Source organism: Camelus dromedarius, chromosome 12 (genome assembly GCF_036321535.1).
Source record: "Camelus dromedarius isolate mCamDro1 chromosome 12, mCamDro1.pat, whole genome shotgun sequence".
NCBI lineage: Eukaryota > Metazoa > Chordata > Mammalia > Artiodactyla > Camelidae > Camelus > Camelus dromedarius.
Window position 1 is genome coordinate 61,457,632 of NC_087447.1, and position 72,089 is coordinate 61,529,720.

A 72,089-nucleotide genomic window follows, 5' to 3' on the forward strand; every position below is an offset into this window, starting at 1 on the left:
TAAGAAAGATAACTGAGTTAATGTTATATAAAATCCAAGGAGCATCTTGGTAAAAGCCAACTGCCTCACAATATTAAAGAGAATGAGGCCCTTTGGAGTTTCTTTCTTATGGTAGACAGTTGTCTGAAGACAGTAACTCGTTGTACAACTGACCAAAATATTCCAGCAACATTAAGCACATTTTTTCTGTGAATGAATAAAATAACCACATAATCCTGTATCTGATTATGTAGGTGGAGACCTGTAGAAAGTCAAGGACACAAATCAAGTGATTTTTTTAAAAAAAACCATCAGAATGGCCATCATCAAAAAGCCTACAAATAATAATTGCTGGAAAGGGTATGGAGAACGGGAACTCTCTTGCATTTTTGGTGGGAGTGTAAATTGGTGCAGACAGTATGGAAAACAGTATGGAGATTCCTCAAAAGACTAAAAATAGACTTACCATATGATCCAGCAATCCCACTCCTGGTCACATATCTGGAAGAAGCTCTAATTCAAAAAGACACATGCACCCCAGTGTTCATAGCAGCACTATACACAATAGCCAAGACATGAAAGCAACCTAAATGCCCATCGACAGATGACTGGATAAAGAAGTTGTGATATATATACACAATGGAATACTACTCAGCCATAGGAAAGAATGAAATAATGCCATTTGCAGCAACATGGATGGACCTCATCGTACTAAGTAAAGTAAGTCAGAGAGAGAAAGACAAATATCATATAATATCACTTATATGTGGAATGTAAAAAAAAAATGATACAAATGAACTTATTTACAAAACAGAAATAGACTCACAGACATAGGAAACAAGCTTAAGGTTAACAAAGGGGAAAGTGGTGGTAGAGGGGTAAATTAGGAGTTCGGGATTAACAGATACACATTACTATATATAAAATAGATAAACAATAGAGACCTACTGTATAGCACAGGGAACTATATTCAGTGGCTGGTAGTAACCTGTAATGAAAAAGGATCTGAAAAAGTATATATATGTATATATATATGTATATCTGATTCACTTTGCTGTACACCTGAAACTAGCACACCATTTTATCAACTATACTTCAATTTAAAAATTTTTTAAATTATCTTACTAACAAATAAGTAAGATTTTTTTTTGCTTTTAATGCAAAAAGGCAAACATTAAGTAAAACCAATAAAAGGTAAAGAATGCATATTGATTAAGAAGAAAGGAAAACTAACATTTTTCTATACCAGTATTCTATTGCCGCATTGCAAATTTCCAGTAACAAAGAGGCTTAAAATCATTTCCATTTATCATCTCATAGTTTCTATAGTTCACAGGTCCTTTATGGCTCAACTAAATTCTCTGCCCAGGGTCTCACACTGAAGGAGTCTGACATCTGGGCGTTTTTATGGAAGATCTGAGGGAAAAAAATCTAATTCTGAGCTCATTCATATTGTGGCACAGTTCGGTTCCTTGTGTTTAAAGGACTGAGATCCTCATTTCCTGGCCATTGGCCAGAAGCCTCTTTCCTCTTCTTCAGACCACTAGCTGTTCCTCGCCAAGGATCTTTCCAGAAAATTGTAGCTGATAACGTTGAATTGTCGGTTGAATCTCCTTCATGCCTTAACTCCCTTTGACTGCCTCTTCTGCTACCAGCTAGAGAAAACTCTGTAAGGTCAACTGACTTACATCTGCAAAGTCCTTCACAGCAGTACTTAGATCAACATTTGATTGATTAAGCAGGAGAGGAACTCTTGGGGATTATGGGATTCCTTAGAATTTGCTTATCGCATTTTCTATCCAGTTTTAATTATCTAGACTTTTTAATGCAAAAAGGTACCCTGCAACTGACCGTGAAAGCTGTCAAGCACTGTGTTAGGCGCCTGAAAAATATTATTTTGTGTAATTCTTACAATTTCTCTAAGAGATGATTATTGCTATTTTCAGATAAAGAAACTCTGGCTCAGAATGATTACATAATTTGCCCACATCTTATAGTTTTCTAGGTGACTCTGTCCACCCAGATCTTCGACAGTTCTGTAATACTACACATTCACAAAAATTCCAGCAGTTTTCAATTCACTGTCAAATTTCTAATTCTGAAACCATGAGTAATAATGATATGGGGGGCAAACTGTAGTCAAAATAAGTTGCAAGGTCCTTTTCTCCTCTACACAATGGTAACACTAGATAATAATATTAGATCTATTATGGTAATTTAACTTTAACGTCTCTATCTACAAGTTGAATATTAATTCCATGAAGACAGGGGCTTTGTCTAATTAAACAACCAGGTTAGACTCAGCTGAAAGCATCAAGGTGGGTTTTAGTAATATTTGTTGGAAAAGGAGAGAGAACTTACCCTCTCTTTAGAACAGTAATGGTATTATCATAAGAGATTAAAAAAAAAGAAACTGTATATTATTGCACCATATATATTAAGTAAGTTAATCCCAATATTATTGTGTCCTGAGAATTTCATCTTAAATGCAGTAGTGGCTGGCATGGCTCACTGAGTAATATCTGGTTACAACAAACCTAGGACATTCTCCAACTACAAAGAATGGAACAAGATTGTGAAAGTGTCCACTTACACTTAGTCTGTAATTTAAATTATAGAAGTCAGGCAATGGTTGAATAAGTAATCGTTATTGTTTGGGTTATAAATTTCATAGGATTAGTTGTCACATAAATTCAGCTTTTCATAAATATGTTTTATTTTCAGGAGCTGGCTTTACCATTTAAATAAAACCCAGAAAAAAACTATAATCTGTAATAGAGGTGAGCTAGTTATTAGTTAAACACTGCAAAGTCATCATTTGCCTCGAGAACAAAGTAAGAAAGACACGTTTAGAATATCAATCTCCAGTCTATGTTGACAAAAGTAAAATAGTAACAACTGTCATCATTAATGTAATAGTTAATGATCACTGATTGTGTATGAGGTACCAGAGACACAAGACCAGAAATGTGTACGTGTGTCTGTGTGTGCGTGTATCCTGCGAGCCTCATGTCCGCCGTGTGAGATCAGTGCTGTTAGCATTCCCATTTTACAGCCGAGAAAACTGAAGCTAAGGACATTTAAGTAACCTGCTCACATTGCATAGCTAGTAAACAGTGGAATTCATTTTCAACCCACATTTGGTTTCCGTTAAGAAAGGGTTAGTATCTGTCTTTTGCATAGCAGATGGTGCCCTATCACAATGACTGTTTTTAGCAGTATTTATAGCTCCAAGAAGAGACCTCGAAATAAACATACATATATACGTGCTCAGATTATTCAGAGATGGGTATATTTCTGCATTTCCCTATTTTGTTTACTGTTCCTATAAGACACTCCATACTTATTTTAAGGTAGTGAAAGTAGGTCTGCGGCTCAGTAATTAGTCTACTACCAGCATAAATAAGGAGTGTTGTTCCGTGAATTAGCATAAAGAAATCCGAGATGTATAAGCGGTAGGTGATATTCTTCATACACTGCTATTTGTAACATTAATAATAGAATGCTTGTCGTTTACAAGGATGGATATATTGATTCACTCTTTGACTTGCCTCAGAAACATTTATTGAGCCCTTTCAGTGTGTTGGGCTCTGTAAAGGTACTCTAACCTCAGTGGAACTAGATATCTCGTAGGAGGTCAGAAATATTCATAAATTACTTTGCGTAGTGGGCAAGAGCAAAATAAATCACTGAAGAAGGAGCACTGAATTCTACTTGAGTTTACTGGGGAAGGCATAACAAAAATGCTGGTGTATCAGCTAGATCTTGAAGGATTTCAGCAGTTGATGAGGAACATTCCAAGGGGAGGGAAGAATCCATGTGAAGGAAGGGAAGTGAGTTAAATACAAGATGTTCATAGAATAATAAATAGTTTAGTTTCCTTTTTTTTTAATATGAAAGTCGGAGACAGATGATAGAGCTGAAAGAATCAGATGAGACAAACCAGTTAGAACCAATATTTCCTGACTTCTAATTCTGTTTCCTGATTACATTGATATCACTTTCTCCTCAAACACTCATTTTGAATAATTTCAAACAGTCGTTTAGTGTCTGGACAACTTAAGAGCTGTATCAGAATAGAGATGAGGTTGAGGTTTTATGGTACTAGTTTAAGGATCCAGGAATGTTCAGCTTCTGTCCTGCCACTTAAAACTTCTCCACATAAGTTTTTCAAATAAGGAGTTATTGGCAAGAAAGTGTGGTCAAATGAGATGAAAATTATTGCCTTATTTTTATTTGTCATTGTTTATTATTATTATTTTATTATTTCCTGTTTTTCTTCATCTCAAAATATAGTGGTTTCCAGATTTGTTCAGGTAGCAGAGTACCTAGAGGAATAATGTACCATTAACAGAGTATTATATTTTAAACTGAAACCTATTTTAACTCTCAAATAAGAGACTACATATGTGAGCTTAATCTAATATCTCTCTAAGCCAGATTCTTGTGTAGATAAACAGTAGCGTGTGCTAAATATTCAACAACAATGAAAAAAAAGTGTATTATTGGAAACATTGTTATCACTGAACTTTTAAAATGTTATTATTTGGTAAATATGGAACATGGCCCTTATTGGACTGGTATAATAAAACTACTTAGTTCTCTCATGAAAACCAGTGTCCCACCAGAACATACGGTGACTTTTGTTGAAATACCCTCCATGTATGTAGTGAATATAGGGGAGAGAAATGTGTTACCTAAAATTAACTTCTAAGTTTTTTCATAGGTCATGATTTTATCATTTTAATTTCTGAGTTTATGACATAAACAGTAATTTCCTGAAGATTATTCATGTGTCACTGTGGTAGTTGAGAAAAATGGAAGTATATAACACTTCACTAGATTGTGGCAAAGAGAAACTGACCTGTGAAATCCTATCCTGGATCTATTGCACTCAATCAAAAAATGGCTCAGGCTGAGTGATCCTTAAATGCACCCAAGCCTGTTGAGCATTTCCCTTTATACTGCAGAATCCCTCAGCCCACTTGAGTTGTTTTCAAGCAGAGTCAAAGGAAAACTTGAGGTTTTCAACTCAGAAGTCATTGAAATTAGGTAAGAAATGTGTCTGCTGGCCCATCTTACCTTACTGGTGCATTGTCACCAGCCAGTTTCCTGTACCTCCCAGTCATAGGGATGATTTTGTGACAGCAGGATGTTTTCCAAAATTTCAGGCTCCATGCCAACATTTCTAATGATGAAATTTACAGATATACCCAAACCAGGAAACATTGCTTCACCAGGACTGAGCCAAAGACTTTCCGGATCCAGAAATTATCTGAGAAGGACACTTTAGAATGGGAAATTTAAATACAATAGTTCCTCTATTTCTGTTATAGAAACATTTATACCCAAACTAGGTGTTATATTTTCCTTAAGAAATAATGACTTATCTATTTCACTTACAAGATACCTGCCCACTTCAGAAGGATGATAGGAATACAGCCAAAAATAGAGGCCTTGGAGATGCAGCTGCTTCATTTACAGGTGAGAAAACTGCAGTTTACAAAGTCAAAAAATATATTCATGGCTACACAGTTCCTTAGTGTTACAAGAGGATAAAATCAATTCATTTTCCTTTAAGTTGATTTGAATTTTCAAGCAGAGCTCAAGTAGGTCAATGGTTCTCAAAGTGGGGTCCCTGGGCCAGCAGGAACTTGTTGGAAATGCTGGTGCGTAGGTTCACATCAGAAACTCTGGTGATGGTGCTTTAAAAGCTCTCCAAGTGATCCGAGTGCACGTTAAGGTTGCAGAACTACTGAAATAAAGTACAGGCAGATTCTGTGAAAATATTGAACAAAATATGTAATGCTAGCCACAAGCCAAAACATTGATTTTAATAGTTCACGTTGAGTTTATAATAATAATATTTTTATTATTATAAAAAATATTATTTCTGGGGGTAAAAAGCATAGTAAGGTATAGATAGCTTACTCAAGATTATCTAAAATAATTTAATCACAGTGGGACCAGATCATATGGTACCTGGTTATCTATGCCCAGTAAACATATTTCCATTCTTTTCTCCACAGACGATGATAGGAATGAAATAGTGAGTAGATTTTAAAACTTATTTAGAAAGTAAAATCAACAGAAGTAAGTGACTGATGGGATGAGATGACTGAGGGAGATGATACAAATAACCGGGAGAAAGAGTAGTCTGGGGATGAAGATGAAAGAGGTTTTAGTTTCATGGGCTTTGTTTTTGTTTGTTTGTTTTTAATTTTATTTTATTGACTTATAGTCAGTTTACAATGTTGTGTCAAATTCCAGTGTAGAGCACAATTTTTCAGTTATACATGAACATACATATATTCATTGTCATATTCTTTTTCTCCGTGAGCTACCACAAGATCTTGTATACATTTCCCTGTGCTGTACAGTATAAACTTGTTTATCTATTCTCTATATACCTGTCAGTATCTGCAAATTTCAAACTCCCTGTCTGTCCCTTCCTACCTCATGGGCTTTGTTAATTGGGGACGGATTTAAGTTTGAGATTTGCTTTACAGATATTATGGGGAAAGTTCCAGCAAGCCATCAGAAACATTAACCTACCTTCCATTCTCCTGATTTAAGCTCTCATTGCTTCTCATCTGGACCAGTTTAATAGTCTCCACGCAGGTGTTCCTGCCTCTAATTTTTATGTCATCTGATACTGCCTGTGCATCCTTTCAGGTTAATTTTTCTAAAGCACGGACCTGATGACATTATCATTCCCTGCTTAACCTCCTTCCATCCTATCCTAACACTCGCTCACCCCCAGCAGGCAAACTGTTCAGGCCCACATCCAAAACCCTCTGTAGTTCTGGCCTTTTCCATCTCTAAACCATTCTATGGCAACATTATCTTGTGAGTTATCAGCTCTAAGAAAATTGTTATAACTCAGATGCATTTTTCTGTTATACAAAGTCTGCAGAAAAGGCAATCAATGGAAGCAGTAATGGCTCTTGAAAAGCAAAAACCCTAAGGCAGTAATGGCTAGGAGAGAACGTGACAATGAATCTTTGGCTGGGATAGCCATTCATACCAAGTCTGTCTGCTTGTTAGGTGTCAGTGGGCTGAGCTTCAGTGGTGCTGCATAAACCCAGCTGGCTGGTGCCCTTTCTCATCCCACTCCTGCACAGAAGCAGTCTGCCTCAGCTGGCTGGGTTTTGGTGGGCTCACCACACTTGTTTCAGTCAAAAAACTGACAGGAAAAGCTCACCTATGTCCTCAACTATTTTTTTTTAGAGGATGCAGACCAAGCAGTGCCTATATTATTAGGAATCAAGCCCTGGAAATGATTTTTAGAAAATAATATTTTGATCAAATGCATACAGACGAGTGACACGCAGAAAGAATTAGCACACGTCTGCATCACAGAAGGCAGGAGCAGTTGCAGAGGAAGTTAAATGAAAGAAAAATAGTCAATTGTTCATGTTAGTGTTGAATAAAAGTAACGGGATTGGAACTAAAGCTTTTTTATTCGTATTATGTGCAGGCTGACTGAGCAGTAACTGGCTAGGAGTTTTGACCAATGAATGAATTAATTGAGGATATTCATTCATTCATTTTTTAACTACAACTTGTAGAGCAGCTCTTAAAGGTCAGAGGCAGAGCTAGGCACTAAGGTACAGAGGTGGCTAAGACCTACCTCTCTCTCTCAAGACGTTGAAATTTTTGGAAGAAAAAAATAAGAAGATGACACTTCAATGTGATATGTAAGTAGAGAACTGTATAAAATACTCTGAGAACCCAGAGCAGAAGAGATATTGTCTTAAAAGTCAGAACAAGGGTTCACAGAGAAGGCAGCCTTTTATTCCAGCCTCATATAACGTGCCACCGTGACAGGTAGTGGAGGAGGAGTTGAAGAGGAGAAGGGAAGGAATAGAATAAAGATGTTCCAGTCCTAGAGAATGCCGTGAACAAAACACTCGGCTGAGAGCATACATAGCTTTCGTAAGGACCAAAAACAGGTTTCCGATTCAAATGGAGCTTGCTGCCTCTCAGTTGAAATAGAAATTCAGGGTGACTTACTTCTCTCGTCTTTTTCTTCTTTAATATTGATGTGAAACATCTGCCTGATATGAAAAGCCTTCCAAATCAGGCTCCAATCAGTCAGTCCTATGTCTGTCCTTATATATTTTGCAAATGCTCAGACACAGACACACGCCATGTTTCCCAAGCACAGAGGACTGTCTCTCCCCTTTCTGAGCTCAAGGGAGCACTTTCACACCTGGGTGTAACTTTTTTGGTGACTACTCCATAAAGCAAAGGGAAAATACAAATATATATATTTATATATATATATGTGTATATATATACACATCTGTATGGGGGTGGTATGATTTCACATATTTTTTTCTCTTCTCAGGATTTCTCTTTTGAGGCTATGGTCACCAATTATTTAAAATGTGGTTCCTTTGGGTAGCTAGGGCTCTTCTTCCTCGCAGAAAATTATCTAGCATAGGAGGACCTAACCTAGCCCAGAATTCTTCTATTGACACCCCCCCCACCAGAGTGTGTATCTCTTATTTCCCAAGGTGCCTACAACTTTCTGAAGGGGTGTTTCTGTCTCTGCCTTGGGCACATTTCAACTTTTCTTTTCTTATATTTTCCCTAATTTCTCTCCCCTGCACTTTCACAGCTGCACCCAGTTTATCCCTGGTCCTATTTGTAGCAGCTTCTTCTGTCTTGTGGCTCCCTCGGTCCTTCCCTTTCTCCTTCCCCATTTGGCAACAGATTCACTGGTTCCTCCGTGCTTCAGAGCAATTACTCTGTGTTCCAAATTAGCTTCCCTGTTCACCTAGGTGTTCCCCAAACCCTCAGATTTCTGTCACTAACAGAACCCTCTCAAATTACAAGGTGCTTTGGTGACCACCTGGCATTATTTCCATGTGCTTTGTTGAAATCGCAATACCCCTAGTTCCAAGCGGACAACAAGGTGTTGAACTGGGCATACGTTACTGTCTGCAAGAGAGCTCTGTGAGGACGTTAAGTGTTCTTGTTTTCTCCGTATCGTTGCATTTCTTATCATTATGCAGTTAAAAACAAAGGCATAATTAGAAAAGAAACATTGATAGATTGGATAACAAAGTTTTTTTTAACTTTACAGTTTGTCAACACACTTAAGAAAACAAATCTAAACAGATAATTTAAGCATAGAACTTTTTTTAAGCATAGAAATTTTTTTTAAGCATAGGACTTTTAACACAACATTACTTATAGTAATAAAAAACTGAAAACAACATGAAAATTATGCAAGACTATTTTACGACATAGGAAAGAGCTTATGATATATTGTAATGGAAAACTAATGGAAAACAAAACTATGTGTACAATCCTTTTACAATTTTATTAAATGCACACATACCTCCAGTAATACATAAAAATGATAACAGTGAAAATGGTTTAAGATTACACTTGAGTTTTATTTTTTCTCTATACTTTACTTTGTAAAAGTTTTATAACACACGGTATTATGCTTAAAAGTGTGAAAAAATATTAAGTAAGAAAACTCTGAAATTACTTAGAGACTAATTTTTAAAGTACTGTCATATGCTCCGCTGAACATGATTGATGTCTGGGGTAGAATCAGAAAACAAAAACTGTTTAGAGTCACTTTTTTATGTATTATTGCAGTCAGAAGCATACAGGCCTGGAGGGAAAGCATTGTTTTTCCTCTTCTATGTATGTCTCGTGCATAGTGAACATATGCATTTCTAGAACATAGAAATAATTATAGGGATGTGGAAACGGTTATATAAACCATTCCTCTCTTTTATAACTGAGGTGGATATATATTTCCTTTCCTGTTCCTGATACATTTACATTTCCTCTAATTTATGGAGTATCTTAGGATGGAAGTTCATTGGAAGTTATTACTCAAAGTCATATGCACCCTTAGGTGTTGTAAAGAGAGCCAAAGCAGGCAGCAGACTGCAGATGCAAAGCGAAGCTACATAAAAGAGCAGAGCGTGTGGTTGTGGTATGCTATGGGAAGGGCTGAAGAGAAAAATCCTATCTGGAGAAGCACGACCTGAAGATGGTGTAGAAAGGGCAAGCGCGTGCCTTTGGCTGACTGTGAAATGCAAGGCTTTGAAAGGGAAGGTGGCTCAAGAGCTTAACCAATTTAACTCAAGAAGCAAATAAAATGAAGGTAGTATGTTACATTTTCTAAAGGGCTTGATGAGTGCCATTTTCCTCTTTATTTACATGAGAGAATATTTCAAACTCCAAACAGCAGTTCCAGCATCTCTACAGGAGACCACTGTACATCGGAGCGCTGCTGAGGATGCCTGTTGGAAAAACACATTATGATCAATGCGAAAAGCTCAGTAGACCAGTAAATAGTAGACTAAAAAGTATTTTCCTTAAAAACATCTTTAGATGATTTTTGAAGGAATCAAGATTTCGGTAGAAATTTCTCATCACAGACACTTAGCAAGCTTTTAATAACAGTCGTGATATTCAGCAATAATCCTAACCATACTGTGAAGACAAACTCCTTATTCCATAAAAAAAAAAAAATCGAAAGCCTCCTTGTGCTAGAACTTATGATGATATTATAGAACGGGCCAACCTCTATGTACAGAGTTCAGTAGCTTGAATGTGAATGTTACTGTGCTTGTGAAAAAATGTAATGACCAGAGTAAAGGAATATGTTTTAAACAATGCTCTGAAGGTTGCCTGTAGTGTATTCAGGTCAATTTCCTCCTGGTTTCCAGTTTCAGGACAATTTCCTGAAGGCTTCAAATTTTTAGCACTTTCCAGATACCATTTCTTTGGGTGAGGAGCGAAATGGGGGAGAAAAAATGGTACTTATTATAAGAGCAATCATGAATGTTCAGCTACAATTGAAAAGCCTAGCATGAAACAAGACTATGATTGCATCAAAGTATGGTAAGATTTATGTGTTGTTGAGGCTCTTGGCTAAGTACTGGATACAGTATCATGACATATTTTACTGTCTTGTAAATTACATGATTTACAACATAAGCTTTCTGTCAGCACAATTTTTATTTATGGACTACAGTGTCAGAAATGTCACAGAAGGCAAAAAACTCATCCACAACGAACTGCGATTACATTTTTCTAAAATGAGACAAACATTAGCTCTTGGTTGAACAGTGATGCTATGTTGCCTCTTATCGTGGTTCCCGTCTTCACTTTTTAAATAGATAAATAAGGCCAATTTCATTCTTTCTTCCCTCTGCTGCAGCAACTAGGGTAATTGCTTTTTTCACTCAAGTCTACTTCCCAGGTGTTCACAAGAGGTTTCTATCTACTTTCAATGCACAATGGATTAGATTACTCTATATCCCAATATCTTGTAAGTGTTACTTACCAGCCATAGAAGCTGGTGTGCTGGCCTCTTAGCCTTCATAAGTCTGCGAAAGGGCTGCATTTCATAAAGAAAGGGACACTAGTGAACAGGCAAACAGGGTTTTCAAGCCACTAATGCCTGTAATAGTCTGCCTGACCTTGACAGCCTCTTACTATTCTCAAGCCTCATTTTTCTACACTGTGAAGTGAGAGTGTTTAACCAGACCACCTCTAAGGTTCCTGGCTGTCCTGAAATCTTTGATTCTAATTTCAATTTATTTCAATTCTTATCAATAGAGCAGATGAGTGAATTTTAGGGTATTGATTTCAGTTTGCCCTAAAAGACTATTTTTCTTGCCATAAGTAAACTTTCCTTTCTGAGCAAAATAAAATAAAAGTGCTATATCTCTATTAGTTAATTATTGTTTATGAGGGATAATAAACTATAAAAAGAAAAGAAAAAATGAATAACTTTAGATATTTCAATTTTAATTTGGAATATAATATAAACAACTTAAATATTTTCAATTGTATTTAATCAAGTATCAAAAATATCACTTAAAAAAATCCTAACACTTGAAACATCTATGGAGGTAATGTTTTCAATATATGAAATATTTATTATCTTTCTATAAGGTGGCAATAACTTTTACTTTGGCACAGGGAGGAGAATGAGGAACTAATAAATACACATATGAAGGAAATCTGTTAACGTTTATATAAGACAGTGATGAACTGCACAAATACAGGAAAAGAAATACCTGTATAAATTTTTTGAAGAGTCCGAGGGCTGTATAGTAATCACTCTATGAAGGATTAATATACTTGCCTCTTGCTGATCTGGATGAGAAAAAAAAAGATAAAGACGATAACTTTCTCTTCTCTTGATATGTTCAGTGTTCAGTGTTATCCACACTTTAAGACAAAGGGAAGTGGATTAGAGAACCATCTGTCTTTGGAAGCAAATTAATGCTCTTACAGAGGCAATAAAGTCTTTGCTCCTTTGAGTCACCTCCTTGTCACATTAAAAAAAAATCAAATGAAAGCAATGCCCAGTCAGCCCAGTAGTGACCCTTGGGGAAGACTATGTTTTGAATCCTAATTATAAAAAAAAATCATCAATAAACTGATCTAGGGATTTTCTCTAATGAGGCAAACAGGTCATTTTCTAGTATCAAAGGGCACTTGTTTCCTAGGAGAAGTATTTCAGATCTTCCTGAGAGTCTTTTCCTTACCAAACAGAGTCTGAGTCTGTAAAAAAGATACAAGATTACATGAGTTAAAGAAGGAAACTTCTGTTATACATACATACATACATACATATATATACACATATGGCTATATCCATATATACTGATAATGGGCTTACATCCCAATAACTCATTATAAGTTGGGAAAAAATCATAAGTCAAAAATGCATCTAATACTTCTAAACTGCTGTACATCATAGCTTAGCCTCGCCTACTTAAACATGTTCGGAATACTTACATTAGCCTACAGCTACAGCTGGGCAAAATCATCAAACCCAAAGCCTATTTACAGTATAAATATATGGTGTATGGGCATATACACTGTATGTGTATAAATATATAAATTTATATATATGGGTATATTGATATGTATATCTCCGTATATATTGGATAGACCTATCCTTGAACTCTTGTAATCTTGTATTTTCTATGGCTAATATATCTTAAGGGAAAGGCCTTTTGAAAAATCCTAATGCGTTTTCATTTATTTTGATTTTTATGGAGTGAAGCTTTGCAAGGAGAGTAGCTAGCATTAGTGCAAAGAATAGGGAGAAGGCACATGTGATGAACATGGCCACCTTCTGGTTCCGTGGAACAAAACACACTTCTGGAAATATCTCTGCCTTTCTCATCTTTGGGATCAGGCATAATGGAAAGAGCGCTAGACAGAGAATCAGGTAACCTAGGTTAGACCCCCCATTTTTGCTTTGAGCTATGCAACTTTAGTCTTTTAATTATCTTTTTAAATTAATTAACTAATTAATTAATCTATCAAATATGTGGCAAATATTTGCTAGTATCTGAGATATATATATTCACACACATATGCACACAAAATCTGGGGAATTCATGGTTTAGATGTAAAGAATTTTTAGTCTAGTTTAGAAAAATACCCAAATGAAAAGTTACAATAGCATAATTTTGCTCTCCCGAAAGAATATATGTTTAAGTATTCCTTCAGCAGGGAGAGACAGAACTCCAACTCCAAGAGGCTTAAACAATAAAGATTTCTTATTTCTTTTAATTTTCAAATGCAATGATACATCCATGGCTGGATTTAGATGAGTAAGTGCCATTAAGACTCAGTTTTATTCTGTTCACATCTCATTTTCTCTCCCTTTCCGACAGATTCATGCTTAGGTAAGATCACTGCTCTAACCTTCTAGTCTGTAAACTGTCCCAGAAAAATATGTAGATTTATTCTCTCTTCTTGAAAGCTCCAAAAATTTTTCCCATAATTAGGTTTCAAATACAGTCACATCTGAGGTACCAAGGACTAGGACTTCAGCATTAGAATTTTTAGGAAATACAATTCAGCACCTAACATATGCTATCTTTTTTTTAAGTTTACAACATAATTCTAAACTGCAGAGTCAACAAGTTAGAGCCAATTTACACTCCTTGACAGTGCAAAGTTGCCACTTCCTCAGGTTTTTACCAGTTCTGTGTATTGTCAGTCATCAATCTTCTGACCCTTTCTCATGTGGCTTGTTGAACTCTTTAGTTAGGAACAACCAGGGAGTGCCTGGGTCACCATTCTTCCATTTTTCTCTTCTGTTCTACATTTTTGCTATCATGTTTCTTGACTCCAGTTGTCATCTGTGATAGGATATTATGTCTTTGTTTCAGGGCTTTCCCACTCTTTCTTGAAAAGTATATGTATTAGCAATTGTTCAAAATCCATTTTAGGTTTAACGCATATTACTTACATTACTGAGGAATTTTCGTTTGCTTTATAATGTCCTGCAAGACGCTGCCTTCTATTTATTTACTGCCAGGACAGGGCTGCCCACGCCAGTTACACTACATTTCTGCTCTATGCTTTATACTTATGTCACTCAGCTACCTGTGTGTTCTGCCTGTGTTTCAAGTTTAAAACCCTTCATTTCTGGTGGGGCACATAATATTCAGATTGCTTTCCAACTAGATACCCATTGTGAAGCACATGGATCCTCTTAAGACTTTTTGTGTAAGTCTATGAAGTATCTTTTCTGATTGCAGTTTTAAGTTATTTTATTACTTATATTATGAAGGTCACAAAAACTGTATACCTCCATGTGATCTGAAAAGACTATTTTTGGTGTTCTCTTCTCAAAGCTAAACTCTTTCTAGGCTTTGCATCAAATTACTTTTAGAACTCTTATTATCTTTACTTTTCTTCCTAAGATCTCATATTTGTATAATTATCAATGTATTTTTGAAGACCAGTTCCTTGCTTTTATGTCCACTGACCATATTTATGTTAACATCTTCTCTTTCTTCTTTTTTTTTTTTTTTTTTTTGGAGGGGTGGTAGTTAGGTTTGTTTGTTTGTTTGTTTATGTATTTATTTTTAGCTAAGCATGCGTTCTACAGCCCATGTTAATATCTTATCATCTTTTATGTGGACACTTGTAAAAATATCCTATCAGAATTCCCAACAATTTGGTCATCTTTACTTTTCTCCATCATCTTCAGTGTTGACAAAATTATCTTAAAAGGAAGGAGTGGCCATTTTATGGTCCTGCATAAAAATTTCTCTGGCTCCACACTTGAATGAATTCCAGTATAAGATATTCTCATCTGGCACCAAATTTTCTCTCACTATCTGGCTTCAAACGTCCTTCTTTCCTTATCTCAACTCACATGGAAAACATTTCTGGCTTCCATAACACAACATGACCTGTGAAATTAGATACTTGCTGGAAAAACCCACTTACAGAAATTATTATTCTGAGAAATCTGTATCCATTCTTCAAGGCCCAAATCAAATATCACCGTACTGTGTAAACATAAGGAAAATCAAGTCCTGCCTTCTCTGTGCTTTCACAGTGTTTTATTCCTCTATAATATTTATTACAGCATTTCTCAACTGTATGTTTATTTATCTTGTCTGTAATTTAACATACGTTTTTCCAAGGCAAAGACCATGGTATATTACCAGTGGCTGTTCATATAGTAAGTACCCAGTGAGCGTTGAATGAATGAATAATGTGGTCAAACTACTATAAAATATAACCAGGTTTTTCCCTATTTTGCAGTGGAGTCTTAGAAGGAGTTGTCTTTTTACTTACACCACATTGTAGCTTTCCTTTTATTCTGCATTAATAAGTCTGCCTCTTAATTAACTATAGATCTCTGTGAGAATATTCTCTTGGCTAGCATTTATGTAAAAACATAAAAAAGTATTAGAAAAACACTTTCCACTTCTTTATGGTTGCTTTAGTGGAAAAGGCATTAATGTTGGAATATTTTTAGAAAGCAGCTTCTTCAGGCTGACGAATTATTTTTCTTAATGAACCAACTATTTCTACAGACAGCCACATTAAGGTATTTAAGAGAAACACATAGCGTATAAAGTTCAAAACATCTGTCTGTCAGCGTCAAAATATTAAAATACATATTTTAAAATCTACTTATATCTTAGGAAAAAGAAATACAGTCTGCAATTCAATTGTGAAGAATTGGATCGAACATGAAATAAATTGTTAGTAACAAAATTTGGGAAAGCATGTCAGTTTACAAAGGCATGGCAACTCATTGAGTCTATGAATGATGAAAAATGGGTATTAGTCACTGGCTATAAAGCAAACACCTTAGTGATACCACGAATGCATAACATTAGTTTTCATCCTGCTAAGAAATGACCATGTGGATTCAGGAATTTATCACTCTTCATGAAAGTATAACTGTCTTACTTCTGAGCACTTTTTCTTTCTGCTGACACAGTGCTATTTATTAGCCACACTGTTACAGTTCTACAAAGCTGGAATTTGATTTGTTCTATTTGACGGATAATTCAACGGACGGGAACCTACAGTAGATAAGGCTAACCATTTGTGAAAGCACAAAGCTATGGAGATTGGATATACCTTACTGATCAGTAGAAAGCTAAGTGGACTCCTAAGAAGAGCCATAAACATTTATGGCTCATTTTAAGGCAACAGTTTCCAGACTTTTGTGATCCATAAACTACTTAAAGACTGATTGAACGATAGGTACAGGAAGATGACAAATTAAGATACAAATAATCACCTTTAATATTGATTAAACTGATGAGACAGGAGAATATGACTTAATGTCTGTTGCCTGAGTTGACATGAAAACACTTTTATCTGTGAGTGAGATAAACTTATGTCTTCAAGTAAGGGCAGTAACATCAGAGGCTTCCCACTTTGAGAAACTATACCTTTAAAGTCACAGCAAAAAAGAATGTGTGTACAATACACATTTTTAAATTATTTTAATGTTCCTGGGTTATGTGTTTCTGGAGGGTAAGGGGTTCCCTACACAGATATGAAGAGGCTTGCCCCAAAGTTCCTCCCCTCCAGACCAAAAAGAAATTGCTCCTCCTCTACTGCGTAGAGAATCAGAGAGCTCAGCAGTGGTTCTCTAGGGACGCCCCTCCCACATGGTAGCCAAAAATTGGAAGACAGGGGTTCTATACTGATCTTTATCTTTTGTGTCCCTATGTCAAGATACTAAAAACAGTCTGCTCATGATTGCTGGGAAAGGGGGCCTGGTATCTGGTTCTTGGATTGCTTTCTCAGACTTTCCCAGATTCTGCAGGCTTATCCTTTATTAAACCTGGTCATGTACACTGTGCTGGCCTCTCTGCTCACACCTGAGCTCCCCCATCCATCCCCATTCACCTGGATTTCCCCAGGGCCACAGATCCTAAGTCTAATTCAGTACTTCCTGAACTCTGTGTGATGAAGGGTAGGGGCTTTTTTTTTTTCTTTCTTTTTTTTTCCAGTTTGTAGCTGATGGTTGTGAAATGCAATGGGAATGAATTACCAAGCTTAAGAACACGATCAATCCACTAGACGTGATGAACACGTAAAGGTGACTTCATCCAGCAACAGCAGAACACACATCCTTACCGATCTAACAGGAAACATTCCCCAAGATGATCACATTCTGGGCCATAAAACTCACCTAAATAGAGTGAAAATAATAGAAATCATGTAATATCTGCTCTCAAATTATAATGGAATTAAACTAAAACCCAAAATCATGATGGAATGGTTTAAAAAAATAAAAAGTAAAGAATGAATCTCTCTCTCCTCCACCTGCCTACTGGTCTCTACTGCTCCCCTCCCCTTGATATGACCTAACACAAAGCATCTGGTAAAGGGTTAATCTTATTTACAAAAACGAGGCCCAGAATTTTAGAGCAGAGGGTACAAGCATGGATCCGGAGCTTAGAGAAAATTGAAATACAGGATCCAGCTTTGTTTTGTCCAGAGATCTACCCAATGGTCCAATGCAATGTATTTAAAAGTTTAACCCCCTCTACACTTTTCTGAGATTTACATTTATCATATACTAAAGTTTCACTGAGCATTTGATTCTGTTTCTGGCCTTTTATACTGTTCCACTGTTTTTTGTTTGTTTTCCTTTTTTTTTATTTGTTTGTTTTTTAATGTATCTGTACTGTACTGCTTTAATTATTGAGGATGTATAGAGACCTTTTTTAATGCAAGTGTTCTCAAAGCTTCTGTCCTTATTAGTATGTTCTTATTTTATACCCTCCCTTGATGATCAAATACATACTCAGGATTTCAACTACTACTTGTGAACTAACTGGCAAAAATAGTTCACTGAAATAGGCATCCCCCCCAAAGTGTCACATACAAACTTCCTAGTGAATGTTCCACCCTGAATGGCTCACAAAGTCCCTCAATCTGTAGACATTCCAAGTTAAACCTAAATAATCATTATCCTTGTTATCTCAGCCACTCTGAGTTTTACACATTTTCTTCCTCGTGATTCATTATCTTAGTGAAAGATAAAACTGTATCTAGTGGGTTGAACTAGAAATCAGCTACTGTCTTTCTCCTCTGTCATCCCAAGATCTGATCTAATTACGTTCCATATCCTGTAGATCCGTCTCTTAAATATCAAGTCCCTTCACTTCCCTCCATGCTTATCATGTTCCGCCAAGATTACTGTAAAAACTGATCCAGGACCTTCCTACCTCTAGTGTTGCCTGTTGAAAATCTTTATTCCACAAAGCTCCCAGACTGATCTTTCTACCCTCAAAATCTGATCATGTTTGCTTCCCTTCAAATCTACCAGTAACTACTACTACCTTTAGGTTAAGATCTTATCTCTTTAGTGTAATTTATAGTCATTTTCTGGCCCCTGCACATATTCCAGTCTAATTACTTACTATTTACCCAACGTGTCTGTGATTTTCTTAGGCTGATTTACTTCTTCCATGTGTTGTGGTTTTTTTTTCTTTGCTTACGGCATTATTTTTGCAATCAGAATCCCACACACGTTAATGCAAACTTGTCTTCAAGACCAGGTAGAGTTCATACTATTAGTGAATTTTTAAATAATTTTTCGGTGATAAAATATATACAACATTTACTATTTTAACCATCTCTAAGTGTGCAGGTCAGTGGCATTAAATATGTCTACACCACCCATATCCCATACTTTTTTCATCTTTCTAAACTGACACTCTGTACCCAGTAAACATTAACACCCCATTCTTTGGACCCAGCCCCTCACAAATACCACTCTACTTTCTGCCTCTGTGCATTTGACCATGTTAGGTACCTACAAGTGGGAACGTGTACTATTTGTCCTTTTGTGACTGACTTATTTCACTTAGCATAATGTCCTTAAGGTTCATCTATGTTGTAGCACGCGTTAGAATTCTCTTTACGAGGCTGAATCATATTCCAGTGCAAGTGCACATCACACTTTGTTTACCCATTCATCTGCTGATGGGCACGTAGATTATTTCCAACTGCTGGTTATTGCAAATAATGCTGCTGTGAACAAAGGTGTACAAGTATCTGTTCGAGTCCCTGCTTTAACTTTTTTGATACGCAACCAGAGGCGGCATTTCTAGATCATATGATAAATATTATATAGTACTTTTTTATTTTTTTGAGGAACCTCCATACTGTTTTCCATAGCTGCACCATCAGACGTTCCAAACAGCAATGCACAAAAGTCCCAATTTCCTTACATCTTTGTCAACACTTGTTAGTTTCTGTTTTTTTGACTCTAGTCTTCCTAACGGGTGTGGAGAGTATTTCACTGTGGTTTTGACTTGCATTTCCCTAAGGATACTGTGCATCTTTCCTTGTGCTTATTGGCTATTTTTGTATCTTCCTTAGAGAAGTGTTTATTCAAGTACTTTGCTCATTTTAAATGCTTGTTTTGTTTGTTTGTTTGTTTTGGTTTGGTTTGGTTTCTTGTAGTTGACTTGTAGGCATTATTTATATGTCCTGCATATTAACCTCTTCATCGAATATGTGATTTGCACGTATTTCTCTCATTCTGCAGGGTGCTTTTTGTCTGTTGATAATATCCTCTGATGCATTAAAGTTTGAAATGTTGATGTAGTCCAGTTCTATGTGTATTTTTGTGTGCCTTGCTTTTGGTGTCATATACAAGAAATCCATGCAGGGGACAGCCTTCACTAATTAGCAAGGCATGCTCTGTGACTTGACATCAGCCTATGGTAAAGGCTAACATTTTCTCAGGCCTTTTCTGAGCATATGTTCTTCCTAGGTCGTTTTGTGTGCTTTTTACCGGTTCCCTGATAAACATGGCTGCTTTTAAATGTCTTCATTTCCGTAGAATTCCCACCTCTGCTTCTTCTTGAAGCTTGAGCTGTTCAGTTGTATTTCCCGATCAGCAGCCCCTTGCCCCAGGCATCTGCAGGCCTTTAACCCTCCTGAGAGATTGTCATAAGCCGTGCCCTCAGTTTCTGGAGTCTTCTCCCAGCTTGACACCTGATCTGGGCCACACATTTGGCTCCGAGCTACATGGCACGGAGACCAATTAGGCAGCCCCCAAACAGGCTGAAACACTGCAAACTCGGCTCCTTCCACTCTGTCAGGGTTGCACAAGGTAACCAGCATGGGCTGCTGCTTCCCTCAGTCCACCCCGTGCCCTGAAGGAGAGGGAGTGGGGCAAGGGGGAGCAAAAATGCCACAGAATTTTCCACTACCCTGTGGAATGTGGCTCTTGCTTGACTGAGTGCCACTTGGCCACTGCAGTGACTGATTTCCAGAGCTCTACAAGGTCACATCAACCAGCCACTAGTAGTTTATTTGACATTTCCATGGGGAGAAGGAGCCTGGGGCTTCCTAGTCTGCTATTTCGCTCCAGCTTCTCCCATCAGTGTTTTTAATAGCTGCATCCACAACGCCCAGGACCATAGAGAACAAATAATAAACCATTGTCAGATAAAGGGCAAGAAAGTTGGGAGCGTTTAGCATCAGGACCAGAGTAACCGATCCACTGGGTATCTGCTTCTCAGTACATTGTCCTGTTCCCTAGGTTTCATAATGCAGTCTTGGATAATATCAGTGATTATGACTTCACCAAGACTATAACTCAAATGGTGACAACTGATTGTTATTGACATCATCATCTACAAATCTTCCAAGGCCTGGAGTGCTAGGGAAGAGATTTTTGTTTGTTTGTTTGTTTGTTTAGAGTGTTTTAACAGATACAGTCACGGCCATCTAATAGGATATTCAGGTTTCATGGCCAAATGGAAAGGTGTGCAGGTATTTTCAGCCCACTGATCCCCTCCCACCAGTGACACTAACACAGGCAGCTGCCCATGTCACTCATGGATCAATGTGTTTATAGAAACAGGAGATCGATGCAGAGATTCATTCAGATTATAAGTGCAAATAAAATGACAGGTAAGAGTGCCTCCTTCTGCCCTGCCCTCCCAGACTCAGAGAACCTGATGCCACGTGTATAAACAGTGATGTCCTCTACTGCCCGTAACAGAAAGCTGTGGTCAGACCGGCTGCGGCCCCTTAACAAGCTATGACTGACTTGGGAAAACCAATCTGAAAATAGGAGGACACAACTCTGCCCTGAAAGGGTGTTGTGAAGGAACTGCTACTATTTGCAACAGTCACAATCTTCATTTTCCTCCGCAAAGCTCACGGTTCGATGGTGATTTTCATCTTGACTGAGTGGAGCCAAGAAGAGCAATTAGAAAACTAATTGGATCAATGTAAATAGTCAACACTAGACAGTTCACCCGAAGAAAAAAAGACAAACGGAATTCCTAAGCCAGTTGCTCCTCAGATCATTGTTATTTTCATTCTCCATCATCTACAGTGTGAGTTGATGATGAGTATTAATTTATCATAAATGTGTATAAATTTATGATACATACATATATGTATGTATCATGTAGTATATAGTTTTATACAAGTATGTATATATATCATAACATCTATTTTATGTGCGTATATATGAAATACAAAATTAATGTGGATAATAGTAAAAATATTTAATAATCAGTCCAATAGGTGTACACCAATTAGAATGGACGCTGGTTATTGAATTCAAGAAGGGTTATAGAGGATCCCTGCAGACTAGCTGTTACTCCTTTAAATGATGAATTTTTCTTAGGAAGACACATAAATGACTTGAGGCAGTATGGAAACATTTCAGTATTTCAGTATTTCAGAAACAAGCACTACCAAACTGAATACAGGCTGAGTGTTTAGACCTATATCACAAACCATTCCTGTCGACATTACCACATACAAGGCTAAAAACATTCCATGTATTGCTATAGAGTGTTACGCTGTGTATTTCGTAACTTGTCAAAGATAGAAAAACTTAGACTCAGAGAGATAAAACTATTTGCTCGAAGTAACAGTGTTTTAATGCTTTGTATTGTTAATACTATTGCTGCTGATTCAGCGATGAAACATGGAGGTTAAGAAATTAAAGTGGGGGTTTATTAAGGGATGGATAGTGCACTCTCAAGGGGAGAGCAGGCAGGCTTGGGTGAGCAGCTGCCCTGAGTATCTTTGGCAGGTTGGTCACATAGGGTGTAAAAATGAATGGGCGGAATTTTCATTGTTGAGGGAGGGGCTTGGGTTCGTATTCCCTGAATTTCATCCCGACTCCACCTTCCCGAGAGAAGAGGGATTTGTGTCCCTATTTATGATCCTTATTCTGGATCGGGAAGTGTCACAGCATCGGTGCATGATGGGTATGGAGGCTCTTGCTTTTCTTTCTCTGCCCAAGGACCGCTGGTACCTACATGATGTGTGGTTTCCTGCATTGGGCCTGTGACCCTCTCCATTTCTGCCCAATTCCTGCCATTTGGCCTGTGTCCCCCGTTCTCTGCTCACATCTAGCTGTCTGCCTGCTCTGACAGTACACGACTGCACTTACAGGGAGAAGACTGCTTGTGCATATGCATGTTGTGGGGAAGTCTGTCAACTATTCTGTGGTTAAGTCAGCTAAGCCGCAGAAATGACCTAACTTTGTAAAATTATCACTGGATTCGAATTAGGAAATCTGGACTCTACCCTTCACCTGTGTCACATATTATCTGCTTTACTGTGATCAGTTTCAGCATTTACCAGGATGACTGTATTAGGTTTTGCCACATTGGGTTGGTTCCCTACTATTTGTGGAGGAATCCTAAGACAGTCAGAATGCAAAGCTTTAACTCCTACAGAGAAGTCAACCGAGGAAGAGAACATCTTTCCCCAACCCCTGGAAGTTAAACACAGGACCAAGGGGATGTTCCCACCATGATTTTAAACTTGAGAACTTGACACAAAGGTATAGGATTCCGTAAGAGATTATTTTTAATGACATCGATGGCGCAACTGAAAATTCAGTAACATGGTGGTCTGTGGTCAGATTCAACAGGATCTAGCACCATTGCCTCAAAAGCCCAGGGCTGAAAGCTGCAGACAGTACGACAGTAGCATCCTCGGGTGACTGTTCACATGACAAAGCTGGGTCCACACACTTCCTGCCTGAACCAGTTTTCCAGCCTTCTAATTAATTCCTCGTGCTACTTGATACCATTTCGCACAACTATTTTCTGTCACATTGAAGAGAGCTCTCTGTATTATGAGCCACCAAGAATAATGACTAGAATAATTTTTGTCAGTAGCAGGAGTCTTTAGAGGTACCAAATTTCTGGAAAAATGGTTTAATCTGGAAATGGTTATCTCGTCCACTTAGGATGAAGGCAGTGAAAATTCAACTAGATCTTATCGAGTAAGCTCTTGGTAAGCAATGGCAAAACAGTTAGTAAAATTATCAGTTGTGGACACCAGAATGAAGCATCCAATGAAATTAAAGCTTTAGAGAATAGTCCTTAATGGGCATAAGGAAGATAAAGATCGTGGTAGTGATGAGTGGATCTACTTCTAGTGGTGTTAAACAGCTTAGAAGGAGTACAAAATTCATATTTTTCAATGCAGAGCACATGAAAAATGGAAGCTTCTGGACTTCTGACCACTGTACTTGCACATCACTTATAGTTTGGAGTGATATAGTTAACAGCTGGAAACCAAATGCAAAGTTTATCTTGCATGGGGAGAACTTAAGCTTCAGCTACATTCACAGGACATTTATGAGGGAAAAAGAAAACATCTTCCTCAAGAATTGGAGTGAAAAAATTAGAGGAATTTTGAAGATTCTAATTAACTCCAAAGCCTTTCGTGCCGCATCACCTGAACTTTCCATGCCAACTGAAGCCTTCTTCCTTTTGCCTAATGGGGCTGTTTTGGCCATTTTGAAGACTCTGTGATCGTCTTTCAGAGAAATTCACTGTGTAAAGGGAGACAAATTTTCTTTAAGCCCATCCCTGTGTCCCTTCATTGACCATAGATACGTACCTAGAGTGGAATTCTTGTAAGTCCTAGAGACCAATTATAAACCAAAGCCTGGGAAAGAAGATTTACAGAACTCCATAAAATGAAGACTTCATTTGTTATTTTCTAAAATCTGGAGATCCTATATCGGAACTGGCTGTCATTGCTTTAGAATAGCAAGTAAAGAATGTAAATTCAGATAGTGCTGATAATGCTATGTATGTACCTAAACATTTTTAGGTGTTGGTGTCAGAGCTTGAGAGGCTGGGTAGCTTTCAATTGGTTGCCTGAAGCCTGCTCAAAGTTAGTCCATGCTAAATAAATTTGAATGCAGAAGTCTCTTCATAAAATTTACAGTAAGGAACTCATTCAACATATATATTATTTATAGAAAGGAACTCATTCAACATTTATTTATTCAACATATAAATGCCTTCTGTGAACAAAACAATTGTCTTTGCCCTCATGGAGCTTAGAATTCTGCAGTTAGGGACGAACAATAAATAAACTCAAAATAAAAACTTTGAGTAATGGCAAATTCCATAGAGAAAAGTAAAAACTGGAAAGGGGATTAGGGAGTTCAGGTGGAAGGGTTAACTTCATCCCACTCCACCTTTGGAAGAGTAATGTTGAAGTCCCTAAGGTGCCCCACTGCCTATTGAAAAAATAAATAAATTTGATATTATCATGTTTGAAATTTTATGATTTTTGGGGGGTATCACAGAAATTATTGTCACCAAAAGTATCTGAAAGATTCAGGAATATACATAAATACTTAAATATGATCAGAGCAAGAGCTCGGTGGTGCATGGAGGACGGCAGGCAGTGACTTCAGCTTAATCAAATGGGATTCCAGATACAGCTTCTGTATTTTTTTTTTTTTTTTTTTTCAGAAAAATCTCTGACTCATGTTACACCACTCTGGGGGCTACATTTTTTCCTCTACAATAACAAAGGACATCTTAACAGGTTTATTTGACAGAACATACAGTCCTTTTTTGATTCTTTGCCACAATTTTATTGACAGAGATGTTGACCACTTTCCCATTCAGGGAGCATCATTGTCTATAATGATATTGATTCATCATGCATTCTAGAAAGCAGAAAGTAGAATGTTAAAGGTCTGGGTACAGCTGACAGACCTGGAGGGTAAGAATAAGCTATACACATCCTGTATATAAGAAGCGGTCCGAGTGTGTTTTCTGGGAGTACGATGGCAGGCTGTGCCATGGGTAGAGGCTGTTGGTGGTCCAGCCAGTTCCCCTTTAGCATCCGGGTGCCCTCATCCTCCGCTGCTGCACAGGTTGGCTGCTGGCTGCTTGCAGGTGGGCCCTACTCTTCAGGATGTGCCCCCATTAGCTGGAAGTCTCCTTGGCACAGACCATCATGGAGGTGGTTGGGAATTGCCCCTGAGGTTATGCCCAACCCTGGGGGTGGCCCTCAGCCAAGGACTGATTGACACGGAGGTACAAACGGCCAGTCCCGGTGCCTCAACGTGACACAGCTCTCCAGTGTCATTCATGCTCTGGTCTGAGGTTAACCCTGAAGTGAAGCCCCCCCTCTGCTGATTCTGCTTTGCACACTCTCTCAGTAAGTCACTTGTATGTGAACCCCTCTCTCAGGCTCACCTTCCTGGGAACCAGACCTGAGAGAGCCACGTGGGGACAGAGCCAACCACACAAATAACAACTTTCAATCTTCAACTGAAATTTATGTCAACAGTACTCTATTTGCTAATCCGTGCCTGCTGAGAAATATGCTTTAGAACTTTCTTCAAAATGGCTTAAAATGGGAAAAAATGTTTTTAGTTAAATCTTTTAAAACCTACATAATATCAATACATGATTAAAACAATTTTACATATATTACTTCATTTGACCCTCACAATATCCCCAAAAAGTTGAGAAGGCAAACATTATTACAATTTGTGGATAAGAAAATTAAGTAATTAAGGTTTTAAAAGTCTAGGCATTTTGTCTAAGACTACATATATGGTCAATGTCAGAATTACAGGTAAACTATAAAATTCATTTCCTAAGTAAAGTATTCTTCATTCCATATCTGGTGGTCTTCCAGGTTATCATTTACTGTATAAAATCTAATTAACCACAACAGTTTAATAAACACACAGTCACACACACACACACATACACACAGACACACACACACACACACACACACACACACACACACACACACACACACACACACAAACACCCTCTTACAGCAGATCTGCTTATTCACAAATACAGCCAAATGGGTGAGTGTCTTGACTATGGAGTTTATAATGTGACAATTATGTATGCCTTTATAAGACCATCAGCACAATTTACTCTCAGAATGAATAATTGAAAACATTTTCATATCTCTGAAGTTATCAGCCAACCTTAAAATGTAAGTCTACCTTGAAAAGTTTATCTTGCCAAAGCTCTCTTAGGAGTGAAAGTACACACATTTCAATCTTCCTGCTGATATTTCAATAAAAATGCTGATAAACTCAAGTTTTCACAGATGGTTATGTAATTACCTAAGATAGAAAAGAGTGACTGGATAAGCCCTCCATTGACTTATCCCCTACTTTTCTAGATCTTTTAAGCTTTCCTCCAAAATTCTGAGTCAATGGAAATGAGAATGCTTCTTCTGGCAGATGTGATTCTAAAGTGGGAACAAGGAAAGACACATAATTGTTAGGCACTTTCAGTGTTCAATAAACTGTTCAAGATACCTTGTTTCTGATAAAAATGTGTTTTTATCCCAATTAGTGAGCCAATAATTGATTTCCTTTTTTATAATTATAATCCAAGCCATCGGGGCAAAATAGTTTCTGGAGAAAATAATGCATCTACTCAATGTTTTATGGTCTCATCATCCTTACAGATGATGGATGATACAGTGTCCTGCAGTTCATCTTCTGGAGCTCATATGAAATTGGCCAACACATGAAGGAACCAGATGCCAGGGCGCCAAGGAATTCTTCCTGGACAGCATGGTTTCTCTACAGCCGGCGCCATGTCTCCTCTTCAGCCTGGCCCATCACTTGTAAGTTTAACGATGCTTTCCATGGGGCAGCATCAAACAGTTATTAAAGTGATGGTCAACTTCGCCTATTGTTCTCGCCTCATAGGGCTGACAGGCCACATCACGTGAGCAGAAACGCAGCACGTATTCACGAAGATCTGGGCTGACATCCACGCTTTCAATCACTTGTATGAGTTGAATCTGTGCCTCAGGTGACTGGATGTTGAGTCTCTTTTAACATAAATAAGTTATAAATCTCAATGTCCTCTTCCCAAATGTTAAGATCCAGAATACAGGGCCAATAAGAGCCACAGCTATACCTGGCGGAGAAAAGCTGTTTCATTAAATCATTTCTAGCCTTCAAGTTGCCAAAGAATCCTTCTACGAGCTAAACACAAAAGAGAATATGCTCACAAGGGAGAGATTTTAGATTTGTACATGATTAGAAAAGTATCGTAAACTGCCAAGTGGATTTCATCTGTTTGTTTATTAATTGTTTATTCACTTCAGGAGGTTGAATTGAAGGCATCGAGGATAAATCAAAGTAATTATTGACTGTAGTATTGTTCCCACTATACAGTATATATTTTTAAAGGCAGAACACAAGCATTATTTGTGGTTAAAATACTGATATCTTAGTAACCAGTCAGGAAAGGAGATCAAATCTTTCCAAAGAGGTCAGGCATGTCCTGGGTGCCTCACCTGATAATTTTGCCTCAGGGTAGTTGCTCCTGTTTAAAAGGAGGCTAAAATGAGACTCTCAGATTTGACCCAGGCATCCACACGGGCTCTTCTGGGCTAACCATTGTCTCCATTGTCCTCCTCACATAATATGTCACTAACTCTGGGTGGTGGCGCTGTGACATGGGAAGTGACCCAAACTGCAGCTCATTAGTTGCAGAGAGAGTAAAGAGCCAGACGCCCAGGACTCGGGAGGAAAGGTGATGAAAGCACCTGCTGACCTCAGCGCGAACCCTTCTTTCTCTATGGAAGGAAAGTGGCCTCGGAGATGCAGGTGAGAGGCAGTCCTTATAGGGCTGGACGTACCCCCTCTGGCCTCAGTCAAACTAACCTGGCCAAATGGGACACAACTGCCCCACCAGCAACCTCTCTCGTCTGTTTGCTGCACGCAGTACCGAGCCTGCTGCCAGGACCACGTGGGTTGGTGATTCTCACAAACTCTTGGAGACTCAGGAGTTTCATTCCATCTTTCCAGCCTGTATTCCTTTCCTTAAAACCAACCTGAAACTGAGAAGAATCATACTAACCCACACCTGGAATTTCTGTCGAATCCCCACGCCTCGCTGTATTTGCATTCTGAAGTTCTAACATAGCAAGTCTCATTATTTTAAGATGGAATCAGAGAAAAGTATCTGAAGTTAGCTGATACTCCAAATGTACTAGATTAGTTTAAAATGAGAAATAGCTTTTTCAGCAGCTGAAAATTTTGTCCAAAATATGTTAATGTCTCAATACTAAAATAATTACAATTTGTTCAGAAGGATTTTAATGACAGTATTCCATTTTCAATTCTGGATGATTCATTTTTTTTTTTATTTTTGTGTTTGGTATGTTATTTTTAAAAAGCAGATTTTTGCTAGGTTTGTCTGCTAATAGATTATTTTAGAATGCAGCATGTTTATATGGCTATAAATCAAGTTTTATGTGATTTTTATGTGCATAAGTTTTATATTTAAAAATCATTTAGACTTTCAAGTTCACTGATTTTAGTAAACTCTGTACACTATTTTAAGTGAAACAGTGAGTTATATGGGCCTTTCAGAAATGTAGCGAGTAAACGATAAATTACCACTATCATCCTGTGCTACAGCATTACGATCTCATCTTCTTTTCTTCTTTTTTAAATTCTAAGATGGTGTTGTCGGAGTGTTAAGAAGAATGACTTTAGGAGTAGATCTAGGTTTGAATCTCAGCGCTTACAAGCAACACGACACTAAAAAAATTAATTGACGTCTTTAAGCCTCAGTGTTTCCATCTGTAAATGAGTATGCTGGTGTCCATCTTCATCCATCTGTAAGGTCAAAGCAAGAAACAGTGCTGAAAACCCCAGCAGAATGCAGAAGCTACCAATAACAGGTAGCTAGTTTTATTAAATTTAATAGCTTACCAGGACTCAGAAATTGAACCTACGAAGGAAGGAAGCAACAATTACTGAGAGCATACTGACACAGACACTTCACACGTTACTTAATTTAATCCCCACAACAAATCCATGAAATAGATAGAAACACTAAAACTGTATTATAAATGAGAAAACCAAGGTCAGAGAGATTAAATAACTCATCCACTGAGTGTGTCTGATTTAAAATTTTGTTCTTGAATATAGCTCCCTGTGCTCTACAGTAAGTCCTTGTTGTTTATCTATTTTATATATATGTGTATGTGTGTGTCTGTTAATCTGCAATATATTCAATTTCTTATAGTAACTTATAATGGAAAAAAATCTGAAAAGAAAAAAATATGTATGTTTGTATGTATGTGTAACTGAAGCATTTTGCTGTACACCTGAAACTAGCATGGCAAATCAACTACACTTCAATAAAAAATTTTTTTAAAAAAGAAAAAATAATTGTTCTTTTCCCACAATGCTGTCATGCTGAGCTGCACCTCATCAAGCTTTGTGCCTAACACTTAACAACATAGAAAATTAAAAATTTTAACTTATGTGTGTCGACTTGTCCATCGCGGAGAATATATGGATTGTCTTGGCTGCTCAAATTTCATTCCCTTTGCTAATAACAGCCTTCATTTCCTTTTGAGAAAGCTTCTGTCTCATTAGTGTTAAGAGAAATATGATTCCAAAATCAACTCCGCGATATGGAAGAAAAAGACACAAATCCTCCTCTCCCAGGCCCTCTAACCAGCGGGCGGACACATGGTCTAAACGCTGACAACTCTAAGGCTTCGAATCTTTAGCTGGGGTGCACATTCATGACAAAATTTGCTTAATCATATCAGAGGCAATAGCTATGAAACAGCTACTGTTCCCCCTGCTTCCTAATTGCTGTCCCCGTGTTCCTCTCTGCTGCCCCAGCCTCCTATCGATTCTGGGTTCACCCCCTCACAACCTGCAGGCTCTCTTAGCCAGTTTCTTCATCATGCTTGCAGTGGGGATTCCTAAATCATGCACTTATACGACTGTCACTTGTCTGCTTCTAGTTCCATCTCTATTCCTGGAGAATCAGTACAGCACAGTGTGCTTAAGAACACAAAATTTAGAGCCAGCCTCCATGGGTACACATGCCACCTCTGCTGATTCATAATGTCCTCATTTGCGTCCACTTCAGAGGGTTGTTGGGAGATTTCAAGCAGTCACTATTCGTACGGCTCTTAACAGCAGTGTCTGGTACGTAGTATGCTTTGTGTGTATGTTTGATATTATAATTTATGTATATGTTTGATAATAAAATTCAGTTGTATTCCTACTGTTGGAAAAAAAGATGCTTACCAGTAAATTTTTGAATCCTAAGAAACATTTTTTTTTTTTTTAATGGAGGTACTGGGGATTGAACCCAGGACCTCACTCGCAGTAGGCATGTGCTCTACCACTGAGCTCTACCCACCCCGCCCTCTAAGAAGCACTTTTATTATTCTTCCACCTTCCGCTTGTCTCCTCCAAAAATTCGGACACGTCCCAGTTGGAGAAAAGACACGTGAAAGCTAAGCACCTATCTTGCTGAATTATTTACACAGCAGGGAGGTGTACCAGTCTAGGCAATGTGGCTTTCCTTCTTGGCAGTGACCCAGTCTGACCCAGTCCCGCCCACCAATTACATAGTTGCAATAACATAAATTTGGTGCCCCTCCCCACCCCAACAGAGCAGCACGCGCTTTGCAGGACCTCTTTGGCCACAGTGTAGGAGCCCCGCTTTCACGGACGGAGGGGTCTGAGGTCTGCGATCCCTGCTCTGCAGGCTCCCAGCGCTCCCTCTCCCTCACGTACGGACATTCAGTGGATTCCACTGCTGGGGACAAATTAAGTGTGTACCCAGCTCTCCGCACTGGCTGTCAGGAGAAAGACCAGTGTGACTTTCCCATGACCCTGTTGGGTTTTACGGTTCCCGGAGAGAGAGAGAGAGTCGGTGCTGTATTTGTGACTTCGGCCTTGGGCCTGATACGCTGTGCCCTGTGGGGTGAGCGTTGTCGCATTTTGGGTCAGCAGGCAGCTATAGCACCAGCTCTAAGAACTGCAGGGCATGAATCCCATTTTCTTCCTGTTTCATTCTTTTATATCTCAGTTTCTCCCCACCCCTTGCTCATTGTAAACAGTGATTTCCCTTTTTGTTCATTCTTCTACGGAGCCACAGGTACAGCCTTCATTGGTTTTCTTTTGGATCAGACTTGCCCTTCTCCACTATGTTGCTGTTTAATTGTTTATTGCCCCAAGTGTCCTGTCCAGAGGAATTCTGTAGGTTAAAATGAATAATTTATATTAGGGAAGAAGCATGATAGGTTCTAGCTTTTCCAATCATCAAGGTATTTTTTTTTTATGAGGTTCTTCTTTAAAACTTTTGGAAAAAAAACTGTGACAATGAATATATGTATGTTTATGTATAACTGAAAAATTGTGCTCTACACTGGAATTTGACTACAACATTGTAAAATGACTATAACTCAATAAAAAATGTTTAAAAAAAAAACTTCCAAAACCTGTCTCTGGAGTTCTTAAGCTGGACGCCAAATGCATGTGAACAGACAGGCAGGGAAGACAGAACTAAGAGAGATACATTTCTTGAATCAGCCCAGTTGAGCTGAGTCATCAGTGCAAGCCCCCAACAAAGTGCATGGCGCACTAAAGCATTTCAGCAAATATTTGTTGAAAGAAGCAATGACTAAAGCTTATTCCTGCTTCTCAGAAACACACTGGAGTGTGGACTAAAGCAGTCGCTTAGCCAATCTGGTGTTTGTTCTCCTTAATTGTATATTTAAAATATTGTTATCATTGCCAGTAATAATAGACAGAAAATGAGATGCTAATTGCATGAAAATAACTACTGAGATTGAACAAAGCAAGTGGTAGATGTTAACAATATTTTTGACAAACAGTCTCCGCCTTCTTGCTGGAATAACATTTAAAGGGAGAGAGGAATTGCAAGCTTAAGTATCATTTGGCTGCAAGGAAGTCATTTATCATTTTAGTTAAGAACTTAGATTGTCAAACTCGATAAATGAAATGGTCCATTGATAGATTCCCAATCGCTGATGCATAGCTTCAATATATAATGCCTAATTAGATGTACTCAATTAAATCATTTCTATGTAAATTGTGTTTTATGGAATGCACAGTGGAATTTCTCAAGCCTCTTTAGATTGTTTCCGATTACTCATCGGCTTCTCCCCTTATCCCAAATTTCCAAAGAAAAATACTTAAATCAGCAAAATGAACTTTGCTCTGTGAAAGATGGTATTAGGTGTTCTATAAATTTTACAGAGATACTGCATTTAAGAGCTTCTCAGGAGATAACAAAGAAAGCATACCTTGGGATGCAACATTTATTCCTTTCCAAGCAGTGACCCTTACAGTGCGTTTTAAACGTGACTACTGCCTTTTAAAAACGCTCAGTGCTGTGTACAGATGCTGTTCCCTGCACTGTATTCTGCACGAGGAGACGGAGGGAGTATTTAGTGCTAACTCATAAACGTGGACCATATGGTTTACATCCTAATGGAATAAATTAGTGGTGATTATGGGTGTTCTTCTTATTTTAGAAAAGGCTTTTTATATGGATTTGCTAGGTCGTCCCAGTGCAAATCCAAGTGTCATATACATGACTGGTTTATCTTTCAATAACCTGGTTTATATTTTAAATAGGGTCTTTTTTATATCTGGATTTCCACTCACAAACCCCAGAGAAACTGCTCTGATATCCAAGTAGGTAACCCAAGGAAAAAATAACTGTATGAAAAAGAGAATAATAGAAAATTCTATGCTGTATATTCTCATTCACTGTATAACATGAATTCAATTTCATATCTTAAGGCAATTCATTTAAGGCATGGGTACACTCAGGATGAAAAATGCTATTTGTGAACCTAATGAGATTTAGTGATCCTTGTAAACAAAATCCAAATAAAAGCTAACATAAACTTTATTATTACTTAGGTATAGATCATTTTATATCTCATGAAAATAAGGTCAAAGGTCAAAGCCCAGGCAGGATCACATGTCGAATTCCAAGCCACATTATTTATTTGGTGAAAAAATGGTCCAACTTGAAATTCAACTGTTGATGAGGATTTTAGGACCAAATGATTATTTAAATTATGCAAATTATACCTGAGGCATTTTATGTCATACCTAGATCACCTTTCATAAAATATCTTATTGATCAAATATATTATGGGGTTTTATTAGTATTGCTCAACTATAGTACGGGATTTGTAAAATGCCATGATAATATTAAATTATGTGATTAACATTGTGGGGAGCAAGATAGATTAGTATGCAAGAATAAATATGACCTTTCACTATACAGAGTACTAAGTGTACAAGGTGTAAAAGTAAGATAATGAAATGGAAAAAGTCAAAATATCTGAATTCAAATCTAGTTGCTAATTATTTGATTTATTATTGTCAGCTTGTCATTTATTCTCAGCCCGAGGTCCATATTTTTAAAATAAAGAGCATAGCATTTCCTACGACAGTTTTGTTAAGATTATATGACAGTCTATGTGGAATTAGAATGCTTGGATTATAAAAGGTTCTCAAATATTTAACTTACCTGAACTTCTTTGGAATTATCCCTCTTACATGAGGTCCAAGTCATTAAGTTTCCATAAGGTAAGAGATCTACGGTTTTTATTATTAGAAATGTGAAGCTTCTTTGTTTGCTATGCCAACCAAATGAGGCTGTAAAATAAATTTCTCAGTTCTCTTGGATTTAAAAAAAGAATCTTGTTTTGCAAGAAGGAATATGTTATCATATCTGTGATACAGTAAATTCCAGCTCCAGCTAAATAAAAGTCTAAGGCAGAGTTTCCTCTCACTTGCAAAATGTTTTGCTGTGTACAGATCTCAAAGTCAGGCAAATAATGGTCTCTGCAAAGTGGAACTCAAAATGTTAGCAAGTCATCGCAAGATGGTTCACAGAGTGAAGGCAATTTGGACAAGACCGCAAGAAAAATCAATGAAGTCTGTCAAACCCTCACTCCTGGAGGTGATGCTACAGCTCTCATACGTAATCATTTTAATATTTCTTTATTGACTCAGAGGGCTCTGTTTGTTCTTTACTACATTTCTAGCAGAAAACTCACATTTTTTTTCAGACCACCAATAATTATTCTGAAATGTTTGCATATGAAGAGTCCTTGCTTTGCGCTGTTAACCAAGTCCCCGAACTAAACTAAATGATGAAGGACACTTCCCAGGCATCCATGACTCAAAAATCAAAATCCAATATGAACAAATGTCTTTCACTGTCATGGAAATACAACCTTGAGTCTCTTATTTCAAGCACAACTCAGCAAAGCTCTCTCCAAAAGAGCCCTGTTTTGTGACCAGGCCAAACCCGAAGGCCACGAGTCATTCACATACACCTTGGGAAACAGGAAAGAGCAACAGACCCAACCTAAATGAGGTTTTAGCAAGAACACCAAATCCCTTGATATCATCAGGCCTGGCTTAGTCACTGGTGGGTTTTACAGAACTCCAGATACACTGTCACTTATGCAGTCTTATTTCTATTATCAACAGACTTTTTACGCAACACTGTGAGGCATAAAACAGAGCCCTTGTTTGTAACTAGTTATAATACATCCTTATAATGAACACATTCAGGAAAAAGTGAAGCCAAAATTAAAAAAAAAAAAAAGAAAATGGAAAAAGTGATTTTGTATTTTAATGATTAATCACATGAAGTCGTTTATATATTCAACAAAAATTTGAATGCCTACACTTTGCCAGGCAGTAAGTACAATTAAAAAAAAACAGTAGAAACAGATTTTTGTTATAGATACTAGAAGTAATCTCTCTGCTATATTTAGATGCAAGAACTATATCTAAATAGGATCTGTGCACTTAAAAATATAAAAAGAAACTGGAAAGTGTTCTGTGAACAAATTCAATTAATGAAATGGAAAAGAGATTTATGAATGAAGGGTAACGGTAATTTACACTAACTTCAGTATATTGAATGACTATGTTAATGGCAAACATTTACTGAGTCCTCACTATGTCTCAGGCATTGTTCTAGGCACTTGCACGTGAATTCATTTATTTAATCCATATAATAGTATTTCGAGGGATGCTATTTTCCCCCATTTTAACCAGTGAAGAAATGGATATAAACATGAGAAATAACGCCCTTACGTTAAACAACTCATTAAAGGCAACCCTGGGGTTTGAATTCAGAGAATTAGGCATCAGAGCTGAGTCACAGTCACCAGGTGTACTAATTTCCTCTCAAATAAATACGGTGTTAAAGAAAAGTTTCCTATTTTTTTGAATTCAGTAGACTTTTTAAACGCTAAGAGGGCAACACTGCTTCATTTGGTTTATAGTCTAGCGTGCTTCGATGATAAGTGCAGTCCACACTGTCCTCCACGTTCCCACACCAGTAACCACAGCACACGTCTTAAATTGGACGGGGCATGTAGAGCTAAAGCTTGCATTAGTTCAGATGATCTGTTTTCATAAGACATTATTAGGATAAAAGTGGAGGAAACTGAGAGAGGGATGCAGCTGCTGGACAATGTAGGAGGTGAGAGGGAGGAAAATGAAAAGTACAGAGAAAAGGAGGCAAAGGCATTTGAACTGGGCCAGAGCATAATTAGCGCCAGAATCTTTAGAAAGATAACAGCAAGAACTTTACCTTCTTCTTTTTATCAATAACTATGATCTATGAAAATCTATGCAAATTATTAAATTATACACAGACATATTTACACACACACATATATATGTGTGTGTGTGTGTATATATATATATTTAAATTGTAAATTTAAAAAGTTTTTTTCTACCCACTCCACTTTCTTCTCTAGTACCCTTACCTCATCATGAGAGACACTAGGCATGTTGGGGTATAGACCCTACTTTAGTGATAACACCCCAAAAATACCAGATCCCAGGGAAAGAACTCGAAGTCAACAGAAATATAAAGCATACAATCAGAACACTGGGGGCTTAGGGTTCACGTATTCAGTCACTGTTTCAGACTGTCCTGGGCACGGCTCTGGCCTCTCCTTTAAGCTGCATTGTTCCAGATTATGTCAGGGGATTACTACTGATATTTCTAGACTTTGTCTTCACCAAAATTGCCACGATGAGCACCTGTAACTTTCTTTTTCTTTTTTCTTTTTAAAATGGCAATGTATTTTTCTTTAGTGCTACATCATTTATTACAGCCTAATATGCATGCTAGAAGAAAATGAACAGCTATGAGCCACCTGCAGTTTGCTTAGGAGCTATTTTTAACCATTGTCTTCAGAGTCAGAAAAGATGGTTGACGGCCTCTGAAGAACCAGCGTAGTAGTGCCTTGCAGTACTTACAGATGAGTGGACGTGTGTGTGGATGTTGAATCAAGGTTTTCGTGGTAACTCCTCAAGCACATTTTTACAGAGGCACTGAAAAAGGAAACAGGCATACTGCAAAATACCTTCACAATAAGCACAAGTGAGAAACTAGACAACAGGGAGGGAGAGTGTGTGCTTTCACGCAGACAAACAAGAAACGAGGGCTAGGGAAGCCCCAGTTCCGGCCTGGAAGCACGCGGATTCCACTGACCCACCCCCCGCTCTACTGGTGAAAACATTTAAAAAGACAACTTATTTTCAGTCTTTGGAAATGGCAGTATGATTTTATAGCAATATTTATTCTATATTCTATATATATTCAAGGAAATTTTTTTCAAGATATTCTACTAAACCTTGGTAAGAACTACCAGAATTTATGACATTTGAACTGAGACCCATACCCCTCCTCCCCCTTCCCAGCAAGACGTAAAACTCCACTAGGACGGGTAAAGCCAAGATCACACAGGGTTAGATTCCTCTTCCCCAGGATCCCATTTGGAAGGCTGTCTTTCCAGGAGGGGCAGGATGTCAGCTTTTCTCAACCTGCTTGTAGCTATCTCTTACGGATGCTCTCTTCTGGCTGAATATAGCTGACAGGTAGAGTCAACCTTCTCCTACTCAGTCCCCCTTGTTAAATGGATACTCTGCCATGACCCTGCTGGGAGTCCTGGGCCCCAATTACTTATGCTCCATCTCCTGTGGTGGGCATTCTAAACCCAAGAGAGGCAAGCTGAGGAGCCCTGGAGATGTTGCCCCCACATCCATCAGGCACACAGCTCATAAAGAGGGGATGTCACTTAGGGAAAAGCATACCATTGCCCCTACCCTCAACTGCAGAGCTATGGCTGCAGAACGATGAGTGCCAAATCCCTACCCAAAGGGACTGACCGCTTTTACAAGAGTGTAGAGAAGTCCAAGCCTCAGAACAGTCTCTAAAACGGTGTAAGCTATGATGAAAAGCAGCTGGGAGAGAATTGCTAGATTCACTGTAGTGGAGGCTAACTTATACACCAGCTGATTTTTCAGACGGAAATGAGGAGGGAGCTTTAGGGTGAGTGCTTGTGGGGTAGGGAAAAATATCTCAAACATTGACCTCAGGAGCTATTTTTAAAGGCGATGAACTTAGTTCTGATTACTCTGTGAACCCATTTGTGCCCCAGGAAATTGGTGAAAGCAATAGAGCGATCATCCAGCAATTAGTGGAGCTTAACATCTGAGTGTCGTTAGGGAGACTCAGATGAAGCCCTATCAAAACCACTTTGCTCCAAGGGTGACTTTGGAAATACCCGAGGCTGTGATCTCTGAGAAGCAATCAGACGCTTAACAATATTGAATCTTCTCATAATCCCATTATAGCTCTACATTTATTCAGGTCTTCTTTAGTTTCTCTCAACAATGTTTAACATCATTCTTATTTGTAACAGTTCATTACGGCTGCTGTGAGGAAGACTGTAAGCATTAGATAAAAATACTCATAATACACATTTGCTCTGCACTCAATATTTAGCACACAGCAAAGTGCTTTGGTCGTATTAGGTATCTGCTTTGTAGTTGTTGGCTGATCTGATTTCTAACAGATATTGAATGCTTACTGTATGCCACAAACAGGGCTGTTGTATATCCTGCCACCTTTAATCCTCAGAAATAGAATATTAGGTAGGTGCTCACTCTATCCTATGCATAAATAATATAATACATTAGCTGACATGAAATAGATCTCATTCTCTTTCTTCCTTTTCATAAAAATGAACAAAATACACCCCTTTTTAAAGGAGCTTTCAGAAATACCCAATTGACAGATAATGTACTCACTGAGGGTAGAAGAAGGAAAGCATTGAATAAGGAAGAATGAATTGATGTTCCAAAAAAATCCCTTTACCAACGTTCACCATGATACTTTCTACTCATACCTTTCTCTCTGATTCTTTGAAATGATGACACTTTTGTATTCCATTGTACCCACAAACAGAAATCCACCAATATGTCTTGTTACCTATTCAATCTTTCTATGTTATTCTACTACATAATAATTAGAGTCTATTTCTTGATTACGATGATAATAATGATTATCTGATGATGATATTTTAGGAAAGAACTTTTAAGCTATTATTCCTCTTATATTATTTGTGAATATACCAACATATTTCTATTAAAAACTTTCATATTTAACAAATGTTAAACCACAGCATGCTAAGGACATCAGAATACTCCACCCACAGCCAAATATAGTAAACATTACTTGATATAAAATGGACAATTTAGTACTTAAAACAAAAATTTTTTTGAGATGTAATAGTTAATAAGAACACTGTGGGATAGCTATAAAAATTATAATTAAGTTAGCATCTCAAAGTTTTGAAAATATTTTAAAATATTTTTATCATTTTTCTTTTCCTTTGAAACCATACACCAAAATATTTGAAAATCATACAATGAAGATGCATCATAATATAGAGAAAAAGCTAAGAAATATACAAAGATCAAACACTAGAAGGAAATAGACATGGATCTAAAACACAATCGATAGATATCAGGTAGCCGAGCAGGGACAGCTGGACGGGCTCCAAAGGGAGTGACACATCTCAGCAGAAGGCTTGGCAACGTGAAGGGGAATGTAGCCCAAAGGTAATGAGGAAATAAGACAGGGTAAATAAGAGGGGTTCTTATTTGATCCAGACATCCTCTTCTATCAGCAATTCACTTGAGGGTCTGGGCTACTTTAATAAAACTTGGTCAATGTTAGAAATTTGGCCTTCTTGGCTAGTTGTCTGATGGAATTAATTATTGAAGCCCTTAGCCTGGATAAGATTTTTTTTAATTGTTGGCACTTTACCGAGGTTATTTGTGGTGGGTTATAATCTCCTTAATGTCTGAGAACTGCTGCTTCACTGGTTATATAAATCCCCAGTCACACATTTCAGGGCCCTCAGAGGTCTTGACCCTGACCTGAACATTAACCTTTTTCATTCATGAGAAGATATGTAGGGCAATGTTAGATGTCATTGTTCTAACAAATGTATTTAATTGAAATCATTGTGTTAGTGCAAAATTACATAAAATCTGCTCAGGTCTTCCCAAGACATGTACTGAGCAAAGAAAACAGTGAAAAAATTCCATTTATAAAATGTGTAGGGTCCTTCTAAGACAGTATTGAGCTAGGTTTGATAAACTTTTTATAGCTTTCAAATGTTTTAGGATAAAAAATAATAGCTGAGTGAATTTAATGTAATGTTTCAATCTAAGATACAACATCACAGATTACTGTGAGAGCACGTGCTTGTGCGCATGTCTATGTGATTTTTCAAGATTGAATATTCTATTTTAATTTACTATAGCATGTATTTAATTATAGGGCAACTAGTTAGGTAAGTTATCTAAAGTCCTTGATAATCTGTTGAATGTACACAACTCTGCTTATAATTTTGTGCAGGTCAATCATTGTTTTTAAGTTACATTAGTATTGTAAGTCTGGATAACTGTAGTAACCTTAGAAATACATAAAATATGAATGGTACTCATGGAAATTAAAACACACTTTTTTTACTCATTTATGAGCAAGAATTGACGTTCATTAAAGATAATCCTACCTAAAATAAATAATAAAATTTTACCGTAGGAATATAACCTATATTCTGATTTAAGATTATCAATACACTCCCTGGCTGATCTTAAGATAAAACTTAACATACAGTTTACAATCTTTGTTTTTCTCTGTGAAAAGATCTGTCAGAAGGACAGAAAAGATGTGTCAGAAGTAAGAGGCACACAGTCAAATTACCCAAGGTAGTGATGGTTGATTTTAAGGCTAGACATAAAATAAAGGAACAAAAGAAATCACGTCAGCAGCCACACAGCTAGGTCTTAAGTAGAACAGTAGGATGAATCCTTGCCTTTCAATTTACAGTAGGAAATACCAGGCATCCCGTGGTAGTACCATCCTGTCACCCATAAGGAAAGACACCGCTTGTCCTTACTCTCAGGACTGTCATTCTCAGGACTGATGTTCTCAGTACTCTGCTATTCTATTCTTTCTTTCTTTCTTTCTTTCTTTCTTTCTTTCTTTCTTTCTTTCTTTCTTTCTTTCTTTCTTTCTTTCTTTCTTTCTTTCTTTCTTTCTTTCTTTCTTTCTTTCTTTCTTTCTTTCTTTCTTTCTTTTTTTTTTGTATCTTCTTCTACAATGACTACCATTCTTTTAAAAGGATCTCCGTCTGTCTGAAATTTGAACTCCCACCCAAGAAACAAACTTATTAGTTCAATCAATCATCATCCAGTAGGGAAGTAATATACAGCATTCATACTCAAGGTCAACTCAAAGATTAGAAACTTTCAATTTTTTCTAACCTCTAGGTGCCTGCCTTTTGTTAGAGTGATCCATTGGTCAATAAGCTGAGGCCAGTGAAGCATAATCACATGATGCAAAATGAGACCAATTTTTCTTAGGTGTCAACATCTGCAGCCACTTTCCTCCAAAGGAAATTAGGAGGACAGCAGACATGAGAGCTTCTTCAGCTTCTCTCTGTACACTTGCAGGGCTCATCTATACTCGTTCCTTTCCGCATTTACATTGGTCCACGTACACTCATAAAACAAAACGTATGGGGTCCAGATACAAAGCACTGAGCTACGTACTGGAGATACAGTGCTAAATAGGAATGGTCCATCCATTACCCTGATGACATGTACACCCTGGTGGGAAGGGCTGATATACAACTAATAACTCAGTTGATTATTTAAATTATTCTACATTTTATAAGTTAGAATATCTAATATTAGGACAGTGCACAAAAGGAAGAAGAAAGATTTTTATGTGGAAGAGGTTTTTAAGGTGAGCTCTGAAGAGTTAGTAGGGGTTAGGGAGTAAAATTTTCAAGTAGGACCAGATAGGAGCAAACACCCTGAATAGGAAAGGACAGTTGAAATATGCCAATCATTGAGAAACAGAAAAAATAATGGGAAAGATAAAGTGCACTTGTGAGGCACGTCTGTGTGTTTGGAAGTGTGTTCAAGAAGCTGATATGAAAGAAACTAAGTAGTCAGGAGACAAAGCACACTGAACACACCACTTAGATCATGTAAATAATTCTGGATTTTTCTTAACCAAGAGTAAGGCCTTAAAAGAATTTCAATAAGGGGAAGACATGATCAGATTTATACTGTAAAAAATCAAAATAAGAAAATTTAGTATTGATGAAATGCTATTATCCAATCAACAATTCATATTCAAGTAGTCCCAATAATAATTTTTAGAAATTTTTTTCTAAATCCATGATCCAATCAAGGATTGCACATTGCATTCAGTTGTAATATCTTTTAATTCCCCCTCAATTTGGAAGAATTCTTCATCATTTCTTGCTATATTGGGGTTTTTTTTTGACATTGATTTTTTTTTAATGGGGGTGGTATGCATTGAGCCCTGTATGTGCTCTACCACTGAATTATCACCCTCTCCCTTTCACCAAAAGCACCAACTGGTTACTCCATAGAATGTCCCTCTGTGTGGCTTTGTCTGATATTTGCTCATGCTTAGATTCAAGTTGTACATTTTTGGCAGAAATGTTGCAGTCATGAAGTTTCCTTCTCAGGGCACCATGTCACGAGATACTTTATACTAGCCCCTTTTAATATTGGTGATGGTAAATTTAATTATCTGGCTAAAGAAATTAGAAGGAGACAACAAATAGCTACAAAAGTGAAAGTAAGAGAAAATTATATATAGGCTTTTGTATTTACAACATGTTTATCATTTTTCATCCTTTCTATAGATTCATCTTGTGATTCCAAATGGAAATTCCATTGTTTATTCTTGTAGTACAGATCTGCTGGGGACTAATCACCTTGGTTTTCCTTCACCTGAAATTGTCTCTACCTTGCCTATATTTATGAAGGATATTATCACTGGATCTAAAATTCTGGTTTGACAGGAATTTTTTGTTTTGCTTTGGTTTTTCCTTTCACATTTTAAGGATGCTCTTACCTAAAGCTCTGGGCTCCATTATTTGTGACAGAAATCAGCTTTCAGTTGTATCATTTTTTTTTTCTCCTGTATATACTATATTGCTTTTCTCTGGTTATTTTTCAGATATTTCTCTTTATTTTTAAATTTTCATTAGTTTGACTATGATAGACATAAGTGTGGTTTTTTGCTGGATTTACCTTGCTTAAAATTTACTGAGACTAAAACTTTTAAATGTGTGTCAGTGTGAATCAAATTTGGGGAAATTTTCCATTATTCATTCAAATATTCTGACCTAATTCCTCTCTTTCCTACAATCACAGAAGTACACACTGCTGGTTATTTTCTCCTAGTCCTTGAGACTGTTTCTTTTTTTTTTTTTCAATAAATTTATCTGTTTTTCACATGGAATAATTAAAACAAAAACCTAGTCCTTTTTTAATACTTAAAGAAAATGCTGTTATCCAAGATCTATAATAAATATTGTCTGTAACATGTGACATTATATTTTGTACCACTCTGAAAGAGATAAAATATATCACTGCCAATTCAACCTTAATATGCTATTGATTGTAACTTTAGCAATATTAAAATCTGAGAAAAATGTCTCACCTGGAACTGAGGAAATACTGTATTTTATAGAAATTATTTTAAAAGAAGTATAATGGATAAATTAATTTCCCCTTTTTCCCTGCAGAACTCTAGTTTCATTCCAGAAATTTAATTACTCGACCTTGTGACTCAGGGGAAGCTGATTTTGATTATCCTAAGTTAACCAGGATGATCTCATCTCCCTTTTCAGTGATTGACTGTGGGACTCAGGTTTAATTCAGTCAATCAAAGATATTTCTCTAGGGGCTGCTACTGATTTGGGGGCTGCCTTCTACTAAGCTGAACCAATCAAATTCAAGGAAAGACTAGTTTCTGACTGGAGGAGGAATTTCCACATCAGCTGGATATGCTTGAGAAACTACGTCGCTTTAGTTGCAGCTACCAGCCACTTTGCAGATCAGAAGGCAAGCCCGTCTGGGGTCCCAATCAACACACACAGATGGGTGGAGCATACCTGTGATGACACAGAGGTGGGCGGAGAAATGGAGTCCGTATCCTGCCCAAACCAATGCCTGGAGACCACTGTACATTTAGGTCACTTACCAATGTGTTTCCCTAGTTTTTAGGTCGGTTTGATTTAGAGTTTTGATTATCTGAATCTGAAAGCACCCTAACCTATACACTGTCCAAGCCAAAACCCAGCACCTCTAGGCCGGAGGTTCATTCCTTCTGACATTTTAAACTGATAACTATCCTCTCGGAAACTGGACCTGTCTTTTGCTGTCCTGATAACCACACCCTGACCTCACTCCAGATTTGCTGCTGCCACCATCTCTCATTCCTCCAGCTCATTTTCCATGACTCTGGCTGACCTACTTATCTTCTTCTTTCTCTCTGTCCACTGTTGGCAGTTTACAACTGCTCTTCCTGGGACATGGCCTAGATAGGCTTGTTCCTCGGAAGTTATTTTCTATCTGCTGGCAATAAATCATACTAATTATATAAAGGGCACAAACCCGGTGAAACACACCAGTGTATTCTCCTAGTTCCTTTTCCTTTTTCAGGCAATCCAGCAATTAAACGTATTCTTTGTCAGAGCTGTCCCTTTGATACTATCCTTTGAGGAGTTTCAGAAAACATACAACAGTGTTAAAACTTCTTTGTCTAAACTTTATTCTATCTTTTCAGTCTGCAACTGCTTTCATGACTAAGTGACATTTCTGTTTTCTGTTTTAATTCTACAATAAGTCATAGTATTTGAAATCTTTATGATCATATTTCCTTCCTGTTTTAAAAAAGATGTATTCTGACAGTCTATATTTTCAAGATGAGAAAAAAATATATTTTAAAGGATATCTGTTGCATTGTTTTCTAATAACAGTATCCAACTTCTATCATATTTGTTTCTTCCTCACCACCATGTGAAAAGAATAGCTATTTTGCATAAGCAGAGAAGGGAAGATACCTGACAACTTAAATTTGCATCTACTTGATTTGGCTTTAACTGCTTTTCACAGAGGATCAAAGCAGAGAGAAAATAAGAGATATGCCTAAAATGTTATGGAAAGCAAGAGTAAGATTATAATACAAACATAAAAGGCAAAAATCTCAGTCCATGGTCTCAGGTGTGAACAAAATCTACTTTCCAATAATTTATTTTAAATTCTATTTCAATTTAATTTTTTTTCCTGCAAGGTTATGCACCCTCTTTTTTATTTGCCAAGCAGAGTGGTAAGGGTAATAGAGAGAGGTGGAGCTGATGGAGGGGCTCTGATCCTCATTCACACCCAGTCTGCCCTGAATACATTAACATTTCTCAGGAACATCCTACCTCTTGTTGCTAACACTCACAGACCACTACTCTGTGCACGCCCTCCTCCAGGAACATGTGCATGTGTGTACATGGCTGCACGTGAGTTACTGCATGTGTGTGGAGGCAGTGTTTGGTGGCAGATATGAGAGGGAAGAGAGAGAGAGGTCAGTATGCTGCTTTCCATACGCAAGAGAATCGTGACACTGTACCAGTTCCTCTCTAACTAGACACACAAAAAAGTCAATTTTAATGGCAACCCTCAACTCAATAAACCTCACCACCTTTCTGATTTCTTTGCCTTGAACAAAAAAACATGGTTTCTGGTGTTTTCACACCCATAGTCTATATATATTCTCAAAATACTATTTTTATGACAGAAATGTACATCCCAAATTCTTCAAGGCATAGAAGATTTAAAAACACAGGCTTTCAAAACTTGTAATTTTTATTACCTTAAAGCTGTCTTTCACATAAATTTCAAATGGCTACTTTAAAAAAAACCAACAATAAAACAAAACAAGTGTTTTAAGTAGTCTCTTTTTTTGCTGTGTTATTGTATTATCCTATTCCTGGAACAATAAAAATAAAAATGACTTAGCTGTTACTTGTATGGGGGGGGGGTCACTGAGTAGCAGAAATTACAAGAAAAACACATATTAATTATTATAGCAAAATATTACTGTATTATACCAATACTGATCTCCTGTTGGTCTCCCTACTCTCAGTATTTCTGCTTATAATAACTTTCTTGCACTCATATATTAAAAAAAAAAGACACAATTTACATCATTGTTTCATTTGCTACTCCATAGCAACCAAACAAATCACAAAATAAACAAGAGAAAAAAATAAAAATATATAGCTTAACACTCAAAAATTTCTAAAGAAAACCACCAATATATTGCTATTAGTCACCTAGAACTGAGTATAATGATCATTTCTGGTCTTAGAAAGGAAAACGTTAAACAATACAGTGTTTTTCAATCTCCCTTAAATATGAATATGAAAAAGTTTATTTGAGCCTATTTTTTTTACGTCTCATAGTGCAACTGAAGGATGCTATGATAAATCTTGAAGCAAATCAGACATGTACCGTTCACTCTCTTAGATAAACCTAAAAAATCTGCTGAGGATGTGACATTTACCTTTCCTTTGGTGATACTATTTAATCCCCAATCCACACTTAGTGATAATATAGCAACAACACCCCATGTAGAACAGCTATTCCGGGCTTAAAGTGTGTTGTGCCAGCAGATCTTCATCTGTATCAAAAATATTAATTTAATTTCATGTAACATTTCAACATTCTCTATTTGGTTGCATATATATGTAACAATTTTGCCTTTTTTGGACCTAATATTACTGAGTCCAAATAGGTGGAAATGGTCACACATATCAATAGCTGTGGAAGGTACAAGACTTTGATTAAAACATTTTCCTATGACAGACTCAAAAACTAAACAATTCTCATAAACACTTTTTACACCTTGTATTAAATTCAAAATTAGCAACAAGCATGCAATAGCATACAATTTAGAAATGCTAATTTCAAATATGTTAATGTGCATGAATATACTCAAGCTATAGTGGCAATTTTCAGTTTGTAAATATGAACTTTTTCTTATTGTTGAATGCTTTATGACTATTGGCTAGAATATTTAAGTTGAAATCACACCCAGTAAATTAATGGAGTGGCATACCTATGTATCCTATAACCAATAGAAAAGGATGATAAAATTCAACTTAAATGTGTTAAATTGTAAGGGAGTGTTCTAGCTTCATTGTTTTACATGCTGCTGTCCAGTTTTCCCAACACCATTTGCTGAAGAGACTGTCTTTATTCCATTGTATATTCTTGCCTCCTTTGTTGAAGATTAGTTGACCAGAAGTTTGTGGGTTCATTTCTGGGCTCTCTATTCTGTTCCATTGGTCTATATGTCTGTTTTTGTACCAATACCATGCTGTCTTGATGACTGTAGCTCTATAGTATTGTCTGAAGTCTGGGAGAGTTATTCCTCCATATACAAAAATCAACTCAAAATGGATCAAAGACTTAAACATAAGACAAGATACAATAAACCTCCTAGAGGAAAACATAGGCAAAACATTATCTGACATACATTTCAAAAATTTTCTCCAAGTAGAAATAAAAGTAAGAATAAACAAATGGGACCTAATGAAACTTACAAGCTTCTGCACAGCAAAGGAAACCATAAGGAAAACAAGAAGACAACCTATGGAATGGGAGAAAATTTTTGCAAATGAAACCGACAAAGGCTTGATCTCCAGAATATATAAGCAGATCATATGACTCAATAAGAAAAAAATAAACAACCCAATCCAAAAATGGGCAGAAGACCTAAACAAGCAGTTCTCCAAGGAAGACATACAAAGATCAAAAGGCACATGAAAAAATGCTCAATATCACTAATTATCAGAGAAATGCAAATCAAAACTACAATGAGGTATCACTTCACACCAGTCAGAATGGCCGTCATTCAAAAATCCACAAATGACAAATGCTGGAGAGGCTGTGGAGAAAGGGGAACCCTCCTACACTGCTGGTGGAAATGCAGTTTGGTGCAGCCACTGTGGAAAACAGTATGGAGATTCCTCAAAAGACTAGGAATAGACTTACCATATGACCCAGGAATCCCACTCCTGGGCTTGTATCCAGAAGGAACCCTACTTCAGGATGACACCTGCACCCCAATGTTCATAGCAGCACTATTTACAATAGCCAAAACATGGAAACAGCCTAAATGTCCATCAACAGGTGACTGGATAAAGAAGATGTGGTATATTTATACAATGGAATACTACTCAGCCATAAAAACCGACAAGATAACGCCATTTGTAGCAACATGGATGCTCCTGGAGAATGTCATTCTAAGTGAAATAAGCCAGAAAGAGAAAGAAAAATACCATATGAGATCGCTCATATGTGGAATCTAAAAAACAAACAAACAAACAAGCAAACAAACAAAAATAAAGCATAAATACAGGACAGAAATAGACTCATAGACAGAGAATACAGATTAGTGGTTGCCGGGGGTGCGGAGGGTGGGAAGGGATAGACTGGGATTTCAAAATTGTAGAATAGATAAACAAGATTATACTGTATAGCACAGGGAAATGTACACAAAACTTTATGGTAGCTCACAGAGAAAAAATGTGACAATGAGTGTGTATATGTCCATGTATGAATGAAAAATTGTGCTGAACACTGGAATTTGACACAACATTGTAAAATGATTATAAATCAATAAAAAATGTTAAAAAAAGTGTTAAATTGGAGATTCCTTAAGAATATCCAAAAAGATGGTCAGCCAACCACAGAGAAGAGAAATCTGATTTTATATGCAACAAACGTTCACGAAAGATGATGGATGTACGGATGGAAAAGTGGACATACTGGAAGCTATCTTCTTTTTAGACACACTTCATTTCCAATTCAAAATTCTGTATACACAAAAACATTCACGTGTGTGTGCATGTGTTTAGTGTATAAAACTGTTGCTTGACTCCTCTCTGAGAACCATAAAACAGAATGGTTTCCTAAGGCAATTAGCTGGGATGATGAAATAAATGAAACACAGAGGTTACACAAAAATAGATATCCAAATCAATTATATTATTTCTGGAAGTTATGCATAATAATCCGTTTGTTGGTCAAAAGAAAATGTTTAGGGTTTACTAGTCTCTCTACTTTGTGACAATTCTGTTTGCATATCAGATATTGTTTTGATTAAAACCATTATTCTACAGAAACAAGCCTCACAAATGTAGCTTAAAAGCTCTCCTCAATAATGCTTACAATAGGTGCAGCCTAAGGAAACGTATATATCTATGTGTATACATGTCTCTAGTCAGGACTTCCTTTGTTACGTTCCTGAAATTTATCCTCTATATACATTCATCCATCCACCCTCAGGAAAATATATGTCTTTTTTTATGGTAACTTGTTTAATTGAAGCTGAGTGGTACTATGACATGGATGGGAACAGTCGTATCTATTTAAAGAATTTATCAGTATGAAGTCTTAAACAATGGGGGGGTATGAGGAATTGTAAAACATTAATTTAGCTGATGCATTCAAATTGAATATAAGATGGTGAGTTTTTAGATCACTTCTGAAATATACTACATGTAAGTTTTAAAAAATCCACCCCATTCCTGATTGCAATAAAGTTACAGACACTGGACAGGGGCAAGATTTCCAAAGCAGCTCTTTACTAATCATTCTTACTCCAAATCCAGTTAATGTCACATTTTCATTTAAAGATAGTCAGGAACAAGACCTCCTCTTCAAATATTTATCTTCTTATCCACAGGATATTTTTTCTCCATTTTGTTAGCTCTTGGTGCATAGCTTGGTTATTTGTTAATTAACTCTTGCTCATATTTTAATATTTGGAATGACTGGTATATGATTTGTAGGCCATTCGTGTAGAGGTGCCTTCTCACCCATTCACAGCCTCACCTGATTAGCAGATTCGTCCTGTGAGACAGTCAGGGCTGGGACTGCAATCTTCACTTACTGATAAAAAGCAACGAAGGGCCGATTGCTGACTTGATCTCCCAAAGATCACATTGTAAATCAGTGATGTGGCAAAGGGACCCCAGGATCCCTGAGGGTACTCTTTCAAAGTAATATCTAATTCCAGGTTATGAATATGAAGATGGATTTAAATTGTTCCCTCTGGGTCTAATTCTCCATTCTGCAGTATTTGAATCTTTGATAATCTGTTAAATTCTTCTGGAAATGATTATATATTACAGCAAGAGGCTATAAAATATAGTGCTGTATCTCTTTGCTACCATATTCATATACCACAATTACCATTGTTTACCTAGTATTTTCTTTCATGTTTAAAAAAATAATTTAGTCTCCCCTATGAAATATCCAAGGTACCAACAATTTGGTGTATATATATATATATATATATATATATATATATATATATATATATATATATAAAACCATATATATATGGTTGTCAGTATAGGAGCATTAGGGTAACTAAAACAATATTTCTGACTCAATTATTTATTCGTCCTGTGTTTCTGGAAAATAATTTAACCTCTCTAAATCTTAGTTTCCTTATATATTATTTAAAAATAATAAGACCTGCCTTCTGTGGATTATTTAGATTGTAAGTAATGTATGTCAGGTGGCTGGCATATAAAGGCTGCTCAATAAAGTGTCTTAAATTATTTTAAACTTTACATGTCTTAATTCATTGGTTTTTTTTTTAAAAAGGATATGTTGGTTTTATTAAGCCCTTTCTCTTATCCATTGTTGTTACTCTACTTATAATAAATACTTACTCATTCTGTGCAACTGAAAATCTTCCCATCCTGGCCTCTCAAGTCTTCTTCCTCCTTAATGTACCTCGCAGAATATCTTCTAAAATTCCATCATGTTAGACATGTTTCAAAATGTTTCCTCTAACTTAGAGTAAATATAAATTCCTTACATTCCAAGATGTTTCATAATATGACCGTTAGGTAAATCCCAGACATCACTACCTGTGCCCTGGCATATGACTTCCTCTTCAGTCAAATGGAACTTTGCACATTTTAATTTTTTCTCATTTCTTTTTCAAGTAATTCTTTAGCTTCAAACTAAGTTTTAATCTATAGCAGAGTAACAGCCCTTTCACACTGTCTTTCTCTTCAGAAATGCCTTGAACATTCTTGGCCCTTTAATCTTGTATAAAATTTAAGACTCAGATCATCCAGTTCCAAAAATAACACTTGGAATTGTCATTGGAATTTTACTGAATTCATAGATTGATGTGGGGATGAGTAATTTCTCTATAATATTAATTCCAGTTATTCATGATGGTAGATGTCCCTATTTATTTAAGTCTTTTAAAAATATACCTTAATACAATTAAAATATTTTGCCTGTAAAGGCCTTCAATGTGCTTTATTAAATGTTCTTAGATGTTCTGTTACTGTTATATATAATGTCTTTTTAAAAGAAAAATTTTATTATTGTAGTCGGTTTACAATGTTGTGCTAATTTCTGGTGAATAGCATAGTGATCAGTTACACTTGTATATATATTCCTTTTCATAGTCTTTTTCATTATAAGCTATTACAAGATATTGAATATAGCTCCCTGGTTTTTTTAATTTATTTTTTGAATACACAACATGTTTGGAGGGAGGAGGTAATTAGGTTTATTTATTTATTTTTTAACAGAGGTCCTGGGGTTAGAACACAAGACCTCATGCATGCTAAGCACACGCTCTACTACCGAGCTATATCTTCTCCCCTATATTGTCTTTTTAAATATCTAGCTATTTGCCTCTGGTGTACAGATTTTTTTTCATTATTTTAATCATATATCCAGCCAGCTTTCTGAATGCATTTTTATATTCAATAATTTATCTGTAGATTATTTTGACTCTTCTAATTAAATGATTATAACTTCTGTAAGTACCATTGGCTTGTACTTCCTTCTTTCAATTCTTATATTTTCAATCATAGTCTAAGGCCCCCAACACAATGTCGGACAGAATGTTAACAGCATTTGTCTTAGCCAGGGTTAACCCAAGAAAACAAGTAATTTATTTATGGAGAAAATCACAGGGAAGCGAAGCAGAAGACTGATGAGAGTACAGTGTGTAAGGAAGAAAAGCCAGTACAGGGGTGAGTAACTGGACTGATCACCTCTGTGACAAATGGGACTTGGGATCACCAAGGTTATATGAGATACTGTGAAGATGGCACCTCACGATTGTTCACTTGAAAGAAGAAAGAGAGGGGCATTTATGCTCTGACTCCTGTCCCCCATTGATCAAGAACTGTCCATCAGTCATTAACTCACTCATTCTCCCAGGCTTTATATGCAAGGAGCCAGTTAAATTTCCACAGGTCTCTCAAGTCATGGTGTTAGGAAAATCGCGAGGTAGAAAGTGAAAAATGTGTGGGATTCTGAGGTGACTTGCTGTCAGTGTATACCCGTGTGAAGCTGATGGCTATAATGATTGGAGTGAAAAGGGAGCCAAGAGGTTGTGGGGCATTGGTACCTGATACAATGGACATTCTTGTCTTAAAGAAAGCAGTCCCTATGTTTCTTCTCATTCAGGATGATTTTTGCTCAAGTTTTCTCATACCTTTTCCCATACTAAAACATCTCCTTATGTTCTTATTAATAATATTCGCCATAAACAGGCTTTACATTTAAAAAAAATTTTTGTATGTATAGGGATAATCATATGGTTTTTCCTTTTAAATCATTTATTTTGTTGGATTAAATTCCTAGATTATGTAATATTAAATCACTTTTGCACACCTGGGACAAAATCAATACTATTACAATGTATTATGTTTTTGTTTATACATTTTGGGGAGGTTATTTCTTAATATTTTTGTTAGAATTTTTTCATCTATAGTAATGAGTGAAATAGGCTTGTAAATGTTCTTTTCTGTAGAGTTTTGTATAGTTTTGAACACAATGTTGATGAATAATCTCCTAGATACCATGGAAGGGCATTTTCCATTTCTCATTTTCTTGTAAGAGACTGAACAAAGCTGGCATGATGTTTCTGAAAATTTGCAGTAACTTCTCTAAAAATTTCTCAGCCAAATGTTTTGCTTATGGGAATATTTTAAACTAGTGTTTCAATTACTTTAATGATTATAGAATTATTCATGCTAGTTTCCATTTAAATTTAATTCTAGTAAGACATACTTTTCTACAAACTTCAACCTAATAAAAAGTTTTCAAAATGACTGGCAAAACTGTTGGTATATTACCTCTAGTGAAACATCTTTCATTACGAACTTCATTTACTTGTGTCTTTTTGTTTTCTTCTTGGTCTATCTTGAGAAAAGTTTGTCTCAATTTCAAATTTTGATTTTCAAAGAACTAATTTGACTTTGTTGATGCCAGCGGTATCTTGATTTGTATTTTAATGAATTTTGTTCTGTTGTACATCATTTATAATTACATGTACATTTTTATATCATTTTCTAATTTCTTTAAGTTTAATCTATTTTTTCTTTCCTAATTTATTATGGTAAGCTGTTATCTCATAAATTTGGAAATATTCTCATTTTATCATAAAAGCAATTACAGTATCTATTTCCCTTAAAGCATTTTTGCTGCATCCGACAAGTTTTGATAGATAGTGTTTTCATTATAGTTTAGTTCCAAGTATTCTTTATTACAATTTTTTGTTGATACCAGAACTGGGTAGCAATATATTTTCACAATTTACAAATATGTGAGATTTTTTAATTTATATTTTCATCATTAACTCCAAACTTAATTATACCATGGTCAAAGATTATCAGCTTTGTGATACCTACCTTCGAAGCTTTCTGAGATCTTCTCTGTGACTTAGTACATAATCAATTTTTAAAGACTTTGCACGTGTGCTTGAAAAATGTCTCTTCACTGATTGCTTTACGTAGAACTCTGTGTCCATCAGGGCAAGCTTGTTGATTCTGTTGTGGGGATCTATACACTCCCCGCTTATTTAGAATCCTTAACCACCAATAAACAAAGCTATGTGTTGAAACTACTACTAAAATTGTAGATTTATCAAATTCTCCCTGTATTTACCTCAATTTATGCTTCATTTATTTTGAGGTTATTTTATTACATATATATGTGCTTATAATAGCTGTATATTCTTGGCGAATCAAAATTGGATCATTAGAGTGAAATACTGTACCTTAATAATTTTGTGCCTTAAAGTATATTTTATTTAATAATAATATAGCTATTTGTTTGTGTTGCTGTTTGTCTGAAATGTCTTGAACTCATAGTCATTCTGCATTGAGATTTCTGGTGCTACATTGCCATCTAACTGGCCGAAGGGTGCTTACATTTCCTGCTCCCCTATCACCCAAAGCTAGAGGTTTTCTCATGCCCATGGAAGCCCATGGTCCTTCTCATCATTTTTAACAACTTTAAATATCTCCCATTTATGTGGATAACCATGCCCTGCAATGGTATGCTGACGAACATTCTCACTGGAAAAACAGCAACGAAAGCCTGATTTGCTGCATTTGCAGATTTCCAAGGCATAATACTCTCCCCATGGTGAATTTCAAGCTACCAACGCTGAACAACTGGCTGACAACTGTAAAGAAATGTCCGTCATTGTATAACAGTAAAGGTCATGTCGGTGAACCGCTCAAGATGTGTTTTCTTTAGAAGAGAATTCTTCCCTTTGACATGTTTCCTCCTGCTGGCCCGGGGTTGTACACTGTTCTCCTTCAACAGAATTGATTAAGGATGGCATAGGTGCAAATATTGTTCAAAGCAAAGAAACTATTTCTTACCTTTTCATGACGAATTCACAGCTCTAAATCACATGGGAATACCGAATGGATTAGTTTCTTAGGGTTGTCGTACTTAAGTTGCACAAACCAGTTGACTTAATAGAAATGCATTGTCTCATAGCTGTGGATGCTGGAAGTCTGAAATCTGGTTGTTAGCAAGGTCAGGCTCCCTCTGTGACTGTGGGTAGAATCCTTTCCTGCCTCTTCCACACTTCTGGTGGGTGCAGGTGTTCCTTGACTTGTAGCAATATTACTCCTCTGTCACCACGTGGCATCGTCTCTGTGTTTCTACATCACCTTCTTTAAGGACACCAGACACAATGCATTATGAGTCCACCCTGGAAAACAGCAAGACACTGAGGATAAAGGCTGGTGAGGGTGGAAAGAGTCCACCCTACTCTGGTATGAACTCCTCTTAACGAATTATATCTACATTGGCTATTTCAAAAATTTCTAAAAGATCACATTCTGAGGTACTAGAGGTTGGAACTTCCATATGTATTTTAGGGAACACAATTCAACCCATATATCTAATTTAACTTCCCTCTGATGTTCCATTTAGATCACACAGAATGTGTTTCTCAGCACTGACTGCCCATTCAAATTACCTGGAGAACATAAAAAATACACTAATACTTAAACTATCCTCTACAGCAATGAAATCAGAATTTCTCTGAATGGAGCCAGAACAACTATGTATTTTAAAGCTCCCCTGAATGATTCTGATGCCCAGTTAGATCTAAGAATACTGAGAGCAGATATATATGAGACCCAATTAATTCCAATCATGACTATCAGAAGGCAATGCCTTGATGGAGCCATCAACTCTTGTTCTACTGATTTTTGACTTAGCATATAGACAACCTCCTATTTGTCTATAGCCTTCAAATTTATGAATAATTTGTATCTTCACTTAAATTGATATAATTGTATGTTTACTTTATGATATACATAATTATATATTTACACACAAACTCATACACAAACACACGTTCTTTCTTTGACTAGAATATACCTCCAGGTGGCCAGAGATTTTTATCTGTCTTGTTCTAGGCTGGACAGTGCCATACCTAAGGGGAAATGGGGAAACCATGGGGTGGATGGTCTCCATGGGGAGAATTTTTTTTATCATGGTTATTTTTTTTTTCATGGTGAATTTTAGCATGGTTTAAATTTCCCAGCACATGATGATGATAAGAAGCAGACTTTAAGCTGATTTTATTGTTGTTTTTAAATTCTCTGCAGACAATGCAACTTTTTTTGCTTGTACTCACCTCTTGTCACTGGCTCTTGGCACATCACAGGTTCCCTAGAAATGCTGATTGACTGAATGAATAAATGAGCATAAGGTGCTCAATGAATACTTGATGAAAGGATGGGAGGCTGGATGGACAGACAGACAAGAGAGTAAATGAACAAATGCATTCTTGCCTATGTAAGTGAATGGGTGAATTCCTTCATTATACTTTGATGTTTTCTTTAGACTTAAGGATTCTGATGCCTGATCCCACGAGCAGGGTAAAGACTTGCTCTGGTAAGAGAAAAAGTAATTCTTTAAACATGACAGTCCATAGGAAACTGCTCCTTCCAACCTAGAAGTAAGATCAAAGCATTAATACAAAGTGAATACAGGCAAAAGACACAGAAGGAAAAAAAATTAATATCCAATATAAAAAACACTAGTAAAAGGCAAAAGAAAAAGCCAACCCCATGTCTGAATACACACAGGAATACAATCACAGTTTTCTTTCTTTTTTCCTTCAACAAGAAAGAAAGCACATAAAAGAGAATAGAAGGTAAGGGCAAATGTTATAAACAGCGGTGAAAAAAGGAAAATGAAAGCCAGGGAAATGGAATACCATGGTGAAGGGGAGGAAGAAATAGAATCCTCAAGGAAGGAATAAAGCGAGCTAGCAAAGAAGCAGATTGTAAGCCTCTGATTGTATTTCATTTATAACTGTTCTTACATTTTATTATATTTCTCTGGCAGGAGTCCCGCATCCCTTTATGTCTGAAGGAAGGGGGTGGCAGAAAAATGTTGCTCTGGGGACTAGAGATTTATTGCCTCGTACACTTAGTGTTAGGCTGATTTTTTTTTTCTTTAAATTACATGCCACTGTCATGTGCAAAATAAAAGCACAAGATGGACTGCGTGCAGTGTATCACCGAAGACTGCTTTTATGAAGAGCGAGAAAACTAACGCAAAGTTGGTTCTATTCTAAGCAAATCAGAAACTGCTGAGGTGATACCAACTTCTGCACTCTTTTTATTGTATCTTAACTGTGCCTCCACTGAAATGATATGGAGTAGGTGATCTCCTCAGTAAGTGAAACATCCCACAGGGAACGTGCAAATACAGCCGTGAAAAGCCTGGGTTTTGAATCCAGGCAGATTTGAATTTATATCTCGGTGACCTTGGGCAAGTTACTTAAATTATCTAAGCTTCAGTTTCCTAGGTGCAAATAGGCGGGGTACTAATGGCATTTACCTCATTATGGTTGTTACGAGGATTAAATATTATAATGTAATGTTCTTAGCACAGTAAATAGCAGGCACTCAAAATAATGGGCACTTTTATTATTATTAAAATGATAAATTAATTGAGTCTTAAATTTTGTTAAATTTACATTCAGAGCTAAGTCAACCAATAAAAGGGAAAATACAATTAGTCATTTTCTCTATTTTTATAGCTAATTGAATGCTAAGGTGTATTGAGTATATTTACTTATTTTATTACCAAATATATTTTTATTGCAGTACAATTGACATTTAACATTGTATTAGTTCCACCTATATAACATAATGATTCATTATCTGCATATATTGCGAAATGATCACCAGTATAGTAAACATCCATCACCATACAGTTATAAAAATTTTTTGTCTCTATTCTTGTCTGTATTCTTATTGCCTATATTCTTGATACTCTGGCATTTAGGGCTTTGATCCTGGAGAGGCTGCCCCTCCCGAGGCTAACCAAACCCTAAGAGAGCAAACGGCTCCCCTGGGAGTGTGTCTCTGATACACAAACTAGCCAACCAAGAGCCCACATCTCCAACCACCTCCTTTTATTAAACTCACACACACCAGGCCAATATTTCTCCTGTCCTAAATCACCCCAGGGCCATGTATGGGACAGCTGGAGACCACCTCTCTAGACCAGAGCCAGCCAAACTTATTCGAACTGTCCAACCATTAGGCTTTCCCAGCATGCCGACCCTACCCCACCCATTTCGTCCTGGGAAAACCCCAAAGAAGGCTCTGGGCTATGGTCACCCCCTCTCTCTCCTCTGCCTCCTGACCAACACTAGTCCATCATCCCCATGCGGCCCCAGTTGGCATGCTGTGCCTCCTGTTTCTAGGAATCTGTAATTACAAACCTCTTCCCTCATGACAGTCATTTCTACATCTGCACGTCTTACTATATGCGATTAAAACAAATCCCAGTTGGTTTTAGCACAGAAGGAAAGATGCACTTACTCAGTGCTATCTCATTCAGATAAGGAAATCTCCCTTATTTTGAAATCCATCTCATCTATTTTATAAAACCTTCTGTCCCTCCTGAGACAGACCTAGACTAGCTACTAACCTTGAGAGCCCTGTCCTAGCTTCTTCAATAACTTCTATGCCTTGTTTACAGAAACATCTTTTTTTTTTTTTTTTTTTTTTTTTTGCTGAGTGCAGTTTAATATAACCATGGGCTTAAGTTTACTACTGGGTTAAAAAAATGTGTTTATATATATATATATATAATTGAAGTATAGTCAGTTTACAATGTTGAGTCAATTCCTGGTGTACAGCATAATAGTTCAGTCATACATATACACACATATATTCCTTTTCATATTATTTTTCATTATAGGTTACTATAAGGTATTGAATATAATTTCCTGTGCTATACAGTAGAAACATTTATTTTATAGACAGTAGTTAGTATCTGCACATCTGGAGCTCCCAATTTATTACTTCCTACCCTCTATCTCCTCTATCCCCCTGTAACCATAAGTTTGTTTTCTATGTCTGTGGGTCTGTTTCTGTTTTGTAAATAAGTTTGTTTGTCTTTTTTTTAGATTCCACATGTAAGTGATATCCTATGGTATTTTTCTTTCTCTTTCTGGCTTCCTTCACTTAGAATGACAATCTCCAGGTCCATCCAGGTTGCTGCAAATGGCATTATTTTGTTCTTTTTTATGGCTGAGTAGCATTTCATTGTGTAAATATATCACAAGTTCTTTATCCAGTCATCCGTCGATGGACATTGGGGTTGTTTCTGTGTCTTGGCTACTGTAAATCGTGCTGCCGATCCAAAAATGGGCAGAAGACCTAAATAAGCAGTTCTCCAATGTAGACATACAGAAACGCCTTTTACACAGAGCCCAGGCTGTCTTCCTCAGTGAGGTCCTCTTCTAGATACTCTTTTAAGTTTGCTGACAACTTTTTTTTTAAGTTCTCATTGTTAGAAACTTCACCTCTATTCAAGGGGCCCAGTGAAAGAGCTCCAACCCCAAACATGATACAGCCTTCAGCAGCTTTCAAGCCCTGGGGACGGAAAATTCTCTACTCTGATAACAACCTCCATGCTGTGTCTTCTTTTAATTCTTTTCACTTCGAGTTGGAACTTCCTTTTATACTTTGAATGACTTGTCCCTTGAGTGCTCACTTTTTTTTTGTAGTAAACATCATGTCTCTATTTTGACTTTGTATTTCTCTTTATGCACCTGAACTTCATCATCATCAGCCATATAACTGATCCAAGCACCTCAAAATCCCAGAATTTTCTCTCCTCAAATTTTTCTATCAGTCTTGATGCATCACAAGCTTCATTACTTGCCATTTAATCCTTACTTCTGAGCTGCTATACATTTATAGAGTACATTGACCTAATTTGAGCCAAATTATATAAAAGCAGCCAGCTTAACTGAACTCCCCTGTAACTCAGCAATTACTTAATCATTTCTCATTGACTCTCTCATTTACTCTGTCTAGTAACTGGCTCATAACTTTTGCACAATTTTCAAATCTCCAATCCAATTTGCTGCTCCTTTATATTCAGCAGGCATTCTTACCTATTAAGGATGGTGTTCTAATGTTACTACCTTCAATTAAAATTTATATATATATATAGTTATCCATTCTCTCCTTTTCTTCCACTGTCTCAAAACCCATATTTTACGTTAATCGGTTTCCCTTGCTCTCTATGGGACTTGCGTATGATCTAAGACTCCTTCAGCAGATGATAAAAAACCCAATTTAAAATTCAGGCAATAACAAGAATGCATAGATTCATTTCAATGGAAATCCCACAGGCAAAACTGGCTTTAGGAATGGCTTTAGACACAGGGATTTACACAAAGGGACTAAATGTTGCAGTGAGGACTCATTCCTCTCCCCCTTTTCCTCCTGTGCATTCTGCTGCACTGGCTTCATTTCTGGTCCCCAGATAGAGGACCCAAGTAATTCAGTATCATTTCAAAACATCTCCAGATCTCTCCAGGGGAAGAATAACAGTAGTCCACTTCCCCTTTTTGTTTGTAGCACAGAAACAGACAAGAATTGAGTCTCTGTGTCTCTGATATGGTAGATTTTGGATTATATACCAGCCTAAATCAGTCTCTCTCACCTGCTGAAAGAAGTGCTTGGATGATCAGGTGTGGATCCATGACACCTGGAATTAAGGAAGACAAGGGATGGATGTGAGGGAGATCTGGCTGCGACATCTGTCACCCCATTGATCGTCAGGGTTGATTCGGCTGATCTGGCTGGCTAGGAGGGTGTCCCCTTCCTCCCTCACCGCTCCGTGTGCATCCCTCCTGAAGCTGCACGCTCGGTCAAAGGGGACGACCATCCCCGATAGCGGAGGACCGCTCTTCTCGGTCAAGGGTGTACGAGCAGCTGTGCTCCCCTGCTAGACCCTCCAAACAAGCTCTCAAAATTTATGTTTATAATTTCAAATGTTCCCATTTGGCAGTATCATTGCTTTGCTTTAAAAATTTGTTTATGTTTTACTAAAAAATACTATTATTAAATAATGTTGTAATGACTGCCTCATTTTTTGTTTCATTTTTATTATTAATTAATCTAGTCAATATTCAATTTTCTTGGAAAATTGGAAAAAAAAGGTATGACATCCTTTTACTATAATTTCATGTAGGACCTGTCCATTTCTCTCTAGAGAAATTTATTTTTTCTTTGACACAGCAGTTAAGGGGGAAAGCACACATGTTCTTGATGCATAGATGAAGTACCTGTCTCCAGATCTCAGTAATGCCAGGCTAGCAGTTTGATCACAGAACTCGGAAGTCTCCAGCCACACAAAATGACAAGTAGGTGTTTATGGGGTCCTGAAAAACAAAGATCAAATGGTAAAAGTCAGTTACCTCAGCCTCAGTTAGACAAGTTGGCCTGTTTTCGATTCTTCTTGCTCAGTGAAGAAGCATTTGCCTCCGAAATGAAACGTTAAGTAACCACATTCTGAGGAAGGGTCCCCAGAGATGTGTTCCTTGTGAAAGACTTCACCCAGGACTGGACAGCATCCCAAAGCTAAGCCAACCCAGGAGTTACCCACAGGCTATTTTTTCTCACAGGCATTATGTTGACCTCAGTAGTTAAAAGGAAGACAGTGTTTGCAATCCTGAGGGTTTAATCATGAGGCATACTGGGGTTTTTTTAAGGCTGATACTGTGAATGAGAGGAAGCGAAAACAGAAAGAACTGCATAAATGAAAATGTGCAGACTTTAATGGGAGTTACCATTCATCAGACCAACAAAGACTTCCCCTAGGAATACCCCAGAGACCCTTAAAGGGAAAGTGAGGGCGCGGCAGCAGGAAGTCCTGGGCACAGACACGTATGTAATTCTGGGGAAACGTTTGGAGTAGAAGCCCTGTCAAGAACTTCCTTTTATCTTTCTTTTTTCCTGATTGGGCGGTGACAAACATCTCTTGAAAATCAGGTTCTCAGAATGTCAATAAAGATACCCGGAGTCAAAGACATAGGTTAGACTTGAGACACATACTAGACTAGAAAAGTAAATAAAAACTAAGGAAACAAGTAGGAATTCAAATCCCACTGGTTGATGAGATCAAGTTCTCCTCTTTTGGTCAGCTGGGAGCCACATCCAGCAAATCAGTGCTTTATCCATCCTTGTACACACAGTGCCCGGCACAGAGTAGGCATCAACACATGTTTTTTTAGATGATCATGTGAATAAAAATGAATGAATAAATGAGTGATTTGCTCGGGGCCTGATAGGACTTAAAGTGACATCGCAAACTGCATTTAGAGGAGTTACGACATAAAAGAATAGAAGACCAGACCGTATTTTTGTTCCCTAATTTTCTGCAGGAAAACACTGATGTCATCCTTAAAATTGATTCTTGGGTAGAAGGAGAAGAAGGAAGTTTTGAAAGGAAACTAAAAATAGTCCCAAAGTTTCTTAAAGCAGCATGTTCATTATTTTGGCTAATGAATTAAGTACGTTGACAAGACAATGAATTTATGTTGCATATGGGAAATACCACACCCTCAGCACTCTCATGCTGTCCATCATAGTTATATTTCTAATACCAAATCTACAAAAGCTATAACTTTCTTCTACGGTATCTGTTTTTTTCCCATACATGCAAAGGAGTATAATTAAGATATAGAAGAGGTTTAAAGAATAATAAGGCATATGACTGTATATCTACATTCCTACTTGCGAAATAAAACATCACGGGGGGAGGGTATAGCTCAGTGGTACAGCGCATGCCTAGCATACACGAGGTCCTGGGTTCAATCCCCAGTATCTCCATTAAAAATAAATAAATTAATAAAGAAAACCTAAAAAAAGAAAAGAAAAAGAAATAAAACATCATACGTGAAGCCTCTTTGTTCATCTTCATAACCATCTCCATGATGCATTCTCCTCCCTCTCCAACAGAGGTACAGGACTGAACCACCACTGTGTACGCATACAGGGATGCTCAGTTCTAGAGTGGCCTTGGCTCTTTTTGGCTCTTTCCTCTTCTATATGTATTTTGGAATTAATGTATCAATATCAAGGAAATAATTATCTGTTGCGATTTGATTGGAAGTTAATTGAACCTATAAATCAATTTTAGAAGAATTTACATCTGAATGATATTATCTTCTTACCTAAGAAAACCATAATTTCTCTGTTTAGACCTTCCTTAATGAATTTGAAAATGTTTATAAACTTTTCCAGAGAAGTTTCACATACATTAGATTACACTGATTTTCTTTTGTACACAATTTTGCTCCTGATATAAATGGCATCTTTTTGCATTGTATTGGTGGCTTGTTACTATACTGTAGAAATGCAAACTTCATTTGTGTATTAAGTTTTTATCTAGCATCCTTACTAAACCTATTAATTCAAACACATTTCCACTATGTACTTTTAGTTATTACTTGTAGACAATTTTTTTTCTTTTCCAATTATTTTATCCTTTGATATTTTTCTTGCTTTACTTTAATGCCAGAGGCATACAGGAATTGTTTCCTTTTAAATTTGAATTGATTCCATGCATTTAAAGTTTTTCTTGCTTTCTTTTAGATAGATTGAGATTTTTAGTTTATCAGTGAGTGTCTTTTACCCTTAATTCTCTCTCAGATACTCACTTCCCAAATATAGATGTCAGATGTAACATTTTTATACTTTGATTTTCCTAGAAATTATATGATGCATATTTAAACTAAAAGTATTTATAATTATTATATTTATCTTCCTCCCCAATAATACAAAAACTTAGAACAATTTATTCTTTAACTTTTGTGCATTCTTTGTTTAGTATTTCTCTTCTAAATTTTTTAGTAACCCAAAGCTGCATTTTTGATGATATTTTTTAGCTCAGCCTCTAATTCAGAAAATTTCAATCTATGTCTAATTGTCCTTTGAACCCCTCCATGGAACTTATAATTTTAATTAGGATATTTCTCATTGAAATATTCTATTTATTTCTTCTCAGATTATTTTGGTGATAAGCTTCATGTATTACTCATAATTTTATTTCATTTTTTATTCTTCTAAGTATGTATTTGTGCTTTATATTTGTATGATGTTTTATATTTTTCATACAGCAACTCTAATGTTATATGCATGGATCTCAGCTTCACATTTTCTAATGTCTTCTGATTCCACTTGTTTTGTCATGTGTTTGAGGTCTTTATTTTATTTTGAGATCTTATTCATTGAAATGCCATCTGTGTAGTTCCTCTGAAGTTTTAGCCGTGGGGTAATGGCCCAGAGAATACTTACCTTAGTTTCTAAGATGCACCTTGGGCCCTATCATCCAGGACCACTTTTTAAATTACATTCTCAGTCTTTTTTGCCCCTGGTCATATAGGTAGTTGAATCCGTGTTCTGAATCTTTGGTTGTTTCCTTTTTATGTTGGAGATAGATATATTCCCTCACTATTTCTCATTTCTTGCTATTTGTTTTTCATACCCAAATTTTCACTTGAAGTTGTTCTTTGTCAAGGTCTTGATTTTACACAGTACTCTCCAAGTTACTTCTTATATAGTGAATCCTGTGTTTTTAAAACTAAAGTCTGAGAACAGTGAAGATTATCAAGTCCCTTTAGGTAGCCATCTGCTTTTTTGGCTTGCTTACTTCTTGCATTTATATTTTCCTTTTATTTCTGACTCCTGAGGATTTCCTTTATTGTTTTATCTGTCACCTCTTCCATGTACTATAGTCATTCATCTTAAATTCTGTTTTATATGTATTTTATAGCAGCAGAAGATTATCAGTATCTTGTTTAGTATAACAAGAGTAGATTTGCTTTAAATTTATAAAAAACAATGTTTCCTTACGAGTGTATTTATATATTTGAAGTTCATATTTGAAGACACAGATATAACACACATGTATTTGTATATACTATAAAAACTATACAATAAATGAACCCAAAATTATTGTTTGACACTTTGTTGAAATATTTTGTAGCATTTGCTCATGTACCCTTAGTTATGCACTTTAATAAAGCCAAATAAGCAAAAAGACAAGAATAGCAAACTTTGAAAGATTATCATTTCACAATAAGTTTCTTTTTCATATTTCTTGTATAATGGAAACACGATTTGTAAACTACTGCACTCAATGAAAATCTGAAAGAAAGTGATTGGCAGAGCTAATGCAGGAGGAGAGGGTGTCTGAGCACAGACCTGAATGGCAAGGAATTAGGTGAGGTGGAAATCTAAAGGCAGTGTACAGCAGGTTGCCTTAGTACCTTCAGGCTGTTATAACAGGATATCGTAGACTGGGTGGCTTAGAAACAACAGAAACTTATTTCTCACAGTTCTAGAGACTGGGAAGTCCAAGGTCAAGGCACTGGCAGATTTGATGTTCAGTAAAAGCCTGCTTCCTGGTTCAGCCAACTTCTCCCTGTGCCCCTCCATGGTGCAAGAGGGGAAGGGAGCTTTCTGGGGTCTCTCTTTTAAGGGCACTAATCCCATTTATGACTACCCACTCTCATGGCCTAATCACTTCCCGAAGACCCCCTCTTCCAAATGCTATTACACTGGGTGTTAGGGTTTGACATAAACATTGTGGGAGGACACAAACATTTAGTCCTTAGCAGGTAGAGAGAGAGGCAAAGGCCTTCAGGTGAAAAGAGCTCATGATGTTAGAAGAAATGGGTCCACTGTCTTGAGCGCAGTTGTTGAGAGAAAGAGTGGGGTGGTGAAATGAAAGTTTCTCATAAGTCAGAAAGGGTCAGATCCTAATGGCTGAAAGAAATCACTGCTGGATTTAAGCCCTCACAAAGTTGCACTTCTTATTCTGCTCCTACCTGTATGACTGGTTTAAATTTTTTATCCCTGTGAAATTTATGGCATATTAATCTACCCATAAAGGAAATTCAACAGATTCCAAGTAGGATAAACATAAGGAAAACCACAGCAAAACACATTCAAGAAAAACATTAAAAGAGAAAATGTTGAAAGTAGCAAGAGAAAAATGACTCATCACATACAAGGAAATCCTAGTAAGAAATTTAGCTGACTTCTCCCATGGAATAATGAAAGCCAGAGGAAGAAGACTGACGTAGTCAGAGTGCTGAAGGAAAAATACTACACTGGAGAGTAGTATATCCAGCAAAAATATATTTTAAATATTAATGTGGAATAAAGACATTCTCAAATAAACACAAACTGAGATTAATAGTTGGAAGCAGACTTTTTTTTTTTTTTTTTTTTACTAATGGAAGTTCTTCAGGCTGAAAGCATGTGACACAAAGCTGTACTCTGCACCTTATATCCAGTGAAAAAATATCCTTCAGAAATGATGGAGAAATAAAATACTTTTTAACACAGGTCGTGAAATCAAAACCAAGATTTTTTTCACCAGCAGACATATTAGCTCCCCCTAGCCCCCTAAAACAAAAGAAGTTCTCTAAATTGAAAGGAACAATATAAAAACAAATCTTGGAACATCAAAAATAAAGAAGAAATACAGTAAACAAAGATATAGGCAAATACAATAGACTTGCTGTCTTCTCTTGAGTTTCCTAAATTATGTTTGATGTTTGAAGCAAAAATCGTAACACTGTACAATGTACCTTTAATATAGCTAGAGGAAATATTTACCAAAATTAAAATATAAATGAGTGAGGGTAAATGGAGGAAAGGGAGAAAATATTTCTACATATCACTTTAACTGGTAGCAGGACAATACCAATAGAAATGAAAATTTGTGTTTTGATATATTATATATACATAATGTCATACAAAGAGCAACCACAAAAACTATATACAAATAAATACATTCATTAGAGAATAATGCAAGTGGAATTCTAAAAAAATATTCAAGTGTCTCAGAATAAGGCAGGACAAAGAACAGACAGAAACTGAAAGCATAAAAAGCAGAACAAAAAAAGGTGAACATTATCCCTTACATAAATAACTATATTAAATGTAAAAGATTGAAATAAGTCAATTAAAAGATAGGGATTGGCACAGTCAATTGTTGGAAATGACCCAACTCCATAATGTCTACAAGAAGCTCACTCAAAATGTAATACTGTATGCAAGATGAAAGTAAAAATCACATATATATATATAATATATAATATTAAATATTTAATTTGTGAAGGGGGTAGATCCTAAATGTCACCACACACCCAAAAAGGTAATTATGTGAGGTGATGTATATGTTAATTAGCTTGACTTTAGTGAGTCTTAGTGTATACATATATCAAATCATTAAGTTATACATCCTAAATGTATACAATTTAAAAAAAGATGGGTGCAAATGGACAATCCCTCCTGAAGAAGCTAAACTATATTTTTAAAAGGCCCAAAGATCTCAGCTGATGTTTTGCCAAAGAAGACACACAAATTAGCAATAAATACATAAAAGATGTGCAACATCATTAGCCACTAGTGATTTACAAATCAAAACCAGAATGAAATACCACTTCAAATGCTGTTGTAACAAGATGGCTATAATAAAAATGAAAGATAAAAGCAAGTATTGGCGAAGATTCGGATAAATTGGAGCCATCATATCGTGCTGGTGAGAATGCAAAAATAGCACAGCTGGTTTGGAAAATGTTGGCAGTTCCTCAAAATGTTAAGCACAGAGTTACCCTATGACTCAACAATTCTACTTCTAGGTATGCAGCCAAGTAAAATGAAAACATATGTCCAAATAAAAACATATAAGTAAATGTTCATACCATTATTATTCATAGTAGCCAAAAAATCAAAACAATACAAATGACCTTCAAGTGATAAACAGAGAAACAAAATGCAGCAGATTCCTCCAATGGAATGTTATTCGGCAATAGAAAGAAATGATGTATTGAACTGTGAGACAACACATTTAAATCTGGAAACATTATGCTAGTTGAAATAAACTAGTCACAAAAACATCACATATTATATAGTCCCATTTACATGAAATGTCGAGAATGCACAAATCTGTAGAGACAGAAAGTAGATTAGTGATTATCTATGGCTAGGTAGTGGGGCAAACGGGTAGTGATTGCTAGTGGGTATGGGGGTGATAAAAATATTCTAAAGTTATATTGTGATGATGACTGTGAAACTATATGGATGCATTGTAAACAGTTGAATTGTACACTTTAAATGGGTGAATTCTATTGCTTATGCATTATATTTCATTAAAACCATTAGAAGAGAATGAAGTGTTGACAATATTTAAATTAGCAACTCCCGTTCTTTATAAAAGAAAACTTTACAGGCAGCAAAACTGGAAGTCATACAGTTGAATAAGACATTCACAACATACGTAAGTAAGAAAGGACTAGTGTAAAAATGCGTAATACAGAATATGTAAAAATAGCCTAAAATAAGTAAGAATAAAACAGATAATATAAAAGAAAAACAGGCAAGACAGGAGCTTGACAAAAGAGGAAATCCAGATAGAACGGACACGAAGAGTTACTTAACCCTGATAAACAGTATAGAAATGAAAATTAAAACCAATTGAAAAAAAATATTGTTTGATTGGCAAAAATAGTGGTCTTACCGTAATGCCTCTTGGCATGAAGGCAAAGCGGAGGAGGGTCTTAAAACACTTCTGGTGAGAATGTAAGTCAATCTGTTTCAGTTTTTGTGGGGAGATAATAATCTTGAGATGTTTAAGAGATGAGCTATCTCCCATATATAACAGACATTTCATAGACAGATCTATATCTTAAATTTTATGAGGATTAGATGAGAGGATATTTGTAAAGCACATAAAACAGTGTCTGGTATTCATTAAACATGTAATAAATATTAGCTGTTACTGTTTGATGCTTAAATGTGGTTTTCATTGTGGCTTATTAGGGGTCTCAGAATATATAGCACTATCTTGCTTCTCTGTGTTCTGAATATATATATATATATATATATATATATATATATATATATATATATATATATATATATATATAAAAATTAAGTAAATATTGAGGTATATAAAGTATTTTAACTATTGGTGTAGATCAAGATAGAAGATATGGTTTATGTCTTAGTGCAAATAGACCTACTAGTAATGAATTCCCAAAAGAAGGCAAGTTTTTCTCCCTCCCAGTTTTGGCACTGCCAAACTAGAGTAAGTCTTCTTATAGGAGACATCGAACAAAAAGAAGCAAAGGAAAATGCAAGCTTCCTACAGAATTCACTTGAAAGAGGAAAGTGGAGGGACCCGAGTAGAACCTGCTGTTATTCCTCCCAAATTTTCTAGTCATTTGAGCTACATCTAAGACACACAACAAAGTGACGGAGAGGGTCCAGGAGCAGGCTGAGGTTCTTGTGAAACCAGAGTTCTTCCTTCTAAACCTAACTGTTATATTTGTTGTTGTGTTGTTGGTGTGTTGGTGTTGCTAGATGCAGGCATTTACTAGATTTTCTACTTCATGATGGAGCATCAGAGACGTCTAGTGACCTTTTTTTTTTTTTTTAACTAAAGGGGGAAAAACAAGAGATCTAGTTTTGCTGCTTTTTTTTTTTCTTTTCCTTTTCAGTGCCCCATCCCACAGTCCTCATGTTTCACGGAGTACTCTGAGATGATCCCCATTTTCAGTAAAAGTTAATGTTCCACTGCAAATCCACCTGTCCCTTAAACTATTATCCCAATGTCCTACTCTCTGATAGGGAGATGACCAACTGTGTAATTCAACTGCGAGTTTATAACAATAGACTTAAAACAGATACTCTGGCCAGTCCAGATAGTACTTACCCTTTCAATGGTGTCTTTGATGTTTTAGGAAACTGGAATTTAAAGATGCAAATCAGAAGGAATAAAAGGAGATAGGTCAAGGGTCTTTCCTGGTGTTTCTCAAATCACATCCTTTAGTCACTTCTTACTTTATCTGTAATGAAAGTTGAGGTTTAAAGGTAGACATCTCCTTGAAAACAACTGTAGTCAAATAGGAAGGAGAAACAAAGGGATCTACAATTCATGAATCACTTATTACTAACCCACCTGTTAACAATTCTAAGACCCTAATGAAAAGTAAAAATAATAATCACATAAATACATACAACGTTCAATGAGATTGAAAGGAATCTCACAAGTGTTTGTGTGTACATTCTCACAGCCACGTAGCCTAAGTACAGCTAGGTGTCCTTAGAGGCGAAAATCCTAAGCAACTAAGTCCACGAGTATAAGTATATATTTGGAGGTGTATTTATTTGCTTTATATAAGTTTTTCTTGTCCTTATCAGTAAGATCCTTGAGAAGAAAAGATGTGCATGACTTAGTACGTGTTAAATTAATTCACGGATTTATAACGGACAATGACCTTAGGAAAGAGGAGGCGCTATGGGTAACCCCTGGTAACCAAATTTTTGATGGGCGTATCTAACCAAAATTCTGGCAACAAAAATTTTTTTTATGTGCTACACACTTTGGTTAGAAAAGAAAATGCCACTACCTCTATCCTTAGGAAACTCACCTTCTAAAAGGACACTTAACTCTCTTCTAAAACTGCTTGTGGTTCCCCCATCACTGAGACCACGGCAACTCACAATCTTCTTACTCTGCTTTTCACTGTTTTAGAGCAGTGCTGAAAAGCTGCCTCACTCATGGTGGTGGGACTGACCGTCTGCAAGCAAGCTTGTTTTGCTGGGTTAGTGGCAAGTCTAAACTTTAGGAGGATGGGAGAGGGTTTTTACCTATTAAGCAACTGAAGACATCGGTTTCAAGGGAGAGGAATTTCTCACTGCACCCCTGAGTATGGTCTTGGGTTTTCCTCACAGAGTAGGAAGGAGCTAGAGAATTGTGATTGGATGTGAGAGTAGAAAGTAATGTGTGGTTTACCGAGTGAAAGTTGGGGGAGGGGATGTTTGGTTTGCATTTCTTCTAAGCCTAAGCATATGACAAGAACATCAAACACCCACATGCCTGGGCTATTTTTAACCAGCTACAAATAACATGCCAGCAGTATAATGCCTTTTTAAAAAGAATGTTCTATTCCTTCCCAGATGGTTTCATGGAAATATAGATGTTATGCAATTATCACTATGGTAACCCTATATCTAGCAGCAAGAAATCAGCATGTCATGTATTCCTAACATTCAGTTGTCTTTTTTGAGCCACAGGATCCTGATCAATGTATCTCTCTTTTGTATGTAACTCCCAGAATCCTTTGATTCCTATTTATATTATTTAATCTCCTCCCCCACCCCAGGACATTAAAGTTAAGCCACAGTGAGAATTTCATGATAAGAGAATTTCACAAAAACATATTCAATTCTCAAAGACATGAATGATCTATTCTGGAATCTCCCTGAATTTTGCGAAGAGCAGTCAAGAACTGATTTTCAGAACCACGAAAGCAGTGTGTGATTCCCATATTCAACAGATACGAGTTTCAGACACATAACCACTGATATATGAAGGAAATATCATTACTTGTATTTTCATAGTAGCAGGCCAGTGTGGTACCAATACAGAATTAACTGAGGGAGGCTGCAAGTGGGAAAGTTATCTTTATTCACAGGGATGTCTTGTCAGCTGAGTCCAGCACTCAGGTGATATGCTTAAGAAAAACTGTGATCCTTGAATTTTTTCTTTCATCCATGGGATAGTTTCTAGTATGTCTTTTCTACTGTTATATATAAAAGATGCAAATATTCAGGTAGGATTAGTCAATTTAGATCAGATAATCCTTTCAAACTTATCTACGGTTATGGACTTCTCCATTCTCCTCCATGAGTCCAAGCACCAACTTCCCTTCTCTCACAGCTCAGCTGGTATGTTCATTATCTATTGCTGCATAACAATTATTCTGAAACTGAATAGGCTAAAACAGCTAATATGCACAATCTCACATTGTCTGTGGGTCAGGCAACTGGCTTGGCTGGATGCCTCTGCCTCCGGCTCTGACACAGTTGTGAGCTGTCAGTCAGGGATGCAGGCATCTCATGGCTCATCCCAGGAAGTGTCGATATCCAAGCTCACTTGTGTGGTTGCTGGTGTTCTTCAGGTCTTCAATGCTTGTCAGACAGAGATTTCAGTCCCTTGCCACGTGGGTCTCTCCATTTGATTATTTACAATATGGCAGCTTGTCTCCCCAAAATGAGGAGGGCTAGAGAGACTGAGAAATTGAGACATTGAGCGATGAGAGAGAGAGAGAGAGAGAGAGAGAGAGAGAGAGAGAGAGAGAGAGAGAGAAAGAATAATGAAGAGATAAAAGAGGAAAGCCAGAGTCTTTTTGTAATTCAATATCGGAAGTAACATTCCGTAATTTTTGCAATGTTCCATTTGTTAGCAGGGAAGCATAACGTCCAGCCCACACTCCAGGGCAGAGAGTTGCACAAGGCTGTGGATACTGGGGGCGGGAATTATTGAGAGTCATTTTAGAGGCTGACTACCACGGATGAATTCTGGGCTTGCAAATCTGAACGGACATTCTATTTTAAATGTATGTCTATCCAAAAAAGCCAAGAGTGAGAGTTTACAAAGGAAATTACATAATGTACACTGATGCTTAAATAGAAATGATTTAGAAGTTATCTGATGTTCATTTTAATCTTGCTATCACCATCTTCAGTACAATCAGTGACATTAACTAAAATTTGATGCTCGCATATGGTGATTTTCACGTGCAGAGAAAATTAATTATGTCTCAGAGTCTGATGTGTGGGTAATAAAAGAGTTTCAAGTCAAAATTGTCTCAGATTCTAAAAATCCCTCATCTCCCTATAAAAAATATAATTTCATTCTCTAGAAGAGTAATCAGCTATAGAAGAGATGAGAACGAAGTAGTAAGGAAGACATAAATGTGCCCACTTAACCAAATGAATCCAGAGTC